Raw genomic sequence first — 72,089 nt, forward strand, 5'->3', positions numbered from 1 at the left:
GCAGGGTGCCGAGCGTACTGCGTCCCCTGTCCAGGATTGGGAATGTCTGGTGGCTAATGTGAATATGCTAATGTTATGCCTACACTAAAGTGATGCCCAGGTGCAGTGGGGTTCAAGCCTGGTTTATATGTTGTTGATACCAATGCACTGCTTAATGTTTGTGTTGCAGGTTGCAGGGGGGGGGACTGAGGATTCATGTTCCTGTCTGGTATTATATGATGTTTTTCCCTTACAGGGGTTGGGTTGGCGTTGGCACGCATGAGGTGGAATTACGCTAATATGCAACTTACAATTTCAGCCCACCTCCTAAGGATGAGACCCAGAGTTGGCCCCGCCAGATTGGCCCCAGGTCTAGTGTTTAATTAACCATCCTTTTTCCTTACAGCTATGGACTATGGACTATAGACCCAACCTTTTTATCCCCTGTAAATAATCCCCCTCTGAAGTACTTAGCTCTGGTGCCAGTTGGCGCCGTGTTATGATGACACTGTTAATGCATTTTTGCCTTGCAGGTTGGAGATACTAAACTGCTTAATTTTCCAACTCAAATTGGTGTCCTGCCTCTTTTGTAGTGTGCCTGGTGTGTTGACTGAGGGTACTGCGTGAATGCTTCACATGTCCTCGAAGTTTGGCCTGCCCGCTTGATGCCATGCTACCCCCTTTGAGACTTGGGCAACCCCCATTTCCAACAGTATGTTAATAAAAAAGTTGTCTCCTGCAAAGCAAAGCACATCATGTAACATGCAGATGGCAGATTTTAATTTTATGTGGATAGGTAAGTGAATTACTGCTTTGAACACATAGATCCTTTTGTTACTTGCAATTCATGAATTGTATCCTTCTAGTAGACCATAGGGAGCTATGAAGGGCGTTTGACTTCCACATCTTGTAACCCTGACTGTGTCTTGTAAAACATATTATACATTAATTTGCACACTCATGTGCTATATACAGCACTCTAACACTGCTTTTATATACAGGGACTGAACAAAGTAAAACAAAATGCATCTCTTAAGTACCTGTGAAGAGATAACAAGCTGTGTACTTTTGTTTCCTCTCTATTGCATTTGTGTGTAATAGTGAGATTCCAGGCCACCTCCAGTCCGATACTATATCAAAAGGAGGCCATCTTGGCCCCTTAACTTCTGCCTTCATCTTTAGCACAGGCTGAGGGTAACCTTTCCCCGCCCTCCAATTCTCTGCCTGCACGCTGCTGCTGGGAAATGGAAAGCAGACAACGTGCAGGAGCTGCTGAACGTGTCCCGGTTTCTGAAAATTACACTGGGACAAGTTCAACATATTTATGTGAGGCCCAACTTCTTGGCAGGGTGGACGCCGTCCACCCTGTGAAAATAGTTGGTTGACGCCATGTACCCCCGATTTGTGCACTGACTCCACCGATGATCCTGATGCACCAAGTTTTAACTGTAACACACCAATTTCATCACAGCAAGAGCACACTGGACTGATCAACATCACACAGTTGGACTGTCACTCAACTTACACGATGCTGAAGGGTCCAGACTTCATCAGAATCGGGTTTGTCTCCAGACATACCTGGTTAATCTATGGCTGCGTGCCAAGATGCCTGGGTGCTCCCAGCTGCACCTGACCACCACTGTCCTGTAGACTGCACCTCGAAGCTGTGAGCCTTAATATATTTTAGTTATTTTTCATTGCTTCCCACAGGTGTGTGTTTTTTTTGTTTCTAATAAAATTTGGGAAGAATGTTGTGTCCTGCTGGACATAGCCTAGTGTTTTACCAGCCTCTCCCACAACAGCTGGCCGATACACCCATCAAACGCAGGCATCACCGTCAGGTGAACCTGTCAATAAAAGAGCCTGAATGCATGTGGCCACTTATAAGTACCATATACTCTATGTCTACGCCCATCATTTACAAAGTATGTGGACCTAGACCCCACGACTTTACAGTGGCTAGGTCAATGAATATTTACATTTAACACATTTTAGTTGACTTCCTGTTAACATAACATGAGGAAGCAGCAAAACATACGCATTTTTGTAAGTTCAAAATTTTAAATGTAAAGGAACAAGATGAATTCCCAAAACATTGTATGTATCCCAAGAAAAGATGACAGAATGTGTGGTGTTTACACTTGTCTTCCTGTTTGCACAAGTTCCTTGGAACGTTTCATAAATGAAGGTTCTCGTCAGTCAGTTGCTCCCTGGTAGCTGATGGATGAGGTGTTTAATAATAAACCTCCACTTAACCATATCTCTGTATTCATGGTATCATTGAAACATTTCATTGGCGACGGGCGAGGAAACGAAGGAAGAGAGTTTTAACAACTCAACATTGTGCTAAAGAAGAAGATGGATAAGGAGCAGTGAGGAGTATTTATTTTATTACACTCAGTCTTGGTTTTGGCATGAAAGAAACTGCGGGAGGTATCAGCTCTGCAAGGTACTGTACAAGAGTTTATTTAGATAACTTGGAAGTATTTAAAGTAATCCATATTTTAAGTGGCTTTTGATTTGGGCGAAGAATTGAAAGGCACTGTGAACATTACACATGTGAAGAATTAAAGACTCAAAATCAAATTGAATAAGAAGCAGGAACAGTAATGTCACATTTGCGGCGAATTTAATCTAAAGGATATTACTATGCGCAAAATAATCTGTTGAAATTTGAAAAGTAAATACGATGTGCGCAATGAAAGGCGCGAGACAGTAAATGTGTGCGTGAAGGACGGCACGAGGCAGTAAAGTAAATACGATGTGCGCAATGAAAGGCGCGAGGCAGTAAATGTGTACGTGAAGGACGGCACACTACAGAAATGAATTCCTAACTGCAGCTCTTAAAAAAAACTAACTGAACTCTGCGCGTCTAGTCAGGTGTGAAGAAGGAGTGAAGCAGTAAGAGATATCTAAATAAAAACTTCAAAGTAAACGGATTCAGTCCTGTGTGTCAAGTTAAGCACGAAGGTAAAATTGATGTCAGCCTTAAACTAAACATGATCAGTAAAGCGTGTTTTTAGTATTAAAGTAAACATAAACACCTATCAGCTGTATGAGTCTAGTCGATTGCGAGGGTGAAATTTGATTCCAGCGATAAGTGTGTTCAGCCTTCAGCTAAGCTGTGTGTGAGCGCACCAAGAAGAAAAAAACAGTTATTATGAGTTTGGTGAAATAAAACATACAAAGCTTGCTGAGTGTGAAACGACAAGTAAATCTTCACGATTAAAGAGAATTCAAAGACTGATTTAGATGAATTTAAACAAGTAATTTGAATAATGCTTACGATATTCATGTGTTGTTGTATATTCAGCAAAAAGTGACAATTAAAGAAGGACTACAGGAAGTGTCTTATTTTCTTCAAAGGAACATTTCCAAGAACAACTAGAACGCTGGGTATTACATTAAGAGGAACCACAGGAAGACATTTTAAAGACTACAGGAAGTGTTTTAGCACAGGAAGCCTTGTTTATTTTTCTAAACATTTGAGTGATGTACTGAGAAGTAAATAATTAATTGTTACAGCTTAGTAACATTTAAAAAAAAAGAGGTTTGTGACTATATGGAAGTAAAATAATAGTGTTTAATTTAGGTAGCAAATCTCAACATTGTCGAATTGTTCCCACATCTGAATATTTTAATTTTGAAATAATATTCTAGTAATATAACATTTAAGAAAATTCATTATATTTACATTTTTAGTGGTTAAAAAAAATCTTTCTGTGGTTTCAAAATTTAAAAAATGTTGTGTATCTTTATTAGTTTATCCAGTATGCCAGCATTTAAGTGATACACTATCGATGACACACCTATCAAGAAGTAAGTCTGTTTGGTAAATACAAAGGGTAGTGAAAATAATATCATAAATAGAGTTGAAGACTAGAAAAGTTTCAATATGCAAAATGCAACTGCACCGCCATTTTTTTTATTAGTGATCCAATTGAACCCTCTGTTAAGTGGAGTAAATGGGAGAAAATGTTTGCACACTATGCAAAAGTTTGCGGAACAAATTTGAGTACAGAAAGAAAATGTTCGCTTTTATTACATTGTTTAGGAGGTGAAGGGCAAGAAGTTTTGAAAATGTTACCATTGTTATCTACACAGGAGCAAAGAGGTTTAGATGAATATGAGATCTGTTTATTACAATTAGACAAGCATTATTTACCTCGTGTTAGCACTATAATGGAGAGGTACCATTTTGGATTAAGGGAGCAAGAGGAATCTGTTGAAGAATTTTTAACTGCGTTGAGAAAGTTGGCTTCTAGTTGTAAATTTGGAGCTGCCATTGAAGAAAGAATTTGTGACCAATTTCTTCTCAAGTGTAGGGAAGACAAAATCAGAGAGGAACTTTGGCTCAAAGATGAACCACCATTAGAAGTATTAGGAATTGCAAAAAAAGTAGAACACATGTTAAAATGTATAAACGAATTAAAAGTTGACAAGGTTAACAGTCAACCTGTAGTTGACCAGGTACAAGAAATAGTTAGTCAAGTTAAAAATGTGAAGATTCTTTTGAAGGATTCAAGTAAAGAAGTTTCATCTAATACAACTATTGTGTGTTTTAGATGTGGAAAATCAGGACATAAAGCAAACACAAAGAATTGTCCTGCTTTGAGTTTTATGTTTGTGGTTGTGGGAAGAAGGGATATTACATAAAATATTGTAAGTCCAAAGAAAAGAACATAACGAATAGAGATATAAAAGAAGTCATATGTCAAGTTAAAGATAGGACATCTAATGATCATCCTGTAGGTAAAGTAAAGATTGATGGTACAGAATTAGATATGAAATTTGACTTGTGCTCACATATCTCAATTATTTCAAAAGAAACTAATGCAAAGTGGTTTCAAAAGAAGAACAAATTGTATAGAATGGATGTAAATCCAGGTGGCTATGGTGACATCCTATAAGTATGCTTGTATATTTTAATGCTTGTATCGAAATGGAAAAGAAAATGATTGTTGGAAAAATATATGTTTCTTAAATTGGTGACAGCTTAATTAGTTGGCCACATCAACGTTTATTAGGAGTCATGTTAAATCCAAATTCTTATCCACAAGTACAGATTCAAAAAATGAAATCTGAAAGTAATGATTTTGTAAGTGAATTTCCTCAACTTTTCAAAAAAGAATTATTGTGCCTCAAAGGCTATAAACATTGTATTAATTTAAAAAATAATGCTGAACCTGTTGTAGCCAAAGTAAAGAGAATTCCTATTGCTGTACACTGAAAAGTTGAACAGGAACTAGAGAAACTACAAAAACAGGGTATTATTACTTCTGTAGAAGCATCAGAATGGTTGGCGCCAGTTGTTATCGCCAACAAACCTAACAGAGAGATTAGGCTTTGTTGTGATTTAAGATCTCTGAACAAAGAAGTAATTGTTGACAAATGCCCTCTTCCCACTATTGATGAATTGTTGTCCTCTTTAGGTGATGCTAAGGTTTCTACAACACTAGATCTTACACAAGCATATCATCAAATTTAACTGACGCAAGAGTCTCAAGATCTGACGTCTTTTATCACACCCATGGGTGCATTTAAATATAAAAAGATGCTGTTTGGTCTTGTTTCTGCCGCGACGGTTTTTCAAAGGGTGATGGCTTCAATTTTAAAAGGAATCAAATCTGTGAAATGTTATCAAGATGATTTACTTATTTTTGGAAGTAATCAAGAAGAACATTACAAAACTCTGAGATCAGTCTTAAAGAGATTGGAGAGTGCTGGTCTTATTTTAAAATTTGAGAAATGCAAATTTTCAGTACATGAGGTAAATTATTTGGGACATTGTATATCTGCCTCAGGAGTTGTTCCTAAAAAAGATTTAGTAAATACCATTCAAAATGTAACATCTCCAAAGAATAAAGAAGAGGTACTTTCCTTCTTAGGAATGGAAGAGTATTATGGAAAATGTGTAAAACATTTGGCAAGTAAATCGAGCAACAGGAGAAATTTACTAGGGAAGAATCAGGAATTTAACTGGTCAGATGATTGTCAGAATGAATTTGTTGAAATTCAAAAAGATCTTGAAAATGCTCCTAATTTACAAGCTTTTATCCCAACTGATGAAACTTTTGTTGTAACTGATGCAAGCTCATATTAAAACAAAATCTATGTGGACAAGAAAAATTGATTGCGTGTGCATCTAGAAGTTTAAGAGGTGCAGAGTTCAATTATTCAATAATCAAAAAAGAGGCCTTGGCTATTTTTTGGGCTCTTAAAATGTTTTTAAATGTTCCATGGGGTTTGCATTTCAAAGTTTGCTCAGATCATAAGCAGTTAAAGGAAATTTTTACAAAGAAAGGTTTGGGTTTTATTTCCTCGCGGATAAGGAAATGGGTCATTGGTTTGCAAGATTTCAGTTTTACTGTTGAACATATCCCTGGTGTTGATAACATGACTGCAGATTGTTTTTCAAGTTTGGTTTGTGATGTTACTGAAGAAAAGTTTGAGGAAGAAGTTTTTGAGGATGAAGTTAGTGTGTGTGAAGTGACCTCAGGGGTCATACATGAAGAAGAGTGGAAGAATGGTCTTTAAAAACGATAGTGAAATCAGTAAAGTCATTGATATGATTTTAAACAAATCCTATTTTGATAAATCTTTGTGTAAAGTGAGGCACTTAGTGGCGGATGAATTATCTGTTGAGAATGATATTTTGTTTGGAGGTACTAAATTAATTCCTGCAGATTCACTTAGAATAAGACTGGTTAAAGAAGCTCATCAGGGTCATTTAGGCATTGTGAAAACCAAAGAAAGACTTAGAACTTCATTTTGGTGGCCTGGAATGGATCTTGAAATTGAACGTGAAGTGAGAGAATGTTTACAATGCAGACTAAGTGATAAAATTCTCACTCCTCGTACTCCTCCCATGCTATGTCGTAATCTACCTAATGAACCATGGGAAGATATTGCCATTGACATTGTGAGTCCTCTTAGTGGTGAACATCGTACTCCCGAACTCATTGTTTTAATTGATTTATATTCTAGATGGGTTTAGATATCTTCTGTTTCAGAGGTCACATCTTTGTGTGTAATGTATTTTTTTAAAGATATATTTATGAGAGAAGGATTTCCGGAAACACTTTTATCAGATAATGGACCACAGTTTTGTTCTGTTATGATGTCAGAATTTTTGTTATCTTGTGGTATTGTGCACAAAAGATCCTTGGTTTATCATCCTGAATCAAATGGAGCTGTAGAGAGATTTAATAGAGTAATAAAGGAAAATATTCAGCTCTCAAGAGTAAATGCTTTGAATTGGAAGGAAGAATTACAGAAATGTATTTTGGCTCATAGATTCTCTCCGCACATGTCTACACACAAGACACCTTTTGAATTGTTTAAAGGTAGAACTCCAAATACAAGTTTATGCACTGGTTGGATGGCTTGGGGTAAAGGTGTTAAAAATAATGGCATTGGTCCATGGAGACGTAGAGAGGAAAAACTGCAATTAAAAAACAAATTAAATTATGATGAAAGAAAAAGAGTCAAATACATTTCTGTCAATATATGTGATATGGTGAGGGTAAAAGCTCCTGTAGTAGCTTTATCTTGGTCTAAATATACTGCCCCTATGCATGTCATTAAATGTTTTAGTAATTCTGTAAAATTAGAAAATGGAAACATTTGGAATTTGAACCGTGTTACCATTCTAAAAAAAAATTCAAAGTGTAGCTGATCATTTAGGTGATCCGGCCAATTCTCATCTGAGGATTAGTACTCGAATTTTTTTTTTACCTGGATATCTGAAATACTATGTAAAGTAAACATATACGGTATGTGAATTTGTGTTTAACTTTTCATTTACTGGTAATCCTTTGCATGAAGATTTTTATATGTAATTTTATGATTGCTTAGACTGTAAAGTATTTGCTTTTGTTTTAAGAATGGAGATGTGTGGCGTTTCCAATGTCTTCCTGTTTGTACAAGTTCCTTGGAACGTTTCATAAATGAAGGTTCTCGTCAGTCAGTTGCTCCCTGGTAACTGAGGATGAGGTGTTTAATAATAAACCTCCACTTAACCATATCTCTGTATTCATGGTATCATTGAAACATTTTGGAATGCAACACAAATGATAATTTTCACAAACCGTTTGTAGAGATACAATTACTGAACTTAATCTAAAAAAAATGTTTTTCCCCAGACACAAACTAACCCATGGCGACGCTACACAGCTTGATGTGTGTCATGGCTGCCAGGGAAGTCAACAGTTGAGTGGTACCAGAAAGCTGGCAACAAACGACATGTTTGCACCCGGCGCAATAAACTTTGCAAGCTGATATTCCCTCCCTTCAGTGCATGTCATGCAACGAAAGGGGGCGCGGGCCCGCCTTACAGCAAATGTAAAGTTGTAGGGGGCGGAGTTTCATTTCTTCAAGTATGCCCCTGCTAGCCAATAATGAACAGTTATCGTGCCAAACTATACAATGTGTGGAGCCTCGGGGTGGGGTTTACGGTGACATCTCCCAACAAGCCGTGCCCACTTCCGCTACGGACCCGTCTCCGTCTCGTCGTTACTTCCGGATCATGTGACAGGAGACCGGGTCGCCATTGACGTCAGCGTCGGAAGGTCAGGCGGCACAGGAGCGGAAGTGGAATCGTTCGTACCGTCCGCCATTGTGGAGGAGAGTGGGGAGGGGGCAGGCGAAGCCGTAGAGAGTGAGGGGGCCCCAGCGGCAAAAGGAGTGTCCGCAGTTCCCGGACGTCTGGATCTAGGGCAGCCACAGACCGCAGCACGCCCCCCGCGAGGCAGAGCCGGCCGGCCCCCCCCCCCCCCCCCCCCCCTGCCCCGGGCCTCTGAGCCCGGGAAGCATGTCTGCCACCAGCGTGGAACAGGTAACCGGTGAGCCGGCAGCGGCCTCCCCCGAGTGATACGTTGGGAGGAGGGCCTGGGCTGCTGAGCCTCTTGCGTGGGGGAATGTTGTTTACTGTGTACATCTGAGGAGGGAGGGTGGATTATTGCCAGAGCATTTTGCCAGTATTTGGGGATGGAGGTATTTTCCGCAGAGGGGTATTCATTTTTGCCATCTCCCAGCAAACATTTTTGACTTGATGTTATCCTTTTCTCTCTTTTTTATTTTGTATGCTTTCACAGAGGCCTAAAGGACAACAGGGAAACAAAGGTAAGCTCTGCTAAGGTAATTTTACAACCGTATGATATTTTGTCACTTTACTTGCAATTTTAATAGTTGAGTGTCTGTGTATTTATTTATGGGTTTGTAATATGACCCATGAGTGTTGTCATCTCTGTGTTGATCTACTGTAACCTTTAAAAATATGTGAAGGGGTTTTCAAGCAGTCGTAGCTGCCAAGTTTCCCGGGTCCTTGGCAGCTGTGTTTAATTATGATTGAAAATTGTTATTCCCAAAAGTTGTGGTTTCCACTCGGCCACGGATAACAAATGGATTTTCGCCAGATTTTAATTGTTTACCCACACCTCCTTTCCCGGTCTCAAAGCTACTTGGTTATTCCTGAAAATGAACGATGTTCTCTGGCCCAACCGTTAGTAAAGTGTGCATAAAAATCAGACAATTGACTACGCCTGTCTCATTGGCATTTTCATACATTGCTACCTGGCGTTTGTTTACTTCTATTTGATTGCTCTAACGCTTTTGATTAAAGTACAGTAAGGCAAGTCCATGGAATTGAACAGTTTGTGTTTTTTAAAATCCACATATTTGGGAAGTATGTCGAGACTCTTGTTTTCTGATTCCTTGTGCACTTTTCTGAACCTGCTTGTTCGTCACTTAGTCTGCGTTACTTCCTATTAAAACTGTTCATTCGCGTAGAAGGAATGCATCAATGCTCTGTGTCCGCTGTGGTACATACAACTCTGGTTTAATTTGCTTTATATTTGGCTAGAAAGGTGTCATATGCACTCCTCCCATCCCTTAGACACGCTCCACAATGTACTACCAATCAGTGAGTTTTGTTTTATGGGAAATGTTTCATATACTCCTAAAGAAAAGGAGTGTATTTTCTGCTTGGGACTATATCTCAGAACAAGGTGATCTTGAGCCCATATGTGTTTCAAACATTCACCTCAAGCTAAGTTCACTGTGATTGCTACATAGCTACTTGAAATGATATTTAACCTTTCTCATGTACCATTCTAGAGATGTGTTCTGGTGTTAAATTTCGACAAATAAAATCTGCAGCGCATCGTGTATTGAGTCAGCAGTGGTACATACATTCCAGAAAAAAGCCTTAAATATTAAATGTGAAGAACTTATTGAAACACTGATTTTATGTTTTACTGTAGGCAACAGTCGTACACATATTCTCTTTGAAGACTGGAGCAATATAAATCTTGGCTGGTCGTGGAGTTTCTTAGACGTTGTCTGTGTGCGAGGGTGGCTGTTTAATACCCTGTGGTGAATATTGAATAAGTATTTGGCAGACAGTGGGAACTGTAGCAGTATGTCCACTCGAAGTCTGTGTTCTCTCAATCGTTTGCGTATGGCTCACTGTAGGTGTGAGGTCATAGCTTTGTTCCTGACGAGCTTATGCTTGCCCACTACACAGAACTGAACTTACAATTTATTTATTTTTCTTTTTAGTTTTTTCCTGCGATTACAGGAAAAATCAAGTCTGTGGCCCACTCCTACATTGTGACATTATGCCAAGTGAGTGTTTCTGGTGGGCTCTCAGCATTGGGAGAAATTAATGTGTAGCACATATAAAAAGTGACTATTTTGTGATGTCTCAAATGTCATTTAGAAATGAAAGCTAATGTTTAAAGGTTTTTCGTACACACATTATGTACATTTATAACAGACATATTTTTATTGTTTTCCCCTCTGTTAACACACATTACCAAAACGTAATTTGTTTTTTATGATCCTTATTAGAAAAGAATACGGTTTACTAATTCTAGTTAAACCACTGCAGAAAATTAGTAACTGACTAATTGTAAGAAACAGTAATTTCACAATACTGTTTGTATTTGAGCGTAACTGATATATGCTTTTCAGTTTCAGTGCAGAATGGTTCCATGCATCCTAAGGATGCAGTAAATGACGATGAGTATGAGCCATACCTAAGTAGCCAGACAAATCAGGTGAGTTGGCACCATTGGATAAGTAGGGTAATGTTTTGCAACAATACCGTTTTTTGTAAAGCTGCACAACTGCTTGCTTATCCGTACAATGTTCTCCTTTAAATATAACTTATTAACAATATCTGGTACTCTTATTAAAGCATTGCTCTATTTTAGTTGGAGTTTGAGTTTAGTGGCTATTTACTACCAGGAGCGTTAAACGGCTGTGGCCATTTTTCTATAACTGTTAAATTTATAATTGGATAAACTTTAAAAAGTCACTGAATAATATTAGTTTGCTCGACTTTGTACCTGCTGCTTGCTAAATAATCAACTTTATCCCCAACTCCACAGTACTCCCACTTTTAAGTACTCTAATTACAAGCACTACGTCCACCATTATCTTTATACCGAACAAAAACTAACCCATGATCGATTGGCTTGGATAGTTCTCCTGCAGCTGTGAAATGCATCAGTTGCTTTCCTAGTTGCAAACCCAATACTACGTTTTAGTACACATGTATGTATTAAACTGTTTTTTGCAGATGTGCTTGCCTCAAACACGCCTGTCTAGTGGGGCTGGATATTAAGAATATGTATGGATTTGGGGGTCTCAGCAGAAGGGCACAATAGGAGACCCTAATTTAGCAAAGGTTTAGTGATACTAGAGAACGGAATCCTTGTCAGTAAAGAATAGCTTCCTCATGAATTTCGAGTTTCCAATGTAGCGTGGATTACTTTCTAATTTAGGGTTAAAGACTGAATAGCCACAGAAGTGTGTGTCGTCATTTAGGGTAATGGTTTAGTTGCTGGAATTGTCATGTATGACATAGTACTAAAGTTGACTGTAATTATAGTTCATATTACCTAATCTAGACTAAACATTGTCTCCTCTGCTTACAGACCACGAATACATAGACTTTTTGTTTGTGATGAACAGTCTACGTAGCACCAAATATGAAGTCTTGATCAATAGCAGTACATCGCTTGGGATTACTAGTGTGTAAAGTGTTTTTTTTTCTTCTTAGTATATTCACGTTTCAGTTTGAATTTAAATAGCTTTAACGTTTTTGAAGCTTTTGCTTCCCTCTGTTTAGTCAATGGCATGCTTTCCTTTCTTTATCCTCCGCATTTCATATGTTGTTATCCCTGTCCTTCTGTGTCTCTGTTCGTACATGCCTGTTTACCTTACCTATTACCCCTCTTTCTGCTATTCCACAATTGTTTTCCCCCCTCCTGACTTCACTCTTTATACTCGTCTATCTCTCCTATTCAGTTTTATTGTACCTTTCCCACCTGTTCACACTTTTTTTTCCTGCCTCTTGTGTTCTCAAACTACGTTTGTCAATGTATCTGCCTTCTATCACTCCTAATCACCTCCTGCTTGCTTAAACGTCATGCTTTCCTTCTATATCATATTTTCTACCTCTGCTCCTCTTGCTCTATCATTCTTAACCCACACCCCTGACTTAACCCCACTTGCCAGTTATCACCCCTCGCATACCTCTGCAACACTAGAATTTTGGTAGAGGAGTGATTTGATTTTCCACTGCTTTTGCAGGCTGCTATTGATGGTTTCACTGGCTGGCCAGCCTTGCACTTGTGTGAACGGATTCTTTCTAAGACCTAGAAAAACCCGTCAGTATGATACAAATTAAGTGATCATGTCGGTTTAAAACAAACCTTGCATGTAGGCCCTACTCTTTTTTGCGTAAAAGTGCAAGGATGGGTAGTTGGTAGTGAGAATGAGCAAGCATTGGATCGGCAGATGGGATGGATTAGTGAGTTACGTGGTGCATGAATAATGGGCTACTGCTTTGATGGATGAAAACAAACCGGTTACAAGAAACTTACAGGCCAAGGCATCAGATGGCCGTAGTGATATGTTGGAAATGACTACTATGTCAGTGGAAGCAAACTCCCAGTTTTTTTTCCAAGAATGGTCACCGTATGTCAGGGCATTTGTTGTACTTGGTCAGATTTGCCCCTTCACTTTTTCTTGGTGCCGGGTCAGATTTGCGCTGTCACTTGCGTCTTGCCACCGTCACTCATTTACTAGTGTGTCTTAAGTTTTGGATTGTCAACTGCCTATGTTCTGTGTGTAGCTGGGTTAACATTGCCATTCCTTAATATCCAATGCAGCCAACACTTGGAAATCCAAAGTTTGTTCCCAGAATTGCACCTATAGTCAAATCTTGACTGGATGTCTGAAAACCAACCATTGCTTGTTGATTCGTAGTCTACGTTCACCTTTTAGCAGGTAGAACATATAGCCCATGGCATTTTCTCCTAACTTTGAACAGCTGCTGTTTAACCAACCCTAAACTATTGTGAAATTTTAGGCACTATTTCTTTGACGATTCATTTAGTAAAATGTGTTAATGCATGCTGGTGTTTACAAAAAGGTATCATAATGGAAAATTGGTGTAACCAGTTTCCACAAGGTTATAGGAAACATGAAAACAAACCAGCATAGGCAAAGCTAATTGTGGTCAGCTGTTTGCTTTTGTCAGTGTGTGTCTTGACAGTTTTTGTAAAACTTTATTGGTGTGTAAGCTGCCGGGCCGTAACTATTATAACAAACAAAAGAGCAAAAATATTTTTGGTCTAAAAAATCACACATTGCCACAGTGTTCCTGATGCTGAGCAAAACTACTTGGTTTGCCGATATGCTACTCGTGAAAGAGCAGAATGCTGTCGCTCATTGTAATAAAAACAACTGGTCTTGGTTACCCTAGATCTAATTAGGGGCCCAATTCTTCAAGAAAGTCACAAGTGTACCCATGGTACATTAGTGCAGATTTACGACTTGTGAATTTACAAGAATTTACAGAAGTAGGCAAGGAAATCATACTCCTAGAAAATATTTGTGAACTGTGAGTTAGCATTAGCAAATCTGAACCGGCATGTTCAGATTTGCTCATGCAAAAATATGTTGAGCTTTCACAAGTTCACTTATCCTCCCATTCTGCCACTGTCAGGAATAGGTTTCCTACCATTCTCAATATGGGAAAAGATTAGAGCTGCTGAAAACCCCTAAAACATGGAAGTTGGTGGTTACGTAGAATTCAAAAGGGTATTTACACCCTAGAATGATTGCTTACCTCAACTCCAGCCACTGTATGTAGATCTGCAGAAAGGTGGCAAAATAAGGGAATTGCTAGTATTCAAACCCTACTAATGCATGAGCTGTGTCCTAATCAGAAAGGCTATAATCAGAGCTCTTATATATTGATATTACTGCCCTAATTTTTGCCCGCATTACTTGAAACCAAAGCGGCAAGTTTTTAATGTTCGTGTTTTTTTTTTTTTTTTTAACATAACCGGTAGATTTATGAAGCAGCCTGTTCCATGTACAAGTAGATATTTTATTAAATTCCGCAGCCTCTGGTCTTAAATAGCTAAAAGGTCTGCCAGGCCTAAAAACAACTTAAAATTTGTACGAGGAAAGTCTGTAAAGCTTGATTGCCATCTATAGAACCCTGGAATTTTCTGACCTTTATGAAATTAGCAGATTTTTATTTTAATTTTAGTTTATATGTCCAGTTATGCCCTCGTAATTCAGCATTGAAAGTAATTTTCCCACAGCAATTTCATTTTTCAAAAATAAAATTCATAACCAAACTAATACTCGGTCCCAAAAGTAGACTTAATACTCGGTTGATTGTCTCTGCATTAGAGACGTCCAGGACCTGGGCCTGTTTGAAGCCAGAAAAAAGTTCGAGTCATCTCAACCACCAGGGCATAAGCTTCTTCTATGAAGTACATGAACTATCAAACAATTATACCTTGTACCTCCGCCTACAGGGTGCTAGAAACTTTTGGTTTTCTTTGTTCTTATTTTTTTTACACTTTGTTTCTGGCATGTAAACAAAGCTCTTTTATTTTGTAAAAGAGCTGTGATTCAACATTGAAATTGTCTGTGATTACTCTTATACTGTATCGGAGTTTCAACCCTACAACTTTTTCCAGGATTTAATATTGACTGCTCAACTCTGAGACCTATAGTGCAGCTATATACCAACATGTGGATGCAAGATCAAATAATGCAGCTGTATACCAACATGTGGATGCAAGTTAAAATAGCTGATGGAAAGAGGCTTACCAGGAAAATCTATACAAGTGAGGGCCTAAAGCAATACTGTGTCCTAGTGCCTCATTTGTTCAACCTCTTCATGGCTGACCTATCGCCAAGGCTAGATGAGACCAACTCGCATCCTCCACACTTTGGCACACTGCCTATTTCACACCTATCCTACACTGATGATATAGAGCTCCTAAGTCGAACAAGAATTGGCCTGCAAAGAGCCATCAATAAACTGGGGAACTTCGCTGAAGCGAACTTCTTAGAAATAAACGCAACAAAACCTAAAGCCATGATCGTAAGCTGTCGCATCCTCAAATAAAAATCATTCAGAATTAACAACATAAAACTGGAAGTGGCTAGCAGTTACAAATACCTAGGGATAAAATGGACATTCGATTAACGCTTCATAAGCAGAATGAGACCATACTGAAAAAGGGAGATTGCCTAATATTGGCTTTCTGCTTAATATCTAAGCGTCTAAAAGGCCCATTGTTCACTTCACTTTTGGCTGTAATTCAAGCAAAACTTCTACTGACTATAGCCTACGAAAGTGAAATTCAGCATGGGAAACAGGCGGCGATCCTGGACAGCCTTCAAACAAGGTTTTACAAAACTATATTCTTCTTACCCTGTAACTCCTCACCGGCACATGTTTGGTTAGAATTTGGGCTCCAGCAGCAGTGTCTACACAAAAGATACATGACCAAGAAAACCTGGTACAAAGTCTGGTGTAACCGAGGACCCCAGATTAACAATGCGCTCTGGAAGGCACTACAATTCTATCCCCATTCAGCGTACACAAACTATCTACAATCTTCTTTAAAGCTCACCAAGACAGTAGACCTTTGACAGCGGAACCTACCATTTTCTTCTTTTCATCAAATACTTAAGAAGGTGGGAAAGCAGCATTCATTAATGGAGGGCAAAGCCAGGCTAAGCAAGCAAGCCCATGCATGGATGGTCTTGCAAACTAATACAAAACTTCAACCAGCAACATATCCGGGTCGGTCTTTCTCTACTTATCTAAATACAAAGTAGTTAACAATATGATTTGTTATGCTGCTAACTAATGCACACCTGCCAAGCTAGAGGTATCGGGCCCAAGTCATGCAGTCTTTGTAGATCTCTAATACAGGACTTTACTTTTTCTTAGAAAAAGTGGAGAATATCCTCTTGGAAATAAAAAACACCAAGGTGAATAAGCCTGTAACACACCTTGATCCCCATAAAGTTACTGACTGCACCATTGAGGAGTTTCCAGAAATAGACGTGTTGAGTTTGGAGCAATTGATGGGCAGGACTAAATCTGGCTCCCCAGCTGACCCCTGCCCTCCTAGTATATTTCGTGTGGCACGTCCCACCCTGGAAGAACGTATTATTTCTCTCCTCAACAGATCATTAGCAATGGGGTATCTACCTGCAGAATTTAAGGAAGCAAGAGTCAAGCCCCTGTTGAAGTCCGGCGCGGATCCCATGGTCTTGAAGAATCATAGACCAATCTCCCAGCTGCCCTTTCTCTCCAAGATTTTGGAGCAGCATGTCCTGAAATCCTTCTCTCCATGTGGAGTCTCACCGCTTACTCCACGAGCGACAGGCGGGGTTTCGAGCCATCATAGCACCGAGTTGGTGATGTTGTCGGTGCTGGATGATTTAAGAGGCATGGCTGACATTAAGAAACAGAGCGCCCTGATTCTTTTAGATCTGTCAGCGGCGTTCGATACTGTCAGCCATGCCCTGCTCTTGGAGAGATTACGTGATTTCGGGATTAGGAGCGTGGCTCTCAACTGGCTGAAATCCTTTCTCTTAGGAAGGATACAGCTGGGGGATATGATTTCAGATGTGGGGACTTTAGAGTGTGGGGTGCCTCAGGGCTCCGCACTGTCCCCGCTACTGTTTAATCTATATCTTCAACCCCTGATTGCATCTCTGGTTAATATGGGCTTTAGAGTTTTCAACTACGCGGACGATACTCCGCTTGTGCTGAGTATCGATAACACCAAGGCCGCGCAGCTCCAAGTGCAGAACATCCTGAGGTATACGGTCGGGTGGATGACTGAAAACCTACTAAAGATCAACTCGGATAAAACCGAGGTATTGGTAATTCCATCTACCACCTCACCTTGGAGCGATCTCTACTGGCCACAAGAGTTAGGCTTAACTCCAAAACCGAGTGCAAATGTAAAGAGCCTGGAGATTAAACTGGACAGTGATCTATCAATGTGTAGCCAAATCTCCTCTGTCATTGGAAGCTGCACAAACATCATTAGGCAGCTACGTAAGCTAGCCCCTGTCCTTTCTCAGTGTATGCTGCGTACAGTTGTAGCGGCGACCATAATATCCAGAATGGATTATGGGAATTCCCTTTATCTGGGGCTTCCCAAATCTTTAACCAATAGGTTGCAGGTTTTGATGAATGACGCGGCGCGTCTGATTTTTAGACTCCCCAGAAGGACCAAATCCTCTCCCTTGTTACCGAGCCTACATTGGCTCCCTATAAAAGAGAGGGTAGAGTTTAAGAGCCTTTGCACAGCCCATAAGGCAATTTATGGCCATGCACCCGACTACATCAAAGATCGTTTGAGAGTGTACAGCCCAAAAAGAACACTCAGATCTTCTGGCTCTCAGTTGCTGATCTGCCCTTGGTACAAATTGGTGACCAAAGGAGGGAGAGCCTTCTCTGTTTTGCTCCCCAATTTGTGGAATAAGCTACCTGAGTGACTACGCAGTGAGGTGAACCTCCTGCGATTCAGGAAATCCTTAAAAACATTGCTATTTGGAAGGGTGTGGGTATAGTGTAAGCTGGGTGGTGCATTTTTTCTCTATGTTGTATGTAGTTATTGTATGAACTCCATCGATTTCCACTCGCCTAGAGACCTGCAGGTGATTGGCGCGATATAAATCCAATATAACAATAACTTAATATGCATCTGCCCAGCGCCAAGTCTACACCGTCACCAACTGCTAAAGAATTTACTTAATGCACGAGGCAGTTGTACCTCTAGAACTGCTATACTAAAATGTCTCGCCCCAGATGACCCACAGCTTAACTGTCATGTGTTGTAATTTTTATTCAAGTATGAGAGCATTAACACATGGCTAGTGGTGAAGCACAACATCACTTTAAAGCTTGTGTTCTATGTCCTTTTTCGTTATCCTATGCATTATATAACTTATCTAGTCTGTATATCCTAAACTGTATATTGATGAGCCACAGTTCAACTGTCACTTAGTAAAATCCTTTCTTTTCAGGCATGAGAAAGCATCGTAATACGGTTATGGGCGAAGAATAATGGCCCTTTAGAGACCATGTCTTTGTCCCTTACCCCATGCATTGTATAGCTATCTAGATTTTATACCCTAACTGTGTTTGTGGCACCACTGCAACCTGAAATTTGTTTAATAGGTATATTTGAATGTATATTTTATGGGGTAATGTATTTAGCTCTATTGGTAAATTGCTGTGGCTGCAGTAGGATCTGATACTCTATGCCAATCTCTTGGTCTATTTTATTTTTTTGCTTGTGGGCAATCAAAATAATCAGGAGGAACTAGAGGCTGTGATATTCGGTGCATAGCACGTAACAAGCACATTTTAACAGTATTGTGGATTTAACAGATTAAAAAATGCAATCTGTTTTTCCCCCACATGGATGGGTGAATAATTGCTGTTATGTTGTATGAGAGAGAGAAGTGAAAGGTTCCTGTCTAGTATTTTATTAAATTTGTACTTAAACACGTTTAAGAATGCACCAAAAGGAAAGCCAAGTGAGGTTGTTGCTTACACAGCACCTTAAATATTCTACCTCGTTTAATATCTCTAATCCACCTTTTTGTTTATCCTTGCATGGATATCTGCCATTCTGATGGTCTCGGAGAAAGCTATGAAAGTATTGAGCCTTGTGCAGCAGATCTAAATGCACAACAAAACTTAATCTTGCATAGGATTTTTTCATTTTTTCCCATCTGCACATAGTTCTTCCAGGGCACCTTACTCCATCATTCTGAGGGGTGATAATTTTTTATGAGATGTAAGGGTTACTCCCCTCAGAAGTCATATGATGGGGGAAAATAGACATCTCTTAAATAAAACAGCCCCAACTTTGCCAATATGAATGTTACTTTGTGAAACTCTTTATGTAAGGGGTAGTGTGGTCTTTCAGGGATAGAGCAATGGTAAGAGGCACAGGTCTTCAATTAATTTTAGATTTTGTTACGTGCTGGACGGTTTCTTGCAGAAAATCATTCTTCATGAAAATTGTACCTGCCAGATGTTTGCTTATAGGTCTAGACCACTTATGGGATGAAGTTATGACTATGGTGAAGGGAAGGGGATGATCAAGCATGACACTATTACATGTGCAAGGTTTCCTCTGCCATAAAGGATTGCTTTCCACCAAAGCTTGGCAGAAGTCACGTGACGTCCGTACTCTGGACCTTAAATTGGTTCTGTAAGATTAAGAAACAGTCTACCTTCTATTTCTTAGTTCTGTGCGCTGCGGAACTCTTCCTTGTTATGACATTGATACTTCGGGGAGGGCATATGGTGGTCTACCCTCCGCCTCTCTGCTTGTTAAAGGCCGAACTACAAAGCCTATTTTCCGGCTTTGTATATTAACATGGCACACTGATAAAGCCAATGAATCTTTTATTTTATTTTAAAAAAAAAATATTTGACAAGCAACTCAAGGAGATTAACATATCCAAACACAGAATCAGAAAAATAAATCGAATTCAATTTGGTGCAAGTTCATATTATGAAAAAACACAGACAAAAATAAGAGAATTAATTCCTAGTCAGGACAAATCACTTATAATTAATAACATCATAAACAGAACATCCATGATCCAAATCATTACTGGCCTTGCAAAAAATTACCCCATATCTTAGCAAACTTTGTTTTAGCTTTAATTCCTCTATTCCTGGTAATAGCACCTTCTATAGTGTAAATTTCATAAACCAATGTCCACCATTCGGTTGTATGAGGAGGGTTCTGAGAAATCCAAGCCCTAGCAATCACCAGTCTAACACAAGCCAATGTAATATTTAGCAAATCTTTATAGATTGAGCTAACCGGGTATATGGACAATAGTACCGCAGCTGCATTTAATGGAAAATGTATCTGTTGATTTTGGGTTAAAATATTTTCTATTTCCAACCAATATTTAGCTAGTGATGGGCACAAATAAATCATATGTATGAGGTCTGCTGCCACCAGATTGCATTTAGGACATTTAGTACGATCATTATTGAAGTCATTTTGTGCCCATTTTGACATTTTTAGGGGAGTGTAGTAAAGTTGACTAATCGTCCTATTCGATTGGAGTTTCAAACTGGAAGACTGAACGGCTTTGCTGATATTGACTAAGGCAGCAGAAATATTTTGGGTTGTCACGTTAGATCCTAAGCCAACAGTCCATTTTAGTGCCAATATAGGGGCTTCGTCAGAGCTATTTTGACTGAGACACTTGTATCCCAAGCTGATTAATGATTTTCTATGCACAGAATAAAAACAAGTCCATATATCTGAACTGGTAATTTCTATCGAATTCATTTTACGTATTAAGTAGTCCTTAATTTGAATGTATTTATATCATTTTTTCAGGCAATTTATACTAAAGTTGCAAATTGTAGAAAACCATCGATACCATACAGATCTCCTAATGTCTCAATACCATAGTTAGCCCATTCTCGACCAATTTTATCTCTAAAAATAACTGGAAGCCCAGGGATGTCCCATATTGGCAGCTCATTGTGGTAAAACAAAGTATTGCACTTAGTCAACATCTGTTTCCATATAAATACTACATCTCTCGCAGTCTTAAATTTTACACGTTTGGAGTAATTTGGGTCTTGTACTTTTGCCAGGAATTGTTTTGAGTGACCACCGAGCATGAATTGATGAAAAAAATATTGATTGTTAGCGGCAAATAGGCTACGAAGCCGGCCTAAGAAAGAAGCAAAAAAAATAAATAAGCTCTGAAATCAGGGAAGTACAGACCTCCCATTTCAGATTGGAGTTTTAATATTGTCATAGTCCTTCGAGCCTTCTTATAGCCCCAAATGAAACTACTTAGAATGCCATCAAATTTTTTAAAGAATAAGTTATTAACGCGGCAAGGTATGGAACGGAACAAATATAAAAACTTCGGCAGAATGTTCATCTTGATCAGATTCATACGACCTATGAGGTTTAATGGGATCTTGTGCCATTTTTTCAAAAGATTGGTCACTTCTCTTAATAAAGGATCATATATCAGCAATTTTAGATGATATCTGTACCCCTAGATATACTGCAGATTGGCAGAGTCCTTACATTGGTAGGTTGGCCTGATAATTCATAATAACTTGTGTTTTATTTATATTTAATTTATAGCCTGAGATAGTCCCACATTTTTTGCTTCTGCAGTTATCCCTATTAATGCATCCACAACATTGGTGGTATAAGTAGCTAAATCATTCGCATATGCGGTAATTTTTAGAGTTTTACCTTCGTGCAAAATAGGGGCAATCTTGGTTTGAGCTTCCAAAGCATTAATAAGTGGCTCCATGGAGATAGTGAAAAGCAGGGGTGATAGCGGGCATCCCTGCCGTGTCCCCCGCAGAATTGAAAATGTTGGGGAGTGCCCCGGCATAGCTAATTTTAGCATTAGGATCCTTATATAATGCCTGTATATTTCTCAAACGCCCTCTGAAACCAAATTGCCTTAGGACTCCCCACATATAATCCCAACCCACTCGGTCGAACGCCTTGTATCATATCGAGTGGGGTGAGATTAGTTGTAGCCACATCGAAAGCAGTAATAGCCATGTTGATATGTGTGGTGGTGTCCCTCCCAACAACAAAGCCGTGCTGTTGATCATTTACCAATTGGGGCATAAGAGGAGCTAATCGCATTGCTAAGAGTTTAGAATAAACCTTAGCGTCGGTATTTATCAGAGATATAGGTCTGTAAGACCCACACTCCACAGGAGTTTAAATTTTTTTTTTAAGAACATCATTTTAGCTGTCTTCCATGAATCGGGGGCCTTACCAGTAGCACCAATTGAATTAATGACCAAACAGAGCAGTGGTAGAATTTCATCTGCGCAAGTTTTGTATAACTATGGGAAGTGTATCCTCGCCAGACGCTTTATTAGATGGAAGAGAGGTAACAGCGAGACAAAGCTCTGTTAATGTAACCTCCTCCTCCAATTGGTCAATACATGTCTGTTCCAAGTATGTTCCTACAGGCAATTTCTTATTAATATAGGATTGTATCTGAACTTAAATGCATCTGATCTCGGGGGTATATACATTTTCATAGTATGAGACATATTGTCCCAGAATTTGTGCTGATTGAGTATATAGAATATTATGGGGACCCTTAATAGCTTTAACTAGGGTTGTTGCACGATCATCTGCAACTTTATAGGCCAAAAGCTTCCCAACTGTATCCCCACATTCATATTGAGATAATTTATATTTGATAATTTTCTGAGTGTTTTTCTCCCTAAGAGAGCTTTTAAGAGTTGAACGCTGAATTACAAGTTTAGTTTCTAATTTAGCTATGCTTTGCGTGTTCATCTCATCAGCTCTAAGTCTGTAATCCAGTTGTTTCTCAAGTAATGAAATATTAGCTTGGATAGCCTTAGTCTCTTTCTTGCGCATAAAGTTGTTTCAATACATATTGCTGCGCAACTCCCCTAATAGAAGCTTTACAAGCATCCCAAACTGATAGGAGATTAGCAGTATTAATATTAATTTCAATAAATTCTTTAATATGTTCCTTAAGCTTAGTTACAAATACTGAGTCTAACAAATATCTAGGGACCGTGAAGAGTGAGTTCCGGTACCCTTTGAACAATATTAAATATGAGAAGTATAGGACTATGATCGGATGAAATCCTTGGGAAGATCTCCATGTGTCCTGTATCAATAATGTAATCCAAAGCCCAAGCCAGATCTATTCGTGAGCACCGTTTGAGGTGGGGAGTAATAAGTATATCGGGAAACAAATTTCTCCATACGTCTTTAACATTGTGTATCCTTGCTAATTCTAAGAGTGCCGCCCTAGTTTTACGCATACGTCTAAATATACCTCTTTGTATGTTCCTGATCATAGTCTAACACACAATTAAAATCCCCCATTAAAATAAGTTCCCCCTCCCATGCAAGTAGTTCCATATTTAACCAATCAAAAATATGTGGGTCATAGGTATTAGGCCCATAAATAGCACAAAAGACATATTTACGATTTTCCAACTGCAATTGGGTAATTGCCCAACGGCCCCCGTTGACCACCGCAGATTTAATCACTTCTACACATAATTGTCCCTTTTTCAAAATGGCCACACCTCGAATAGGAGCATTTAAAGTAGTGCATATCACCATCTCATATCCCAATTGACCCAATAGCTTTTTATCTTTAAAGCAAATATGCGTTTCCATTAACAAATCCATATGTGGATCATATATTTTCAATTCTTCATATACCAGATTTCTTTTGTTTTTATTATTCAAGCCGGAAACGTTCCAGGCTAAGCATCTAAAATGCAACATACTGACTAATTGCAAAATCAAAGCAAACTGCACCCTTCCTTAAATTCAAGCTCATTATTAGTCTATAAGATTCAAAGTCAATCACCCTTAAACTTGTCTTGTCCTTTTCCGTTGTCCTTTCCCTTCCCCGCTGTCACCCCTTAACCGTGACCCCCAACCCTTAAAGCACCCATCTCCCCGTATCTCCCCGGAAGCTTACCCCAATCTTCTGCTGCCGCTCAAAGGGCAGCCAGTCGGAGAGGTCTCCCCGAGAACCGCATCTCTCCGTATTAACCTCATACATAAAAAATCAAGAATCGCAAACAAAGAGTGCTCAAGTGAATTTACAGAAAGCATTGCGATCTTAAATTTTTTTCCCTTCCATTTTATAGCTATTTCTCGTCTCTCCCCCTCTTTGTTTTCTTCTTTTCTTCATTGATCTATTTTTAAGCATTTGAATTCATTTTTAAAAGTAATTGCTCAGCCTCCTTTACATCATTGAAAAAGTAAGTATGACCTGATTTCATAACTTTGAGACGAGCAGGTTCTTGAAGGAAAACTGTGGCACCCTTAGATTTGAAAGGATCGATCAATTTACGCAGCACCCACCTTTTTATCCATAGTCTTACTAAGGTCAGATTTAACGAAAAAAGTTATATTGTCCAGTGTCACAGGAGTATTAGGTCTAGCTTTAATTGAGACTGCTTGTCTTAGCAGATAGTTGCCGAAGTAGATCATAATTGGACGTGGATATTTGCTTTCCTTGTTTCTTAAAGTTATAGGTAATCTGTGTACCCGCTGCAATTGGGAGTCCCAATCCCAGTCGGACAGGTCAGGAAATGCCCTTTCAAATAGTTTGACCAAATAGGCCCTGGCATCTGAGCCCTCTGATCCCTCAGGTATTCCAAAAAGTCTCAGATTCTGTCGCCTCTGCCTGTTTTCCAATTCATCCACTTTATTCTGTAGGGACCCAATTGCTTCATTGTGTTGACCTGTTTGGGCCGTAGTAGTAGCAGCTAGGGTTTCCTCCACTCCGACAACCCTCTGTTGTAATCCATCGATCTTTCGTTACCCCGTTCAGTTTATTAGTAACTTCCTGCAAGCTATGTTGCATCTTACTATTATCTTCCCTTAATTGAAGAAAATGCTGTTGAGTCTCTTGACGATGTATCATTAAGGTTTTTAAAATTAAATCCATGAAGGAAGTATCAGAAGATGCATTGGGAGAGTAAGGGGATGTTGCAAATTGCAAAGGAAGGGCCTCGCCACCAAGAGCAGTACTACCCGGTGATTTGTCCTTTGAATTGGATTGAGTATGACCAGTAGATGGTATAATATCATCAGGGGTTGCCTTTGAAATTACCTCCAATGGCTCTAGATTTAAGTCTTGATGTGTCAAAGCCCCATTTTTTGCCGGAGAATTTTGCAGATTTTTTAAAATGCCCCCTTCTGTGGGAGTAGTTCCTGGAGAACACAAAATTGTATTCTTTATAGCCCCTCGAGGTTGCATCCACTTGAGCAAAGGTGTTTGGTCTCTCATGGATTTCCCTGCTGTGGTTATTGGTACTATTGTAGAAGGTAACATTATAGGCTTCAGTTTTCTCCCCCCTTTCTTTGCTTTATTTTATTTATATACATCATGATGTGGTGAACTCCATGACCAAGCCAGTGACCATGTCCTGTAAATCATAATGCCTCCTTACATATCGTGTCAGGGGTTTCAGCACCTACAAGGGGCGAAATATGACTTGTGGTCGTCACCAAATGTATTTCCATCTACCAGATGTATGTATTAGTAAATTAATGCAGATTAGCTGCGCCCTACAAATTCACATAGCGTAACAATGCTTAGTTTTGTGTGTGTGTGTTTGTAAAGATGATACAAGGACTTATCCTTTTTAAAAGGGAAAGCACTGATTGGACAATAATTAAATGAACACTATTTATGAATTTCAATTCTGGTCAAAAAGAGAATTCCCATAAACCAGTGGTTCGTAACCTTTCTACTTCTGGGGACGTCTTTTCCCCCACTGAATCTCTAATTAAAAATGGGGACCAAAGTAATTTCTACGATTTGAACAGTAACATAATACACACACATACAAGGACAAGTGTTCATCAAATAAGCAAACACAGCTGTGCTGAATGTTGCCATGTGTATACCAAAACTAATAAACTGTTTCAGGAAAAAATGTACATCAAATATACACGCATTCTAAAATGTCTCTAATTTCCAAACAAAAATAATCAGACATTTTTACGGAAATGTTCAACTTTTAGAAATAAAACTATCTTACTTAAAAGTTCCAAGTGATCTACTAGACATTAGCTAAAGTGTGTCGTCTTTGGTCCCGAGTGCATATACCGGTGATTCAGTTTCAATTGAGGACAACAATCGTCCATACTATAAACTGTTTTCAATACTCGTGCTGCTCACAATTCAAACTAAGAATATCAACTTAATGTTTAGGCTCCAATTTCAAAATTATTCCCGTTCAAAATGTTGGATTTAAAATGTTTTTTTTTTTCATACTTTAGCAAATATATAATTTTGCATTTTTTTAAAATGTCGGGAGGACCGCTTGAGTATGTGTCAAAGATCCCCTGGAGTCAGTGAACCCCCAGGTTTTAATCTGCTTGTTTAAACTGTGACAAGCTACCTGAATGCATAAAGGATTCAAGATGAGCAAACAAGTGGCTGCTGCATTTAATCCCTAGTTGTCAAAACAGTACTTCAAAACTAAAATGTGAATATTGGATACATGTTTTGATTATTTCTCTGCCAAGCCCCAACACAGCACTGCTGCTCAAATGGAATCTGTTTTTACCACCTGTAGCAAAAGGCTTTCCCTGTAAATCTGCTTAATTTCTTTACATGCCTTACCAACTGCACAGACACATGAAATACTAAAACTCCTATACCATAGACATTTAGTCTGCCAGTGTCTCTTAAATTTGAGCTCCAATGTAACTTTCATTAGGAAAATGTCCTTTGAGGGAGTTTGGTTTATGTTAAATATTAGTCTAAGTGTTTTAATTGTTCATCATATTTGTGCTTTATTGTTTAACATGAAATGTTTAACTGCCATGAGCTTAGTTAAGTGGACGTTTGATGTACAGTATATACAGTTGAAGAAAATACTTTGCCAACTTTATAGGTTATCAAGCAGCACTGTTGTACCCATTTCTCGTGTTGTCTAGTAGTTCTTGCAGATCCAAATATGTTAATTACTGAGATCAAGTTTTAATTGGCTGATTGTGTTTTATTTCCAGAGTAACAGCTATCCACCAATGTCGGACCCATACATGCCTAGTTACTATGCTCCATCTATTGGATTTCCATATTCTCTTGAAAATGCAGCCTGGTCAACTGCAGGGGACCCACCTATGCCATATTTAACAGCCTATGGACAGATGAGTAATGGTGAACACCACTATATACCAGAGAGTGTGTTTAGTCAGCCAGGTGCTTTGGGAAATACCCCTCCATTCCTCAGCCAACATGGATTTAATTTTTTTACTGGCAATGCAGATTTCTCTACATGGGGAACAAGTGGATCTCAGGGACAATCCACACCAAGCTCAGCTTACAGCAGCAGCTACGGCTACCCACCAAGTTCTCTTGGTCGTGCCATAGCTGATGGACAGGCTGGGTTTGGCAGTGATGCATTAAGCAAGGTGCCTGGTATTAACAGTATTGAACAAGGCATGACTGGACTGAAAATTGGAGGAGATATGACCGCTGCTGTGACAAAAACTGTAGGGTCCTCGTTGAACAGTTCTGGAATGACCAGTATTACAGCAAACAATGGACCCCCCGTTAGCAGTTCCGCACCTAAACCAACTTCTTGGGCTGCTATTGCTAGAAAACCTGCTAAACCTCAGCCAAAGCTGAAACTGAAGAGCAATGTGGGCATTGGTGGCTCTGCAGTACCCCCGCCTCCAATAAAACATAACATGAATATTGGAACTTGGGACGATAAAGGGTCGGTGGCAAAACCCTCTTCTTCCCAGACGGTTCTGCTGCCTCAGGCACTAATCCAGCAACCTCAGCCATTAATTCAGTCCCCAACAATAATGCAAGGTCCGCTCTCTCAACACCAGTCTCAGACACCACAGTCACAGCAGCATCCAGTCTCTTTGCAGCAGGCTCCACCTGCTCATCAGGTTCAGCCACTTCAAAGTCGTTGGGTGGCTCCTCGGAACAGAGGAATGGGCTTCAACCAGAACAATGGAAACGAGAACTTCGGTTTGGGTGTTGTCCCCGTTGGGTCCTCATCGAATCTTGAAGTGCATCCAGTATTGGAGAAATTAAGGGCAATAAACAACTATAACCCAAAAGACTTTGATTGGAATTTGAAAAATGGACGTGTCTTTATAATTAAAAGCTACTCTGAGGATGATATTCACCGGTCTATCAAATACTCCATCTGGTGTAGTACTGAGCATGGAAATAAGCGTTTGGATGCTGCCTTCCGCTCCCTGAATGCAAAAGGCCCACTCTATTTACTTTTCAGTGTAAATGGCAGTGGACATTTTTGTGGTGTGGCAGAGATGAAGTCTGTCGTGGACTACAATGCATATGCAGGGGTCTGGTCTCAGGATAAGTGGAAGGGCAAGTTTGAGATTAAGTGGGTCTTTGTTAAGGATGTTCCCAATAACCAACTAAGGCACATTCGCTTGGAGAACAATGACAACAAACCAGTTACCAATTCAAGGGACACCCAAGAGGTACCACTAGAGAAAGCCAAGCAAGTGCTCAAAATAATTGCTACTTTCAAGCATACCACCTCAATTTTTGATGACTTTGCACATTATGAAAAGCGTCAAGAAGAGGAGGAAGCCATGCGCAGGGTAAGCATGTTACCACTGTTCTTGTGAGTTATTTTCCTCTGTCTTATATAATGGTGATAAGTTGTGCCCATCTACATAAAAATAGGAGCAGGAGGCATAGTTTCTAGCATATTTATTACTATTTTCCATAAAATGAAGTGCTCAGATGAGTTAAATTTAGTTTGTGAGAACTTTATGAGCGCCTACCAAACGCTTTTTGATTTTTCACAGGATCCCAATGTGTGAACTGTAGTGCATCTTTAGTTTTTTTGACCTATAGGAGTAGGGCTAGTTTTTCCTTTTCTGTTTAGTTTTAGACAATTTTTAATTAATGTGCAGCTCTATTTATCAGATTGTCAGTTAAGAGAAGTAAAATGGGTAAACTACTCACTGGAGCTCGGGTATAGTGCGCCCCATCTGCCTGGTCTCAGTTCATGTTGGTACTAGAATTTAGGTACCCTCCTCAAGCAGTTGATTGCTCATCGCTAGACTATCCATATTGTAACAAACGTTTACACTATTTGGTTGTTTAGACCAATAGGGCATTCTTCCCTCAAAATTGAGTGTTCAGTTGTCTCGAGTACTGTATAGTTTGTACTCCAAGTAGGGTCACGCTGAGGCTGAAACCGTAGATGTATAGTTTAATTACAGTTAAGTCCAATTCATGTTCAGCTTTTTTAGCTTGTGGACCACTTCATCACCCTTCCATTGCCACCGATTTTATTCTTTATGGAAATTGTCTGTTTAGCAATTATTCAACTCCTATTTGTCTCAAGTCTTGTTTCTAGTTTTTCTAGCCTGTGAAATTGGTCTGAGATTTTATTAATATGTACCATTTTCTTTTGTGAGACGGTTTGGAAGTAGGTGGAATAATTACCTGTTTTGGCTTGTATGTGCTATAGGAGGTGCAAGTTCTTCACATGCCCTCCATTTCTCCACCCCCACCGATTGGCAAAGCCAGTAGCTCGCTCATAGGCTTTGCCAGTGCTTGTTTTTATATAGCTTCCAATGTAGTCTTCATACACTAGTGCCTTTTACAAGTACTATGACTATTGGTTAAGCCGTTTGACCCGCCAGCACTGGGAGTTTTTGCTTTTGGAACACAGTAGTGCCAAAGTGTGGGGTCTGCTCTTGGAGTGAAATGGAAACCACAATCATTGGTGACACCAGTCATATGTTTATAAGTCTCGCGCCTAGTGTTGCACTGCGTAGCAGAGTTTCGCGCAGCGCGAGGCATTTTGTAAACGAAAAACGAGGTTTCAGCAGTCATTTTGGACTGTAAAACGCTTGTGCGTGTGCTTTTTTGTATATGGCGTTTGTGTGCGTCTTATTGTAAAAGACTGCACGCAATTGGCGCAAGGCACGCGTATAGCTCCTCCCATGGCCTATTGGTGTCTATTATGCGCACCAAGCGGGTAATCGACACCAATAGGCCGTGGGAGGAGCTATGATTGTGTCCACACAGGCGGGCGTGCGCGCCACTTGTGTTTAATTTTTTTTCACAGCAGCGCTGCTTTACTTTCACACCCGCGCGCCAATGCTTGTTTTTTATGAATTGTGTTCAGTTACTCCTCAGATCTGCCTGGCAAATTCTCCACCATTTAAAGAGGGTTGCTCTTTCCAACCCATTGGGCCGTACACTTTATCCTACTAGTTTCTGAAATCCAAGCCATCCAATCTGAGGAGGAGACTAGGCCTGGGCACGTTGAAGGAGTCATTTCTACCAGTTGCATTTACGGTAGTTTTGGAGGCAGGGTCCAGTGAATGCCAGTTGCCAATGACAAGCGGGCGCGAGAAAATTCAAGCACACTGCATATTAGTCTTTCCTTCCGCTGTCTTGAGTTTTCGTCATTGCTGCTCGCGACAAAAGGGGATCCGTTGCTGTGCAAGTTGTATAGGTGGCTCGACAAGGTGTGGAAGGGGTTGTGAGACGATTTTCTAGGGTCACTTTCCGTTTGTTGCCTTTCCGCTACACTTTCTTAAAGGGGGTTCGGCTGAGGTGATCAAACGGAAGCCTCCTCTAGTGGCGCTCAACACGACAAAGCCACGTCTGTTTATTTAAGCATTGCGTAGGTTCTATAGGTGCTGTTTGCTTTTGAGCAGTCTCTGTGCAGGACTTCCCTTTTGTGTTTACTATTTCCCCATCCCACTGTTGCCTGCATGATTGATGCGTACGCTCCAAAACATAATTGCATCACATTGTTAGCTAAGACTACTGTGTTTTTGTAAGATCCTATTTTATGTTTTTGACAATCAGCATCAAGTTTGATTCATTCGAATGGTTAGATGGGGATAACTTATAGGTGCTCCACATGCACGTGTTAATGTAAGACACAAAGCGTATTCATGTTATCGTGATACAACACTGGCTAAAAAAGAGCATGTTTACTGTCTGAATGCGCCGATGATGTTGCCTTGAAACCGTACGTACTGTGTATGCTGGATGTGGTCTGGGTGCAGTTTTGTATTGCATCGACGTAGTCTGGTCAAGTTACAAAGTCATTGGCAGACGTTTGCATCATCAAAAGTCTGCCCGTTGGTAATGGAATGTGGACGTCACTTATGTTACAGAAGGTTTATCAGATATTACTGGACGTGCTGACAAGAACCGGTGACGTGGTTATACAACGTGCCATACCCAATATGTCACAAACCTTTGTTAGCAGAAGGCACCTGATTATGATCTGTTTGTAGTATGACTTCATAACATTACAGCAAACCTTATCAACAAAATCTCACTTATACATTAAATTCCTGTAATTCCCCGCTTCCTTAATTCCAATATGTGAACATTTCAGTTGCAAAACCCCGCTAAATGCTACTACCTCCTTTCTTTTTATCTTCCATTCCAGCCTTTTTCCTTTCATTCCCCAGACTCCCTCACACTCCTGCAATCCCCCCATGCGAACTCCTCCATTTTGCTGCAAAGTCCTAAACTTACTCTTTCCATTCCTGGAGCCTTCCCTCCCCAAGTGAATATACCTGTACCGGACACCCCTCCCCCAATCTACTGTCACTTTAGGGCTTCAACGTGTCTACCGGTTTTATCGTGGCAACAAGTTTCGATTCTCTTAACTGGAAAGATCCTTCTGCTAGATACTGAAACAGCCTGCCTACTTGGTTATTGGAGCCTATGCCTACCTGACTTCATAACACCACAGTAAACCTCTTTCCTTTCCATTCTGCCTTTTGCTTGCATTCCCCAATATCTCTCAAGACCCAGCAACCATCCCCAAGCCATCTACCCCCAAGCCATCTACCCTAGTGTTGATCCAAAGCCCCAAACTTCCTCTTACCCTCCTTTGTTCTCCCCCCCCCCCCCCCTCAGTGGCACATAAGCTTGCACCAGACTCTCTATGCCCCCCTGTCAACCTGCCTCCACCTGGGAAAACCCTGTGTTGTGTTCCTTCCCCACGTACCCCTCCACACTTAAGTCAAATAATTGATACTCCCCTGCACACCACCACTTTTAATTCCATAGTTTTGCTAAAACCTCCCTCAACTCTAATATTTAATAGGCCTGACCGAATTTAGACAAAAGCCCCCTGTCCACATAAAATAAATAGCCTCTTCTTGATTGTGCTTATGAGACAACACTTCAGTTCCCATAAAAGGGCAGAAAACTCTCATTGCTGTATTCAGCTTCCTTTTATCCTTATCCATAGTATCCTTTTGTGCCCCTCCAATACTTTCTCTGTACAAACTCCTTCCATAAAATGCAAGTGCTAGTTCATTGACTTTTGAACACCTGTTAATACTCCTTCATTTGTTTAATGAGCATCGGTCTACCAGTTGCACTATATAATTGACCCTTGGCATTTTCACGGTCAACAGGGATGGTTTGCTCCCGGCTGAACCACGCTGTTAAATGTGCATGTTTAGCAGTAGTTGGCTGGTGCACTCTCGAAGGGCTAAACACTGGAAAAGGCGTGACGTATGCATGCCCTTGACAAATAGAAAGAACGCAAAATGGAATGACGATGGTGCCAGCAAATCGGAAGCCAATGGACTGTCTAAGTCCACAAAGCAGATGTCTCGGTTCGAGACCGCACATATGTGCCACGTAGAGCTGAGACCTAAACATTATGTGACTTCAATAAAATACAAGCATTTGCAATGCAATAGGTTTTGCATTTGGGTGATTTTGAGCTATTGGCAATGCCTTTTATGTATGTGTTTAAATAAACTTGCAATAATAAAAAGCATTGTCATTAACAATACCAATAGGTCAAAGTTTCAAAAATGCGAGACCTATTGCATTGCAAATGCTTGTTTATCTTCTATGCATAACGTACCTGCAGTGGCTCCGCCGAAGACACCAAAGCTGGCTCCTTCTGCACATGCAGGCTGGGCTGGGGCTGTGCACAGTCTGCAACTCCGGGCATCTAAATATAGTCTGCTCTTCTCGAAGCACTGTAGTCCTCACAAATCCTAGTACGTTAAACACGGTTGCATTTGTTGACAATGCGACATGGGGTCACTGGGCCACAGGTGTGAAAACACGCCCATCACCTTTCTCCTTTGTTTGCAATATACAGAGAACATGTATATACATACCCATTGATAGCTGATGTGCTCTGCCCGTCCTGCCCCCTACATGTGAGCTACCACTTTCTGGGGTACAATTTCTGCTTATGGTGCAGGGATTTAAGTGGGCCAGGGCTTGCCGGTGCTCAGTTTTAAAAGTCAGATGCTGAGATGGCGCCCCTATCGGGCTAACCCTTTTTTCCCTGACTCTCAAGATGAAAAAAAAGATGTATCTTACCTGCAGCAGTATCACTCTTCACTGCCTTTGATGTAACTTCAAAGAGACCGTTCTAGTTCTTTCAGTCTCATCATTTCAAAACTGAAGCATTTCAATATGCTAAACAATGGAGCCAAAATTGCTGCTTATGTATCGTATGCAGCAAATAAGCACTGGTAAAGCCAATTGTATTGGCTTGTTGTAGATGTAATGTTACTATTGAGGTCTAGCCTAGCAGCAGCACACATACGCTGCTCGCTCTGTGAGGCATGCTGTATTAGGGTATGCTTTTGCAATCCGCCCATATTTGTCATTGGCTTTGTGTCATTGTCCTTCTTAAATGCTGTCTTCTGATTCGTAACTGGGCTTGGTGGCTTAACGTGCAAAAAATAAATAAATCTTGCTTGGCTTAGTGTGCTGCCCTACTTGTATTTTGGCTGTTTCAGTTATTGCATCCAGATATGATACGAGTAGCAGCATACTTACAATAAGTCGGCTCTATTGACTGTGTCAATGGTTGTTAGTTGCATAAGATAAATAAGCAGCAACAATGGCTTGTTTTATAGTATGGCGAGTGGGCTAGGACACATGTAAGAGAAGTGGGAAATTACCTACAGGATAGGGAGGTGCAAACAACATGCTTCAGGCGGAGGAACAAGATGCATTCTTCAGTAAAGAGGTACACGTCACCCAAAATGAGTGCAGTCCACAAGAACGGGTAAAAGATGCTGGTGACACAAACAACAAGCGATGCGCGCTCTGTACTGGTGGCGGGGAGGGCCATTAAAGCAAGGGGGTAGAGAGGAGCATGTGATAACTTGTGCTGAAAGTTCAAAGAAAAGCGGAGATTAAAGGAAGGGTGGGAGGTAAATTGGTGAGCGAGCATATGGGGGGGTGAGGGGGTGTGCAGCCTGGTGAGCTGAATGTGTGGCCGCAGAGGCGGTGCTCTTGCACAAAGTATCTGGTGGCAAATGGAAGCTGTGCACAATGCGCGTGGTTGTGCTCACATGCACTGTACCCAATACGCATTTTAGGAGCACTTTTCAAAGCCCTTACGTTATATCTCGCAAGCATTGCTAACGGAATGGCTCAGCGAGACCTAAAAAAGAGTTGCGGACTTATTTTTTTGCGTATAACAAATTCTAAGAGACGGCAGTCCTAGGATACCTCTTCAGTCACTGAAACTAACAAGTGATAAATAGTGGCGGGAAAATAAATTTGTGACTGGCGAAATGTGAAAGTCAAATGCTATAAAACAGTAGTCTCCCCCCAAAATGATGCTGATGACTAGTTGCGTTTGCATCTTTTAAAAAGCATGTTTGCGTGTGGCCATGAAGATAGGAATGCATTTGTAGGGACTGTGTATGTGCCCTTTGGGGACTTTGTCAGTTCCACCAGTGCCAACTCCTTACACTGCTCTCTAGTGCCAGCTCTACTGTGTCCATCAATTATATCTCCATGCCGTACATCAGTGCAACATTCTTGCACTCTGCTAACCAGTATCCGCTCACCACTCTGCTTACAAGTGTACACCTACTCACCGGTATCTACTTATTGTTTCTCCAATGCCATCTCCTAGCACTGTGCGCTACTATCCCCTCACACTTCACCAGCTGCTCACACATCCTTTAAATGACAGTTGCTCCTGCTGACCTGTGGAATGTTTGTACGTTGCATACTAGTGCAATCTCCACAAGCTGTCCACCATTGTGAGCGGCTTGCTGTGCCTGCTCCTCACCATGCCCTCCTTGGTACTTCACACCCATTTTGGAAGCCATTGGAGTTCAAATTCCTTGATCGGTTGGTGCTTTTTGCCGTCTCCAGATGTGTCCCAAACCGCATTGTATGCAATACTCAAAGCCAATTCTTGCTCAAGATTCGGCTGACTTCTGTCAGTTTCAGTTGCCTGGCTCTTATTGGTAGCTTTCATCCCTATTCTGTGTTTGACTCCCACACAGGATTTTTTTTTATTTTTACCATATATCGATTTGTGATTCATTGTGCTCTGAAAAGTAGTATCGTTACTTTAAACCTGCACGCCGTGTCCCCTTTCTCTATCCCTGCCAGTTGTCCCCTCGGTCTGCTCCATTGTTCATCGGATGCACCTTATGCTGGTCTTTGCAGAGACCGTGGAGTACAGTGGGCATGGCATAGATCCAAACAAGCTTTGTCAATGACTGTCACACTTGTATGTAAGCACACAAGCGTGATAGATTGGCATTGTCGATGCTTGTTGAAACATGTATTTTTTAAATTATCTCCTCACGCCTGCCCAACATTTTCTTTAGGAGAATCTTTTGTTAATGATTTGTTCATCTTGCACTACCGTTGGTCTGCACAAATCTCTTGTAAAAATTGCTATTCCTGTGTAAGACCTATGCCACAGTTTGCATGAATTTGTTATACTATACACCGCCCCCCCAACCTTCCCTCTACCGAATAGTTGCACCCCTTGATGAAAACGCATCCTTTCTGTGGAAGTACATATACTTTTGAGGACTCTTATGAACCTCGTTGGAGTTGTAAATGTATATAAATTATAGGAGAAAGAATACATTGCATTTGTGTAACTGTTTCAGAAAGGTTTATTAAGTGGCCAGTCAGACGGCGTTAGTCCCGTTGATAAGAAAATGGTCACTAGAATCGCTGGTACCACTTTAAAATAGATATAGTTTTGTGGGTAAACATTTTTTTTTAAATCGTTTGGTTGGTGCTGGAAACTTTTTCATATTTTTATAACGTCCTAAGGGTAATGAGCGCAGGATTAATATTGGATTGTTTAGGACTTTTCTTCACTTTTTCGTGCCTTGTGTGTTGCTTCTTAATACCATGTTGTAAAGCTTAAATCTGTCAACATTGTACATAGCTGTTTACGGGTCATTCTGTCTTTATTCTATTTGGCTCCTTTATGTTGGGTGCTTGTAACTCCGTGTATTACATACCTGATTATGTGCTAGTTATTTTTTGTTATACGAGGACTCCTTGTCATGCTTTGTCAATATTCTACGTGATTATGATTTGAAGCCATATATTTTACTCTGTAGTCCTATTGTGCTAAGATGTGGATGTATGTTTTGATATATTTACATTTAATTTTAATTTCCCCTTTCATTTAATGAAAAAATAAAATTTGTAAGCTGACTGATGTTTCGCCCCTAAATAATGTAGTAATTCACATCCTGCCCTTCCCTCATTCCAAAGCAACCATGTGAAAAGCTTGAAAAGAAATTTACCTGAGTGTTAAATTTTTTTTTTTTTTTAATGTAAACCTGCCTGCTCAATCATCCGAAATTGGTGTGCAATTTTCAAAAACTGAGGGGAAGAAACAAATTCTTTGAACCCTTGCAGTCACTAATTGCTTACACATTTGAAACTTTTTGATGTCTACTCCTTCAGACTTCAGAAACTGGACTTTGCATTGGGTGTGGAAATTTCTTGAGACTGAAGTATTAAGGAGATGTTCAATTGGTACACATGCAGCAGCTTCATTATAGGCACTGTCAAGGTTTAATTTATGAATAGAAGAGCAGATTGTTTCTTTGTAATCATCGGAAAGCGGAGGCCCAACTGTCTTCGGTACGTTTGCCCTGCAGGTGAGTATCTCACAATGATACCCTTTGCTTTTTAATTACTTGCTAATCTTGGTGAAGTTAAATATGTTCATAAAGTTTTGTATAGCGCAAACTAGACCCTGGAAGGGTATCGGAGTGCTTTACAAATCTTACAGCAAGTAGAAAGCAGGATAACTTATTATACTGTACAGATATTCATTCTCTACACTCCTTGATATTGGTTTGCTGGAAGGAAGTATTTTATTTGCACAATTAATTAAAATCGTTGCAATTCATGCAAAACTGTTAAACTCGGTCCATATTATGCATTTTTTGTTTTGTTTTTAAGGTGTTAATGAGAGCCACATGGTTCGTAGCTATTGGGGAATAAGTTCTTAGTGATCGGCTTCTGTTAACAGAAAATTAATCTCAGTCATGAACTTTACAAAGCGGGCGGCCATCTGAGCTGAATCCCCCCTCATACAGTCTTCTAGAGCTTCTTGGCATGTCTGGACGTTCAGGGTCCGCCAAATTGGACGCAACAAAATTCGTGAAGGAAGTAAGGTTCTGCCTATGCACAGGACGTGGATTAAGTTCTCTTCCCTGCTCTTACAGAACGGCACTGTGTGGACACATCTTCCTTGAATCTCCGGCCATACTTATACGCCCTCAGCGGGATTTGGCCAAAACGTAATCTCATTACATGGTGTTTCAGTTATAGTTTCATGGATGACGTCAGTTAGTGTGGTGGAGTTTTCCGGCAATTTCGTTTTCAGGCCCAAGTGCCATGGGAGAAATTCTTCACAGTTAGGGCATAGTGTTTGAGTGACAAGATCTTTGCTTGTTTGGTCAAGATTTTTGTGATTGGCCCTATAGGCAGCGAACTTGTCCATATGTCTTGAGCCTCTAGTGTAGGGGTTCTCATAGTGCGGGCCGCTGGTGGCCCGGCAAGCCTTCCCTGGCGGCCCGTGGACCTTGCACACATCATAACCAGTGTTTTAATTTTTTTTTTTAATGAGTGTCTGCAAACTAAGTTACAGCAGCGCGACTCGGAGACTCTGCTGCTCTGGGGGGGCCGGCCGGGCGATTCCTGCCGTAGTTAAGAGTGGAGCTGCAGGGGCGCTAAGAGGTGAACAACACAGCCCCATTAACATGCTAATGGTCTTTTAAAGACCTGTTAATGCGCTCAGTGCAGCTATGTGTGTGTGCTCCGAAGCGGTCTCAGCCCGGGCTGGCACAGAGGTAGGATGAGATGACGGAGGGAGAGGGAAAGAACGGGAGACAAAGGGAAGGGAAAGGGAGACCGGGTGAAGGAGTAAGAGAGGGAGGGAGGAAGGGAAAGGGAGGGTGAGGGAGGGAAAGGGAGGGTGAGGGAGGGAAAGGGAGGGTGAGGGAGGGAAAGGGAGGGTGAGGGAGGGAAAGGGAGACCGGGTGAGGGAGGGAAAGGGAGACCGGGTGAGGGAGGGAAAGGGAGACCGGGTGAGGGAGGGAAAGGGAGACCGGGTGAGGGAGGGAAAGGGAGACCGGGTGAGGGAGGGAAAGGGAGGCCGGGTGAGGGAGGGAAAGGGAGGCCGGGTGAGGGAGGGAAAGGGAGACCGGGTGAGGGAGGGAAAGGGAGACCGGGTGAGGGAGGGAAAAGGAGACCAGGTGAGGGAGTGAGTGAGAGAGGGAAAGGGTAGGAGGTGGAGGGAGGAAGGGAAAGGGAGGGGGAGGGAGGGAAAGGGAGTGACAGGGAGGGAGTGAGGGAGGGAAAGGGAGACCGGGTGAGGGAATGAGGGAGGGAAAGGGAGACAGGGTGAGGGAATGAGGGAGGGAAAGGGAGACAGGGTGAGGGAATGAGGGAGGGAAAGGGAGAGTGAGGCAGGGAAAGGGAGTGACAGAGTAAGGGAGGGAAAGGGAGACCGAGGGAAAGGGAGACCGAGGGAGGGAAAGGGAGACCGAGCGAGGGAGGGAAAGGGAGACCGAGCGAGGGAGGGAAAGGGAGACCGAGCGAGGGAGGGAAAGGTAGACCGAGCGAGGGAGGGAAAGGGAGACCGAGCGAGGGAGGGAAAGGGAGACCGAGCGAGGGAGGGAAAGGGAGACCGAGGGAGGGAAAGGGAGACCGAGCGAGGGAGGGAAAGGGAGACCGAGCGAGGGAGGGAAAGGGAGACCGAGCGAGGGAGGGAAAGGGAGACCGAGCGAGGGAGGGAAAGGGAGACCGAGTGAGGGAGGGAAAGGGAGACCGAGCGAGGGAGGGAAAGGGAGACCGAGCGAGGGAAAGGGAGACCGAGCGAGGGAGGGAAAGGGAGACCGAGCGAGGGAAAGGGAGACCGAGCGAGTGAGGGAAAGGGAGACCGAGCGAGCGAGGGAGGGAAAGGGAGACCGAGCGAGGGAGGGAAAGGGAGACCGAGCGAGGGAGGGAAAGGGAGACCGAGCGAGGGAGGGAAAGGGAGACCGAGTGAGGGAGGGAAAGGGAGACCGAGTGAGGGAGGGAAAGGGAGACCGAGCGAGGGAGGGAAAGGGAGACCGAGCGAGGGAAAGGGAGACCGAGCGAGGGAGGGAAAGGGAGACCGAGCGAGGGAAAGGGAGACCGAGCGAGTGAGGGAAAGGGAGACCGAGCGAGTGAGGGAAAGGGAGACCGAGCGAGTAAGGGAAAGGGAGACCGAGCGAGGGAGGGAAAGGGAGACCGAGCGAGGGAGGGAAAGGGAGACCGAGTGAAGGAGTAAGAAGGAAATGGAGGGAGAGAAAGGGAGTGACGGAGTGAGGGAGGGAAAGAGACAGTCAGGGAGTGAGAGGGAAAGGGAGGGTAAGGGAGTGACAGTGAGGGAGTGACAGTGAGGGAGGGGGACAGAGTGAGGGAGGGAGGGAGGGAGACAGAAAGAGAGCGAGAGAGATGTGTGTATGCGGGGTCTGGTGGCTCGGTGGACGAAGGTGTCCGCTGCAGGGACCAGTGATCAACCTCATGGTCAGTTTTTTTTTTTGTGTTGCTCTAGCCCCGCCCCCTCCTCCACTGATCCAGCACCCACTGGTGCGGCCCTCGGACACAAACCACAGTGTAAATTTGGCCCCCGAGAGAAAGTTTGAGTACCCATGCTCTAGTGCATCCAAGCAGAATGTTAAAAATTGGTTCCAGGGAGTGCTAGGATTGTTTAACAGCGACCATATGCAGCTCTCGAGTGTAAGGTCACGGGCCTTTTTGGTTTTTAAAAATAGGCAATGAATCTTGCTTTCATTACCCAGTGTTGGGATGACCAAGAGAACTCCATGTGCATTTGGGCATGAGAGGTCGAGTTGGGTAGATGGAACACTCTGCTAAAGCACACTGACTGGGCTCTGTCAAGCCAGGTGAACATTTGGTCTTTGAAGGTTATGGCGCCAAAGGCTATTGTCGGTAGAAATTTGGCGCCTATCACCCTAATTAGCGGTGAAAAGTCTGGAGAGTTAAGGGCTTTCTTAGTTCTTACAAAAGCCCCCTCCAAGCTGCGGGCCACTCGCTGCATTGCAGTAATATGCTGCACTGGTCTCCCTTTGTGATCGATCTAAATTCCCAGATACTTGTATGCGGTCACTATCTCTATTGACTTCCCTTCGATGTACCAGGAGTGCTTTCCGGCTCGTGAGAGCGACACTAAAATCACCAAAAGTAAGGCAATGATAATCTCCAAAGGGTTAGTTTTGCAATACTGGGCTAAAGAATCGAAGTCCTAGTCCCACCTTGGTTTGATCGAGGAGTATCATGTCGTCTGCATATTGCATTGATTGAATTTTGGTAGAATCATTTCCTGGTGGAAGGCTCGGGAAAGGGCCAGACACTCGGGCAGGTCTGCTAGTTATAGATTCAAAAGCAAAGGAGCCAATATGCATCCCTGCTTTAGGCCTTTTTTTAGTCAGGATTTTATTGGTGGTTGACCATCTTGAAGAAACTTATTTTTACCCAGGTGTCGGTATATAGGGCTATGAGAGCTTTCAGAAAGGGTTGTGGGATGCCCCATTTTGTTAACTTTTCCCAAAGTTTGGGAGGAACTACACTATCAAAGGCTTTTTGGAAATCACTGAAACCCAGATATAGCGATAGGGAAGGTGGTGGAACTCTTGGAATTTGATTCTGCAGAATTATTGATCCTTCAAGTCTACAGCATGTAGTTCTCTCCTGTGCTGTTCACTTTTGTGTTGTACAACATTCTCTTATTTTTCAGTTTGTTTGAATCCTTGATGCGCTGTAATCTCTTACAGCAAGTTGATGGTTTTGATTGGATATTTCTTACTAATGATGTGGATTTTAGCTAATTTTGAGTGAGATGCAAAAGTGGTTAGCTGGGAAGAACTGTGGGCAGATTGTACTTTGTAAAAAACACCTTTTTAATTAGAACATTGGAAATTTGGGAGCTCTATTGAAAACAACGGAGTGTTTCGGGCTGCTAATGGCAGGTAGAAGCCCAGAACTCCAACATTTCAATGTTGTCCTTCACAACTGTTGCTGTGAACAAAGGCCATGCGGATCCCAAGCCATCCCTTTCCCTTTTTCAGGGCGTTCTATCACACTCCCTTATTTTGAGACATTAATGAAATGTGACAACGTATCTTAAAAGGTGTACTCCCAAAGCAGGCTAAGGCAGGGTTCACAAACTGCAGATTTCAGAGTGCCTTCTTTTTAAACTTGGTTGGTGAGAAAATTATACCATTTCAATCAAGACTGGGGAGGGAGAAAGAAATTGGAGTCCATTCAGCTTCCAAGCTTATATCAAAATCATTTAGGGGGAGAATGGACCACTTTTAACTACGTGACCAGGGTTTATTAGTACTCAATGACCTTCATAAAAACCCTCATACAAGTATGTATATGGAGTAGCGGTATATCTTGATTCTCCGCTATTACATTGCGCTATTGCATCATCATAGGGTTTTGTTTTCAAATATGCAAACCTCCTACGGGAGGTAACCACTGGATTTGTAGTAGTGTCCAGAGAAACATAATATTAATATGAAAGGCATGACATACACATAGAAAGGGTTTACAGTAGCAAGGTAGATTTTCCACTGTAATATACATTAGTAGGAAATGTCATTAAAGTTAGAAGGAATGTACCTAGGAGACACAGAATATTTAAAAATGAGAATATGTAAATGAAGTGATAGAGCTGCAGAGCGGCGTGGTGAGGAAGGTATACGGGGTGGATATTTTAGCAGCTGTAATATGTTTATTTGCTGTCAGTTTGTCCATTGAATTAATTTGATCTCATACTAATTATCATATATATGAGTAGGATCATATCTTCATTCACAGCAGTTTGGGATTCTATTGACTTATATGGTCAGAAACACAGTTTCTTAGCCTGGTATACAGAGTGGGAGTTTGTAGTAGTGTTTCACACGTCAGAAAGCACAACCATGCCCCCCATGTTAGCCCTTTTGAGAATTATTCAGTTGTATTACATTTGTTAAATTGTCAACCTGTAAGTTAGTTTTTTCTTCATGCCAGTGTTACCCACTGTAGATCATTTTAAGGGTTCAGCAGTTTTCGAGGTCCACCCCCACTTCATATGTACACCAGTGACATTCATTACAGGAAGGTAGTGATGCGGTCTTTCTTTGTCACTTGTGATGAGCATGGCAGCAGCATGCAGGTTGGTGTTAGCGAAGCAGTGATGTTTGGAATGCACTAGGTTTTCTTCATGTAGTGGTTTAAGAAAAAGTAGCTATACTGCAATTTTGAAGTTTAAGCAAGGTAAAAATGGATCATAGTTTTAGGAGTTGATTTAGTTTGAGGACGTGATCATTCAGGTTAGATAATGTTCCATGATGAAATCTATATATTCACATGTGTAGGTAAAAAAGAAAAATTCCATGAAGATGTAATGAATGAGGAGTATTTTTTTTTTTTTTACTTCCGGGTGTCAAGTCATTTGAAAAGACTAAATTGACTTTTGGCCAGGATAATTTTTGGTAAGCGTGCCCATAGTTTCATTAGATCAACCAAAAAATGTTAAGGTTTGTTGTGCTAATGGACTCTCGGTGTTGAGGGTTTAGATTAGCACACCATCTATTAGACGACAGTGACTACTGGTAGCTAAGGTCTGTCCAAACCATCATTAAGGATTTGTCGTCTTTTTAGTTCAGGTAAACCACTAATCTGATACTTAAGATTGTAGGAACATGCTTCCATTTGGATTGGAAATAATCTGTACATTTAGCTCTCTTAATTATAACTTCTGCATCATATAAGTTGATGCCGTGCACGCAAAGCTCTTTTAGTAATTGCCTGTTTACTCGTGCAGTCTGTTGCATTTTTTCATATATTTGTTTCTACTGCCCTTGCTTTTAGCTAACAATTTGTTTTTCTTTTTGTATGCAGGACAGAAACAGAAATAAGCAGTAATCCTGTGGAATAGTCCAGCACGACTTACAACACTAATGATAGACTCTGACAATGCCTAATATGTTCATGAAGACGTTATGACGTTATTACTGCTTTTTCTGCTTACAGTGACATCTTTGAAAACTTTAACACAAATTGACTTTACTTGTAGTGGTTCTCATCGATGCATCTGCCCTTTTACTCTCTCACCAAACACACTTGAGAACTGTAACTTTGTTAAGCACTTTCTTTCCTGGAGCTTTTACCAGTTCCCGCTGTCTTTTGCAGTTATGCATATTTAGCTAAGGCACAGGAAACTCCAATGCAAGGATTTATTATCTCTTTGAATTTGTTAAATACTAACAATTATGATTAGAAAATGATTCAATTACGTGAGATTCACATGGCTTTGATCTGTTTTCCCTTTGTTGTGCATTCTTGTCTTTTGATTTTAGAAAAGTTACTCAACAAATTAAAGCAAAAAATCATGCCATATTTAACCCTGGAGTAAAACACGTGTTGAAATGTTCATGTAATTTTTGTAGACACCCTGAAAAAGTTTTGAGCTGCTATTCCGCATAATTAAATCAACATTGTACTTGGTATTGTTCCTTTTATTTCATATTCCTGTTTATTATAAGAGAATAGATAGCATGGTGGGTACCACCAGCGTACTACATAAGTCCTTATTACTTTTGTGTAATGTGTACTAAACCATAGTTTTCTCATTAATACTTTGTCCCTGTTTTGAATGTATGAACCTCAGTCTACTTTAAACTCTCCACCTTTTAAATTCAACTTTCTACAATCAGGTTGTTTTCAATTCTGATGAATAGCTGTTATGAGCTATACAGTAAGAGTGAATTCATAATTATTAACTTTCGAATTCCTGAATAAAACCTGGTTCTGGTTCAGCAAATGCATATTTGACCTTTGGCAACTTCTTTTTTCTGATTTCCCCCTAAACAAAACACACCCATCCTCCTTCCCATAGTCACGACAAAGGGATAGATCTTGTTAGCAAGGGTATACTTGGCATTACAGCAGAATACCAAAGTGTAACATTTTGAACACAACCAAAAGAAAAAAAAGGAAAGTCCGTCCTCAAAACTGGTGCAGTCTTCTATGTTAATGTTTGATTACAACAGCCAAACTAACTTAATTGCGGATTCATGTGTTTCCAGCCTTATCCTATTTTGAAGGCTTGTGTACCTCTTATGTAACCTAACTACCAAAAGTTCTAACTGGATATTTGAAAGTTTTACTTTTCCAGATTGTACACTTGAAATTCAATAGAAATCAACAGGGCATAAGTTTTTCATTTGAAATTTTTGTACGATCCATGCCAGCCAGCTTAATTACCGGATTTGATTCCTTAGCACGGTATTGGTTCCAGAAACAGCTGTCGAAACAACATTTAACTAGGCTGATATGTTCAACTTAAGAGCAGACGTATATTTATAATTATTTCATTCACACAGTGGCCAGAAAAAGGGTTGCTGTGTAAAAGAAAAATGCAATTCAAATACAGCGTTCCTTGTCTGAAAGTCTATTTACATTCTGCATGTGCATTAGCTGATTCCTGCCACTTCACGCATTTATCACACCAACTTTACCTATGGGAACTTACTATAGCACATTTCCATACCAATAGTGGATTAACAAACAAATGGTAATTTTTACTAGTAGTCTCAAAATCTTTCTCTTTTTTTCTTTTAAACGTGAAAAGTTTAGTCAAAAAATGTTTTATAACATCATCTAAAGCAACTGTTTTCCTTTTTACTAGCAACTGGTGGAAGTATCATCCTTGAGATGTAGAGCTTTTAGTTGCATAGAGTGATTCAAGTGGAGCGTTAAGGAAAGGAATTAAAGATGTTGCACATATTTTAAACTTTTTATTTGTCTTTTGACCTTGGATTTCATTTAACTTGTACAATATAAATTTACTTACAATAGACGTAAAGGAAAATTTTGAATTCAGGATTTGTTTTTATACATGCAAACAATGTAACGTTAAGTATACCACCTTAGAACAGAGTATACGCAATTGTGCCTCTTTGTTGCTATGCCTCTTGTGGAAAAAGCTGTTGGCCACATTGTTATGTATACATCTTATGACTACCATCATTGCTAGCCATCGTTTTTTTTTGGGGTCAGTATAGATGGCCAAGTCATGGATGCAGGCAAAGCTGGCAAATTCAGCTCAGGAATAAATATGTTAAACGCAGCGGGAGAAGATGTCTATTTCGTATACATGGAGTGTATTGCATTTTAACAGTATTATTCACATAATTTTCTTCATGTAATATTGCAAAGACATATCATTTAGGTTCTCATCAAAGTATGTTTCAGGAGAGGACTGGCTACATTTTAAACTGCGGTACCGGTGATGGCATGAATGAATTTGAAATTAATGTAGGTATATAAGATGAACAGAATAACTTTACGCAAACACATTTCTATATTTAATATATTAAATGAGATACTTATTGAAACATGGTGTTTAGAGAATGCATATTCACTCCATGTATAAGATGTTAATTGATGCACGTTTGTCTGACATTCCGTTGTAGTAGCACTTCATGTAGGGGTTCTCTGAATTTATTTACATCGCTTCAAAATGTCATCTCCCACCTATCACCATTGTAATTTTGGCTCCAACTCTACAAAGTGTTTACTCCATAAAACATTATCAAGTATACCATAATGGAGAACCTGTCATGTTTTTGAATAAATGTGTATTTACAATTTTGCTAATTAGCCTTACACCCATAAATAGGTTTTCAGGAAATTGGGGCTGCACTGCTCCGACTTTAATAGTATAAATTGTTTCTTGATAAATTGGCTCATGGTTATATATATATATATATATATATATATAATTTTAGTTTTCTGTATTCCGCCATGCAAAACCCTCTGGCCTTTTTCTTTTGATTGGCAATGGATGTGATGATGGTTTATTTGCCTTTCCAAAGTACAGAACTTTGGAAAATGCAGAGTTCTGTGACTGTTTTCTGATTCTTTCTACTAATAATGAAATGCAGTTTGATAGGTGAGATTTTGTATCACAGCTCTAAATCTCGCCGTTTGGTGCTTTGCATCCTTGTGAGACTTTAAATAAAATATCTGTTACCATCGGACTTCATTAATTGTTGTCAGTTATTTCTTAATGTACGAGGCTTGATACTTGTATGGTCAAATTCTTAAAGAACTTAATCTAACTTAGGATATAGATCTGACGTCTGAGGTTTTTATCCTGATGTTTCCTCATTGGATAACTAAGCATTTGATTGTAAATCACTTTAAAGGGCCATCCAAGTTCAAAAAATAGGCTGCGAAATTGATGCCCTATGGTTGGTAGTGATTTCAAATGCTAAGTTGGAATGTGCTCTTGTCCGTTAATCTTGACCATTTTGGAATGCCCTTTATTTATGGGTCTTGATTCATAGCCAAGATGTGTGTTCTGTTTCAGAAGCATAAACTAGAACTGAATTGAAAAATATCAGCCGATCATGTTTTAAATGATATCATAATGGCCAAGTGCAGGAGCGTTAAAACTCGTGCCTCATTTGTAAATTGTATTAATTTGTTTATAAAATGCATTCTATTTTAAATATACGTAGAAATTTCTGGCTACGTTTTTTTAATTTGGATATTAAACACCTGCTGTGGCTCACTTCATTCTAGATGGACTGCTGTTTAAAGTATTTTGTATTCTATTCCACAGTTCATTAGAATGTAACCAGCTCAATATCCATTGTGTAATGGTAGACATCTGTCAACCTACCTTGTGATTAGCATAGAAAATATCCCAAATGGTATAAAAAAGGGACAGCACCATATCAGATATGTTTCTATTCCAGTGCATAGATGGTGAACTGTCAGTACACTTCCATGGAGACTTACTGTGGTACGTTTCCACTGTTCCAAAAATAAATCATCCTTGTTGCATACACATCACCTCGTTAGCAGCAGCACAACATGCCACGTGTGCCAGCAGGAATCAAGGCAGGTATAAGAGGACATGGCTTGCTACTTTGTTATCTAGTTTCTGCTTTTAGTGAACAGCACAGATTTAAAGCGCTAAATCTTTTCTAAATATAGTCTTCTTGGCTCTAGTTGTTTATATTTACCTAAGGCCACTGTATTCAAATGAAATTGCATGAAAGGAGAGTACTTCCATAATGCAGTAATAAGATTGGCTCATGCAAGTTTTTCTCTCCACTAAGATGGATGCATCACTGCTCGAAGTCTCTGCCCCTGCCTTGGGTGTCCAGCAGAGTCGCACCTGAAAGAGTGAGGACTGTAACAACGGAGGCAGTTTAAGTTTGGAGGGTGCTGTACACAATTGCAGCTCAAGTGCAAGGTACTGTATACGGGCTGCACCCAGGAGGCATACTAGCAAGCCCGAGTGGGATGGGTATGCTCAGATGTGCGTCCCATGCTCTCCACACCACTGGAGTCAAGCTATCCTGGCTGAAGACTGCTAATAGCCAGAAACCGTTCCTAGGATGCTTGATTCCGGTCCAGGAAAGACATGGCTTGGCAGTTCGGGCTGGACTGTTCCCAGGAGGCACAGGGTCAAGGCTGATTTGTATATGGCCATGTCTGAATTGGGGTGGTGTGGAGTGCAAAAAAACGATGGATTTAGGCCCTGATCTCTGCACTGGGGTGAATGCATGACATTGTTCTGCATTCTGTCCATCAACTGTTGTTTTGCATACTAGCAAGCTACACCAGAAGGAAAAGAAGTTGGCAGTACAAGTGGTACAGACAAAACCAGGGAGGTTGGGAGCACCCAGTACGCAATCCAACCGAGAAGCACTCTGCTCCTTTGAAGCATTCAGCTCCAGGGGAGCAGAAGCCCCCACAATGTGTCCCTTTCGTTCTTTAGCTCGGCAATGATTCAAAGCTGTTAGATATGCACCCTGATGCACTTAGACACTCTGAGTGAAGCTTTACATCATCAAACTTATAAAAGAGGTCTTGTTCAGAGCAATGGTTCTTTAAGTTCACAGATGCTAATGTGGTTAATGGTGGGTTTGGAACCCTTCAAATTTTCTGCACTGCCTTTTGGTATCACATTTGCCCCTTTGGTGGTTACAGGCGTGTGGTGGTAGTTGCAGCTCGTGTTCAAACAGCTGAGATGCATGTGTTCACATACCTCAGTGACTGACTGCTCAAATCAGGGTCGCCGCAGTCCGTCGTAATCAACCTTGGATGACAGCAGCTCTTTACTTTCCTGGGTTTTTCTATCTGAGTAGAAGTACCACCTGAGCCCTACATGGAGGATTTCTTTTTATAGGAGCTATTCTGGGCACTTTTCACGAGTCCGGGTAATTCAGGATATGATCTTGGAGTTGGGTCTCAGTGAAGATGCTTCTCTGGCTTCTAGCTTTCTACATTCTCCTCGTTCCATGCAGCATGTGGCATGTGCAGGCTCTAGTCTTGGGTGGGCTCAACTTCTGGGGAGGCTAGTGCAGGTTCTCATGGGCAACTCAACTGTCATGTTGTACTGCAACAAGCATGGCAGGGTATGGTCAAGGAACCTGTGTCTGAAGGCTTTGCACATTGAGATGGCTTGATTATGAGCAGATTTTCCTGGTGACTAATAACTGTCAGGGAATGCTAGTGCAGATGAGCTGAGCTGGCTTTGGCTGGCAGTCTACAAATCGCATCTTCTTTCTGGGGTTCACAAAGTCTTCAAGCGGTTGTGCATATCGGTTTTCCACCACTGATACTGAGCACTGCGGTTCCCTTCTGTAAGGTCACTAAGATGCAATCCGCCAATGATGGGGCACAGGTCTCTTGTACATGTTTCCACTATTGCATCACCTGCCTCGAGTTCTGAGGAAAGACTGCCTAGAGCGTGCCCACGTCCCAGATTGGGCGAGGAGTGTGGTACCCTGAGATCTTGAGTGACAATTTACTGTACAGATGGGCTACCTCTTCAGGAGAGCCTCTTGTCCATTCAACAGGGGCGGGTTCCGCACCCGAATCTCTGCAACCTGCCTTTCAATACATGGATATTGAGCGTTGACAGCTGAGGTAGTGGATGTTCTCCTTGCCGCAAGGTGTACTTTAACAAATCTATTCTGGATGCTAGGAGACATTTGCGGCCTAGTGTGGGGGACAGTCCTCTTGATCCACTGCAGGCAAAACATTTTGTTTTTTGCCCAGAAAGGCCTTGCAGTGGGCCCAGTTGAGGGATGTATATATATGTATTGACCCTCATATGTTTGTAAGATCAGCCCTTTTTTGGTTCAAATTTAAACATTTCCTGAAATGTCTTTCTCCATGTTTGCTCTGAAACCCTTTGGTCAGTTGTAGAAGCCTACTCCAGAAATACCAGTCTGTCAGCACATATGAGAAAAGAGAACATTTATTAGAAGACAAGATACAAAACAAGTGTACGTGCAGCACGGGAACATTCTGCAATGCTGCTGAATGTCAAACAAGGAGAAGTCTTCCACAACCTTTTATGCATCAAAACCACAAAGGGAAAGGAGTCCTTATTTTTGCATTACAAGTTCGGGGGAAGATCAAGCCTAATACCTTTTCTACCGAAATTAAGCAGAGGGCCTGCTACTGCCAATCCGTAGCCTCAGCAAGTTACACCAGTATGGAACAGTAGGCCATCCATAAGAGGCCAACACTGCATTATATCTGCATGGTCTGAGGTGGTGAGGCTGTTGCTACACACATGTCCTACGAATATGACATTTTGCAACTTTACAAGCTAATGCAATGTGCTAGTAATGGTAAATGACAAGACATGATGTGCAACAGCAGTCAAATCGGGGAAATATAAGCTCACATATAAATACTGCCACATCTAAATATGGTGTAGCTAAGTACCTGTTGCTCAGCTAGCATAATGTGCTGTCTGAATGTAGTTCTTGAACAAGCCTTGCGCCTTGATAGCCACTTACTTTTAACCGCTGCATAAACATTTAATTATTCTCTGTGCACGTTCTACAGGCCTTTTAAGTAGATATTTGTATCAAAAGTAGGCAGCCCACTAAGGAAAGAAACTAATTCTAAAAAAGGCTTGCATGTCACTCCATCTGATATCAAATCACTACCTCTTACTCTAAACTTCCCTTCATCATCAGTTCTGTAACCTCCATTCTCCTTATCAGCATGAAACATGGTTTTCATGTTGCTTATATCTTGGCATGCAGTGCATACAATTGGATGTAACTGCTGATAAGCATGTAGAGCAAACTGGGATCCTTATGCAGTGTGATATCAACACTTCTATCCCTATTCTCATTTCCAATATCTATCACGCCCTTGAATCATGTTAGTACTCACTCCCATTCTTCCAGACCTTGCTCGCCCCTGACTTCCTGAATTGTACAAGGTAATGGGACTCCTGCATGATCAAGGTGTTGTAACTAGTACAGTTCTATTGTGCCCAGTGAAGGGTATTTGTCCTGACCATAGTGCCACCCACGTTTCTGAACATAGGGCACCTGGGTGAACCATACTGTGCAGCGCTACCCTTGATGCTATTGGGCAATATTGCTATTTTATTTCGGCAAATTTGTGTCCTATGACAGAGTCATTCACTAGCTACCTGTTTGTGAGTTTTTTTTAAGCCCATAACTGCTGGGCCTTAAATCTCTACCCCCCCCCCCCCCCCCCCCCCCCCCCACCTCAAGGTGCTGAGCACTTTTCTGGCTATTTGGGGTAGTTTGCAGTTAGGCCTCTGTATACACGTCAAATTTGCGTCCTTTTCTTTCAACATCTTGAGGTTTCTAAAGGTACCCAGTGCTTGTGGATTTTCATGGAGGGGGCCCAGAAATTAGCCAAAATACAGCTACATTTTGGGTTTTGGGTGAAAATTGGGGAAAAGTGCTGAAGAAAGCGTCTGTTTTTTTCCCTGCAAATGGTATCAATAAAGTGTTTGCAGTGAAAAATCACCATTTTCCCAGCTTCCAGGAACAGGCAGACGACTTTAGTTAGAAAACCAACATTTTCTACACAGTTATGGCATTTTAGTGGGCCATAACCTATTTTTTCGATTTGATTTATTTTGTGCTATCATCCTCCTTTCAGTTAGTGGTAGGAATTGATGTAAAACCAATAGTGGATCCCAGAAAGCTATACATTTCTTAAATGTAGACAACATTCTGAATTCAGCAGGGGGTCATTTGTGTAGATCCTTCAAGGTTTTCCTATACAGAGAAACAATTCAAATTAAAACCTTGCATTTGTATAGCACTTGCTACCCCATACGAAGCGGCAAAGCGCTTTTTTTGGCGAGTAGCATGCTACTCCGGGACCCATATAGGATTAGTGTTGAATTAGTATAGTGAAACATGCAAGTAAATTTAAGTGGTGGATAGGTTAGTCTGTTATTTGGATGCGGAAGGATAGAAGAGGAAAAACTGTTTGTATTTATATAGCGCTTGGTACCCCTGATGGGGTGTTGAAGCATGCTACTTTGAAAACCCATAAATGATTAGTGGTGAATTAGTAAGGTGAAATATGAAAGTTAATTGAGTGGTGGATATTAGTCTGTTATTTGGAGTGAGAAAGATAGCAGCAGGATAGAAGTCGGAAGAAAGGTTTGCTTTCATATAGCACCTGTTACCCTTGATGGCTGTTGAAGCGTTTTTCTGGCGAGTAGCACGCTACTCCGGAACACATAAAGGATTAGAGTTGAAAATTAGTATAGTGAAATATGAAGTAATTTGAGTGGTGGATATGTTATTCAGTTATTTGAATAGAAAAGGGTAGGATAGAAGAGGGAAAGAGGTTTTTATTTATATAGCGCTTGCTATCCCCGATGGGGTTTTGTAGCGCTTTTTTGGCAAGTAGCACACTACTCTGGAACCCATAAAGACTAGTGTTCAATTAGTACCTTAAAGCATGAAACTAATTTGAGTGGTGAACGTTATACAGCTATTTGGATTGAGAAGGGTTGGGGAGGGGTAGAAAAAAGGTTTGCATTTATATAGCGCTTGTAACCCTGATGGGGTGTTGAAAAGCTTTATTGGCGAGTAGCACCCTACTCTGGAACCCATAAAGGATTAGTGTTGAGTTAGTGTAGTGGAATATGGAATTTGAGAAGTGAACATGTTAGTCTGGTATTTTGATTGAAAAGGATGGTGGAGGGATGGAGTCAAGGAATTTTTATTTTATTTTTTATGTCATAGCAGTTAGAGGAGGCTTTTGGATGAGTAAAAAGGGTGTTTGGCGGAGAAGTGTCTGAGGGAAGAGTTTAAAGATTTGTTTTAAGATTAGTTTTGGGGGATCGGTATAGTAAAAGATAAGTCAGATTATGCAAGGAGGGGTAGACTAGGAGAGAGTCTAGAAAGGGTTATTTTGGGGATCATAGTAGTAGTATGGGGTTTGGTATAAAGGAGAGTAGATGCAAAAGGGTGAGAGATGGTTTAGTGCATTGGAAACATTAGTAGAAAGTAGTTTGAGATGAGTCAAAGTTGGACTAGGAGATATATTGATAGAAGTACAGGCTGAGAAATATGGTATTTCATTGGATATGCTTTTTAATGAGAAATGTAACACGGATCAAAGTACATGGAAGTTACATAGATGCACAATGGAAGCAAGTACATGTAGATCAAAGATTATGATTTTTTATAATCAACATAATTATTCTACATGTTTATACAAAGCAATACACAAAGATACATACATATCTAGTGAGAATAAATGTGTATATAGATGGGGATATGCTGTAAATTTCTGTTTGCGTATGGTGCTTATGTGGGGAAGAGCCAATTCTTGTAGTTTTCTGAAGATAAGGTGGTTGTTGGTGGATCTTATGTTTGGGGGGGGGGGGTAAAGAGTTCCATAGTTTGGCTGCTTGAACAGAGAAGGATGTGCCACGTATTTTCTTGTATCTTGGGAATTTTGAGGTGAGGTGCCCCTTTAGAGCGGAGGTTCCTTTGTTAAATGTGTTTCGTGATTTTATTCCTGAAGAGTGGTCTCATTCATGTATTGCTTTGTGGGTGATACAAAGTAGCTTGAACGTGGCTCTTCTGGCAACCGGTAACCAATGCAGGGCTTTCAAAGCAGGTGAGATGTTGGCTTGCGGTTTCATATGCCAGAGTAGTCTGACAGCTGAGTTCTGAATCCCTTGTAGTCTTTTCATGGTTGTTAAAGGTGATCCCTGGTAGAGGCTATTGGCGTAATTGAGTTTGGACAGAACAAGGGAGATGGTAGCTTGGACTTTTTGGGGAAATCCCAAATGAGGGAAAATGTGTTGTAGCGTTTAATAGTGACAAAGCTTGATCTTGCTAGTTTGTCCACTTGGACATTCATAGACAGCTTGGAGTCCTTGGTCAATCCGAGGTTTCTTACTTCCTTCGATACTTTAGGTGGTGATCCCAATTCATCAGGCCAGGCGGCAAGTGGGTCATAATGTTTCCAATCGCCACACGTGAGTTTCCGTTTTGGAAGCATTCAATTTGAAATGGCTCCCAAGTCCTCCACTGATCCATGGCTCTGAGACAACTGAAAATTGGGGATTTTCCAATATCTTTGGGGCATTCCAGTTGAAGGAGTATTTGTGTCATCTGCATAGTTACAGAACGTGAGGTGAAATTGATTGATCAGTTTAGGTAATGACTTCATGTAGATGTTGAAAAGCATGGGTGAGATGTCAGAGGCTTGAGGGACCCCTGCTTTTGTGGAGTATGGTTTGGACGAGAAAAGTGGGGTATGGATGACATAGTTCTATTTCGAAGGTAGTAAGCAATCCATTCTAGAGCAGTTCCCTCTATGCCGGCTTCATAGTTTGTTACAGAGTGTCATGGTCAACCGTGTCCAAGGCAACCGAGAGGTCCAAGAGGAGTAGCGCTACAAACCCGTTCCGCTCTTCTGTATTCTTAAGGTCATCCCAGATGGCAAGGAGGGCAGATTCAGTGCCTCTTCCCGGATGGAAGTCTGAAAGTATGTCATTCTCTTCTGTGAATTGGGATATCTGGGCAAACCCTCGCTCTTTCTATCAGTTTGCCCAGGAAATGTACGTTTTTTTTTTTTTTTTTTTTTTTTAATGGGTCTATAGTTGTCGGGGGTTCTGTGGGTCCAAGTTTGTTTTCTTCAGTAAAGGGCGTATGTGCGACTTTTTGAGTTCTTCTGGGAATATTCCGGTAGTTAAGGAATAGTTGATGATTCTTCTTACTGGAGTGGCAGCAGAGGTTGTTAAAAGAATTGTCTTGAAAGTTTGTGGTGGACGGAAGTCAGAAGGGCGGCTGGCAGGCCTGCTTGCTTTGACCAGGTCCATACATTCATTGTGTGAGATGTGTTGGAAGGAACAGAGAGGCTTGATTAGAGTATTCTTGGATTGTTGTTTTGTACAAGGGTTAGTGCTGGTGCTTTGTTTCTGTTTTAAGTGCCAGTCCAATGAGTCTGCTTGGTCCGTATAATGATTTGCAAGTTTGTGAAATCTTGAGTTACAGGACGAGTTCCTTCTAGGCAATTTGGTTTGTGAAATTCATTAAGTATTTTATAGAATTCTTTATTTGCACATTTAGCTTTTTTAATTCTGTATGCATAGTATCTTTCCTTGGCTTTTTTAATAGCGGACTTATATAATCTGTAGGTGAAGTTGGTCTTTGGCGTTTGGTTTGAGCCAAGTATGTTGCAGCTTTCTAATTTGTTTAAGTCTTTTATTTCTATGTTTCTCCAAGGCGCTTTTTTTCTTTTCTTCAGTTGTGTGGTTTTGAGTGGTATCCAGGTATATCAAAAGCTTCCTGTAGCCACTTATTCAGAATTTGTTGTTTCCAGATTTGTACTGGATGTTAGTTGTATTTCCAAGTGTTCCAAATTGAGTTTGTTCCACCGCCGATAGGTGGGTGGATGTAAGGTAGTTTTAGGTGAGTCACTTTGTTTTATGTTGGAAAGCAAGTGTGTGGTCTGACCATCTGACTGGAGTTATAGTTTGAAAGGTAACTAGTTCAGTATTAGCGAAAATGACATCTAGGATATGTCCAGCGATGTTTGTGGACAAACTGATGCAGGTTTAGTGCATCTAGGCCAGTGATTGTTTTTGGATGGGTCATATTGGGTTTGTCAGACCTAATGTTAAGGTCACCCAGACCGCATAGGTTGGAGTGTATTGTTACCAGGCTTGAAACTGTGTCTAGAAGTGCGTCTGGAAATGTCGCCTTGCTAGGTGGAGGTCTGTAAAGGAGCAGGAAGTTAAAGGAGGAAGATGTGTAGGATTGCATCCTGTTAGAGCCTCACAATTCTTTATGGAAATGTCAACTATAGTGATACGTAATGTTTGCCTAAACACAGCTAGAACACCTCTTTTTTTGCCTATATGATTTTGGGTGATCGTTCGATAGCCTAGAGAAGCGGCTTCATGCAGGACTGGAGCTATTTCTCCCAACCATGATTCAGTTATGAATAGTATGTCTGGTTTTGCATCTGTGAGAAGGTTGTAGATGTGATGTTTGTTTTAGAGAGTGATTGAGCATTTATTAGTAGACCGTTTAGAGAATAGCCTTTGGTGATGATGAGACTTTGTTTTGTAGATGAGTGATCAGTATTGTGTAGGTTTGTAGCAGGTGTGTTTTAATGCTGGCATTAGCTGTATTAGGATAGCAATTGTGTAGCTGTTCTGTATCCTGCTCCTCATCCAGCATGCTAAGAAGGCATTTTGATGGGTCTGTGTGTGTATGTGATAGCGATGGTGTTTGAGAGTGAGTTGGTGTGCTGTTTTTGTGGTGTAACATTGTTGTGCAGTAGACATTGGGAAGCAAAGTTGTGAGATGTGGCACATTGTTTATATTGTTTGTGTGTGTTTAGAGCAGAAGGTGTATGGTGCCGCATGTGGGTCATGTTGTAAGGTTTTACATTGCTCAATGGCTGAGAGGTGGTTCGAAGAGTTGCTGTAACTGTTGGTTGAGGTGGAAGAGAGAACTTGGCATTGGAGTTTGTTCCTTTGTGTGGTTAGAAAGGTGTGTATGTTTGTATTCTTTTGCGATGGTTAGTATTATGAGGTGTTGCGCTTTGAGGATCTTCCTGTGCTGGTGTGTGTGATGTTTTGTTTTTGAGTAGTGAAAAGGGGTGCAGGTGTATTTGTTTCATGCATTGGATTTGGTTGTATAGTATTTTGTGAGAGGAGGTTGTAATGTAGTGGTGGTGTGCAATGATTGATGTGTGTCAGTTTTATGGTAGAAGGAAGAACAGGGTGTCTGAGGGACAAATGACGGAAGGCCTATTATGTTTATTAGTGATAAAAGGTGGTCTGTTAGGAGTAATTAGAGCAGGTAGTGTGTGTCTGGATGGGATGTAATTATGTATGGTGTTGAAGGGCGTGTTAGCGATGAGTGTATTGGTTAGTGGTATAGAATAGAGTTGTGTAGTGTTTGTAGGTGATGGTGGGTATGTGTGATAGTTGTTATAGAAGGATGTATAGATGTTGTTTGGTTGGACTTGTAGTGTACGCTGGTACATTGGTTTGTGCATAGGGTTGTGTGTGTGGTGTACATTTGGTGTGAGTGTGTTGCTCTGTAGATGTGTATTGTGTGGGCTAGGTATTATTGAATGGGAACATGGGAGCATTTCTGGCCCTGATCCCGACCAGTCTCGCACAGGCAAATGCCCTTGTCCTTTCTGCCCTTAGCCTCGACACCCAGGCTGAAAAGCCCTAACCCTGGCCTTTTTTAGCCCTAGTATTCAGGTAACCCCTCCAGCCAATGGGAACCCTAGCCCTAACACTATCCAATCACAACTCTACCCCTAAAATGTGGAACCAGTAGGAGACCAAGACCTTACAGCCAATCCTAGCCCTAGTCCAAGCCACCAATCAGTTTAAATAACCCTGATCTCTGTCCAGTAGTGGCCCTAGCCCTACCAGTAGTCCCGTCCCAAGTCCAATCCACCAATGGTGCAGGAAGACCCAATTCCTTCTTGAAATGGAAATCCTAACCCAAACCCTACATTGTTTAAATCAGACCAAGAAACCAATCAGGACCTTCAAATACCCAACCAATGAGGACACTAACCCAATAGAAACATCATACAACTACCAATCAGTGTACACATGTACCAAACAATAGCAGACTATATAATCAACACTTTATACTTCTGCGGGTAAGGGCCTAACAAACTTGTCCTTTAATAATACTGTTTGAATAAAACATGACTCCCTCTCCTGGCCAAAAAACGAAGTGCACAGTCCCTATTAAATACAGTTCAAACAGCACACAGCAGATTACTGCTGTCTCAGAGCACCCTCTCATGTAGAATATCCCTGGTGCTGGTTTCACTGACTTGTTAATTCAAAAATGGTGGCTTGGGTGCATTGCTTAACATACAGGTCTTGGCACAGAGCAAAGGAGAAATTTGGAGGGGAAAACTGCAGAGTTTGGACTGCAAATCCCACAATTCAACAGGTTAAATGGAAGCAGTCACAGGCAGGACAAACCACAAGTTTAAACACAAAACAGGTAAATAATGCAATCACAGGCAGGTTAAAACTATAATTTAAAACTGAAACGACAGGCAATGACTGTTAAAGAAATTTAAAAATAGAAAAGATGAAGCAATCACAGGTAGGAAATTGTTTTTTGACGGAAGAGACATCACTAGTTTGCCTGCTTACCAGTTCTTGGACTCTGCTCACTGAAATCTGGGGGCACATGTAGGCTGCAGCTTACAAGATGGAGGAGAAGGATTTTGGTTGCACCCAGCAAATCCTTAGGGGCCTGGGCCGGTGTGAGAGGGGGGCTCACATTTGATTTGAGCAGGGAAAACCAATCACCAGTCCTAGGTCTGCTGGCCTGGGGTGGGACTGGGACTGAAAAAAAGTCGTACAAAACCTGCTATTTGTGTCTGCATTTTCACCTGTAACTTCTTCGAAGTATGACAGATTATTTTTTTTTTTTGGTATAGTAAGAGAAAGGGGGAAAAATAACATCACCCACTCAAGGGGCCTGTAAGAATCCTAAGCAGAGGCTTCTGTGGTAACATATGACATCAACATGGGCAGGTCTCAAAGTCAGTGCTTGCCAATGAAGAGAGAAGAAATCAGAGTTAATCGTTCCATGGCTCAACGGCAGTTCTCCCCAAGGGGTAACCTTTCCCATAGGCTAGTTTTGCTGCTAAAGCCTCCATGCTTCAAATAGCCTCCATCAACAGTGCTGTGCTTCAACAGGAGACAAACAAACGCCCTCAACGTATTCCCCACCCAACCACCCCTCCACCCCCCTCCCCCCAGGTGGTGGCGCCGACATACTCATTGTCTCCGTTCCTCAATCATACTAACAGGTTAAATCTGGAAAAGGTGAAGGGCACACCGCAGATGGCAAACCCCGTGACAAGAAACGAACCAATGGTCCCCAACAAAACATAACATTTTTATAATTGCCCAGGAAGATGTCCACCATTCTCTCCATGCTCAATAATCTCCAGAGTCTAGCGTGCCATAATGATATAGCCGGGGCAGTCTATTTCTTCCAAGCTGCAGCTAGTGTAAGTTTAGCAGCTCCAAGGCCGAGCTATATAATTTGTTTATCCGCCTTACAGTGGGTCCCGAAGACCCAGGGGAACATAGGACAAAGAGTCCGGGATCGGATACCCTAGGATGTCCTTGATGTGGGACAGAATTTCGGCCCAGAACGGTCGAATGATTGGGCAGTCACACTAAATGTGGCGGAAGTCTCTCAACAGACCACAGCCCCTCCAACATCGGTCTGAAGAAGCAGGAAATATGCGATGTAGTTTGGATGGGTAGAGGTACCAATATAGCATGGTTTTAAGGTGGGCTTCACGTAAGTCCACAGAGTGATTGTGAGCTGCAATATCCCGCCAGAGACCTTTCCATTCCTCCCCTGCTATGTCTCGGCCCAGGAGGACCTCCAAGTGGTCCATGTAGCGAGGACGGTGAGAGACCGTCGTGGTCAGCAATAGTCCATATAGGAAGGAAATCGTCCCCTTCATAATGGAGGCACGGAGGATGAAGGCCTCAAAGGGCGAGAGCGGTCTTGTAGCGGCCTCTGTCCCGTCGAGGTTGCCCAGTGGAGCAGCTGAGCGTGACGGAAGCGTTCCTTGGCCGGGAGACCATAGTCACGCATGCAGTTATGGAATGTGAGAGGTTCCACTCCATGGAACAAGTGCGTAAGGGCTCTGCATCCTCCCTCTCTCTCCATAACCGGAAGGGTCCCTCCTGCATCGCAGGCGGGAAGGCCGGATTAAAATGCAATGAGGTAAAGGGGGAAGGAAACGTCGTCCAGCGATCATCACCCGTGATCGAGTCCCACACCTTCAAGACCGTGCCTGTGGGCGTGCTGATGTAGGCGTTCTTAGGCCTATCCACCTTGGGCTTCCAGGCCAGATCCCAGATCGATCTCACGGCCACACTCCTGTCCATGTGCAGCCAGTGCTTCTCCAAAAGCTGCTGCGACCACTCAACCAACACCTGTAGTTGCGCGGCTTTGTAGTACAAGTGCATGTCGGGGAGACCCACTCCTCCCTCCCTCCGAGGACGTCGCAAAGTAGCAAAGGAGAAGCGTGCCCGGCCTCCCTGCCAAATGAATTTCAGTAATAAGGTTTTAAGGTGTCGGAAGAAATCCATCTCCATGGGGATAGGGAGGGCCTGAAAGAGATACAAAAACCTAGGAAGGAGGACCATTTTGATTGTATGGATCCTACCAAGCCAAGAGATATATTTTGGCTTCCAACGGTCCATTTCCGCTCGATCCGCCGCCAACATTGGTGGCAAGTTCGCTGCGAATAAAGATCGTATAGTAGGGGTCAGACTGACTCCCAGAAACAATAGGGAGGTAGACGCCCATGCCAAAGGCGTGAGCGAACGCACTTGCTCCAGGTCTACCGAAGAGAGAGTCAAGTTTAGAATATACGATTTATCAAAGTTAACCTTAAATCCGGCCACCGTTTCAAAGTAGGACAGCAAGGTTTGAATATGTGGTAGGGAATGAGCTTGCTCCCCCACCGACAGCAACACGTCATCCGCAAAGAGGGAGATTTTGTGCTGTTCACCCGTAAAGGGGAGTCCCTTTATCTGATCCTGCTCTCGCACCGCAAGGGCCAGGGGCTCAATGCTCAAGGCAAAAAGGAGAGGGGAAAGGGGGCACCCCTGCCTCGTACGCCGGGAGTGAGCAAAGCTGGCGGAGCGATGTCCATTGATCACCACCTTAGAGCTAGGGCAGCTGTAGTTCGCCTGGATCATTGTGATAAACTGGTGCGAAAAGCCAAAGGCCTCCAGGGTGCGGAACATGAATCTCCAGTCAACCCGGTCAAAGGCTTTTTCCGCATCAAGCCCCACTAGTACCGCCGGGATCCGAAACCGGGTGGCATTTTCTATTAGGTGTATTACCCGCCGCAAGTTGTCATGCGTCTGGCGACCTTTAATAAACCCGGACTGATCCAGGTGGATGATAGCCGGCATCAGATCCTGGAGCCTGCGTGCAATGATAGTCGAATATAATTTAGCATCTATATTGAGGAGTGCTATCGGGCGATACGACGAGCATTTGGAGAGATCCTTCTCCGGCTTGGGGATCACGGTTATCATGGCTTCTGCCATAGTGCCCGAGGTTTTCCCAGTGACCGCCATTCCATTGAAAAGCGACACCAAGAAATCGCACAGCTCGGCCGCAAAGGACTTATAAAACAGGGCAGTATAGCCGTCTGGACCCGGCGCCTTATGGAGTTTCAAATCCCTGATGGCATCTAACACTTCCGATCTGGAGATAGGGGCAGCAAAAAGCTCATTCCACTCCTTAGAGACCTGTGGGATGGGGAGGTCAACCAGGAACCGATCCTGAGCTGCTTGATCCAGAGAGTCGCCCTCATAGAGTGCCTCATAGAAGCGGCCAAAGATATCAGCCTTATCCGCATCTCTATGTCGCAGTGAACCAGACGGATCTTGGATCCCACCAATGTAATCCCTCTCTCTCTTATCCCGGAGCTGTGATCAGAACCCATCGCTGTGTACTCGCTCCAACAACATGACCATGCATCCACCCCTCCAGAGGCAGCCAGACCCCTCCCTGGTCCACAACCAGTACCCACCTCTCATCGCCCAGCCCATCCCCCCAGACCCCAGCTTCCCAAGTCAAGACCAAGAGTCCCTCGGGGCCCGATCCCACTGCCTCCAGGGTAGATATGCTATTTCAAGACCAATCCGGCAAGCATTCCCACCTAGAATCCTGAGTCCCATTCGCCTCACTTTCAGAAGGAAAAAAACACACTAAGCACACATTCCGGACGCCACCACCTCCCTGCCCAACATTAATCCGCACCCCAATAATCCCCCCCCCTCAATTGCCCCCCCTTCCAGTCCACCCCTACCCCCCCCCCCCCCCCCCCCGAAAGAACAAACCAAAACCCGAACAATGTAGCTAGCAGACCCAGCGAACAGTAGTTGGTAGAGTTCCTCCTGGGCCGGGAACGGGGCACCATTGTTGGGTCCCTAAAGGCCACGGTCCGGGGTGTCTTCTCAAAAAGTACAATCAAAACCACGGTACCTGAGTTCACGTGTCCCTCCGACACCAACCAGCCAGCGGCTCAAGAATCAGGCTGCTCCGGAGCTCTGCTGTGAGGACGCCAAAGTCGCTGAGGCCACCAAAGCTACTGCAGCCCCCCCTCTCCTGTAGGCTCGCAGTACGATCAGGCCGTCTACGATCCGTGTCCGGGCCCACTCTCTGCCAAGAGGAAGACCGTCTACGCCTCCTCAATGGCGAATCGCCAGCCTCCTGTGAAGGTGTCACGTCATCCAGGCCCAGAAGATCCTTCGCCACTTGAAGGAAACGTATTTGCGCTAGCCTGTTTTGCCACCTAAAGATGATGCGGAAGGGGTGACCCCACGAGTAGGAAATGTTGCGTTCCCGAAGAAAGGTGGTCACTGGACGGAACTCCCGCCTCTTCTGGAGAGTCGATGCCGCCAGGTCCTGGTAAAGCTGCGGGCGGTGCTCTCTGAATTGCAATACTGGGATAGCCCGTGCTTTCCGCAGGATACGTTCCTTTAATTGGAAGTCATGCACACAGACTAGAATGTCCGGGGGCAGTCCCCCTCCCCGCCAGCCCGACCCTGTGAACTCTGTCCATTCTGATGTCCTGTACATCCTCCTCGTCCAGTATCTGCAAGAAGAGAGCTTGGACGTAGCCTCGTAGGTCCCCTGCTTCACAGTCCCATGGTACCGCGCGAATGCGGATGTTGTTCCGGCAGGAACGGTTCTGCAGGTCTTCCGTATGAGTCTGGAGGTCCAAGTTCTGCTCCGTGAGCCGAATGATATCCTGCTGAAGTTGGTGGACATCGTTCGCCATGCATAAGTCATGGTCTTCCAAGGTCGCCACCTGCTCTCCTATGCCGTCCACATCCCTCCGCACTTCCTGGAGATCCGACGCCAGTTGGGCGCGAAGTTCGGATATGTCCTCCTTAATGGATGTGAAGAGTTCCTTCATGAAGGCCTTGGTTGCAGGGGCCTCATCATCCGATTGCTTGGGCGACACACTGGGCCCAGGGAATGGCGGTTGGTGAGTTTTTCGACGCACCATCTTTGCCAGGTTTCCCTTTGCGCAGCGTAGAGGACATTGTGGCACTCCTTCACCAACAGGGAGTCAGGACAGCAGACCACCCTCCAGCAGCCACCGGACCGTCAAAACAAATGCCCCTCCTGTACAGGTGCCGCCAGGGCAGTGTTCCTCAGGCGTCAGGCCAGGCCTCCAACCCAGTGGCACGACCGGCGCAGCTGCGGGTCGCCGCTGCTGGTCAAAGTCAGGCTCAGATCCTCCCAAGAACACTCAGCTCACCACCTAGGCCAGGCGTCCATGCACTGCACCCAGACACTTGTAGCTCTGATCCACTACTACCAGCCAGGCTCAGCAGGCCACTTTAGCGTCACCGGGTGCGGACCCACAGAGGCAACCAGGCAGCGGGCCCCCAACAGCAAAGCAGACCGCATCTCCAGTCAGCTCTCTGGGGTAGGGCCACCCTTGAAGGCAGGCAGCAGTGGGCGCTAATGACTCCCAAGCCCCAGCCCAGTCCAGGGGAGCAGAGCAGCAGGCTCCCCGACCACCCCACACATCGCTGTCTCATGTAGGGCCCCACGCCGCGTCCGCCACCACGCGACCAGGTCGCACAGTCCAGGGGGGGGGCAGGGTCCGGGCGGCAAGAATCAGCACATCGAGGGTTCTCCAGATGGCAGCCAGCCTTCAACATGCTCCCGACTCCCAGGTAGGCCTCAAAGTCAGGCAGGTCTCAGGGAAATCCGTCTCCGGGCCAGATAGCAAAGGCCCCAGAGCGACTCCAGAACCCAGCCTGGAATCGGGGCCCCAGAGAGCGATCCAGTGCCTCAGGGCTGGTCTTCGCAGCCGGCGGGGCAGCGGCAGACAAAGCCAGCAAGAAGCCAAACCGCACTCAGCCTTTCCTCTTTCCGCTCCGGATAGGCCTCAAAGCCCCGGCCTCCCGTAGCTCAGCACTGCGCATCCGCTCAGCTGCCGGATCGGTGGTCACTCCTCCCGCAGGCGGCCTCCTCACATCTGCCGCAATTCTGGTGTCCGCTCCCTCCTAGCCCCAGCCGGGGTCCGTACGGGCACAGCAGCGGGTGCGGGCGTAGGCTCCACCTTGCCCAGTGCTCGCCCAGGGTTCGACTCGGCTGCCGGCCCGCGGGAAGGCTGTGTCTCCAACCTCCGCTACCCAGGCACTGGGAGCAAAACCAAGGCAACCGGCAGGACGTCCGTGGCAGCGCGACCGCAGGTGACCCTGCCGTGTGTTGAAATGGTGCCCCGAGAGGGTGCTACTCAATGCTGAGACTAGCGTGGCACCGGAGGGACACTAGCACCCGTCGTACTTCGTCGCCATCTTGGCCACGCCCTGTATGACAGATTTTTACAAGCAGTATACGGTTATGTCCACTGGAAACTTATAGTTGCAGGGGTATATAGGACTTTTAGGTTCACCAGGAATCCTAAGTGCCCAGAGCCAATTGCCTAGCGCCAATAACTGAGCTGCACCTTGCTATGGTTTTTCATTGTGTACTGCTTTACAGCAATTCACTTGGTAAAATAAAGTGTGAAAAATAGGTATCAAGGAAAACTATGTATTTCTGAAATGGGAACAACATATGGATTTTAGAAGCAGTATTTATTTGCACAACTCCGTATATGTGGGTACCTATATCAGCTTGTGAATTAGGCCATTTTTGAAAATAATTTTTTTTTTTAAAGTGTCTTACATTTGGAAGGGATAAGTCCATAGAAAGTCAATTGGCAAAAACACTTGTTCTGCTATTCTGTGGTTCCCGAAGTCTCCAGGTAAAAATGGTACCTCACTTGTGTGTGTAGGCATAGTGCTCGTGACAAGACACAGCCCAAAATGCAATCTGGGCACCATTTTTGTTTTCTCCAGTTTTTTGCAGTGTGCCTAGCTGTAAATTTCGAACCCTAGCTCTCCGCGCACATAGCGAAACCTAGCAAACCTATACATTTTTGAAAACTAGACACCCAGGGGAATCTAGGATGTGGTGACTTGTCTGGCTCTCACCAGGTTCTGTTACCCACAATACCTTGCAAACCTCAAATTGTGTCCAATAACCCCAGATTTTCCTCACATTTCTGTGCTGGAAAGTTCTGGATTCTGTGTGGATCCACAAACTTTCACCAACCCCGTATTCCTCAAAGTGTCTTGATAAAAACGGTCCCTCACTTGTGGGTAGGCCTAGTGTCCGATACAGGAAACGGCACAAAATGTAAAATGGAGACTCCACATTTTTACAGTCAAAACGGACCCTTTTTTTGCAAACTGCCTAGCTATGAATTTTGAACCCTAGCTCTGCCGGAGCCGAGGGAAACCTAGCAAACCTATACATTTCTGAAAACTAGACATCTGGGAGAGTCCAGGGAGGTATGGCTTATGTGGACCCCCCAACGGTTCCCTACCCAAAATTTCCTGCAAAAGTCAAGTTTAGCTGAAAAAAGCCCCATTTTCTCAAATGTTTGTGTGGGCTGACACAAATGTCCTACCCAAAATCCCCTGCAAACCTCAAATTTAGCTGAAAATAATCACCTTTGTCTCAAATTTGTGGGATCACCCAGCTGACACAAATTTCCTACCACCCAGCGTTCCCCCAGGTCTCTCGATAGAAATGGTACGTCACTCATGTGGATGGCCCAAGTACCCACACAGGCAAGGGCCCAAAGCATATTGCAGAGACATCAAAATTGCCTTTCACAAAACAACCTGGTTTTGCAAGCAGTGCCGCCTGGATTTTTGGCCCTGTGCTCAGTGGTCATCTAGGGAAACCTACAAAACCCACACATTTCTGAAAACTGAAAAATGATACTTCATTTGTGTGGCTATCCAATGCAGAATCGTCTAGATTTGTATTTTTTTTTTTTAATAAAACATGTAGCACTTAGAATTTGCTGTGCTATACCCTTAATCCCTTTATATTTGGTCCTTCCCCGTCCTTGGCCCACCCACACAAGTGAGGTATAATTTTACTTGGGAGGCCAAGGGGAATGCTCTGGGATAGGACATTTGTGCTGGCACATTGAACCCACACAGTAAATGTGTGGAAAAAGTGTGGTTTTTGCTAGCTAAATTTGAGGTTTGCAGGGTTGTTGGTTTCAAAGTGTAGGTGGGTGTGTGCGTGAGTGAGTGAAGTGCGCAACAGTCAGTAATGACGAAGTCACCTTACCTTTGCGAAATCCGTACGCTCTCCAAATAGACTAAGAAAGAGAAGCCTTCAGCGCTGGTGGAAGCCGGTGCGAAAATCATTTTGGTGCCCTCCCATGACAATAAATATCTGTTATTCAGCGCCAAGATGCCTATGGGTTAACGTGTGCTTTACTATTGCACACTATGACCTCCTTTGATTCCCTCACTACCATCCAGCAAACTATCCACATAATACAGATCTGTTCTTTCTAGAATGGCCTCTGAATTACTTTATGGTGTCAAAACTGCTACTAGACAAAAGTCCTATCTCTTTCTAGAATATATATATTTTTTATTCTGCCGCAGTACCACACTTTATTGCCTTTCATGTAACTCCAAAGAACTCATTATAGGTCTTTCACAGTCTCGTAATTTCAGCGCTGAGAAATCTCTCTGTAAATATATATATATATTCACTGAAAAAACCATAGGTTTTAGGGGCGTTATAGTTCGCTGGATATTTCACTCGTACAAAACCATTGAAATTCCTCCGTTATAGTTAGTTGTACTAAGTCTAGCTTGCGCGCCCACAAGCCACTGCTGATGATGTCACATATTACATCTTTTATGACATGGTCAGTGACATCACTGATGACATCTCAAATGATATCACTTAAGTCATACAGTCGATTTTTAAGGAATATTTGTAGTTTGTGAAAATCGACACTTAGAAACTTCTCTGGTGACAATGGATTCCTATGGAAGGAAATACAAGTTATTGGTAAGTACGGTTAGAATTATTTTTCAGGGTCAGTGCTGGGCTAAAAGATGCAAATGCAATATAGACCTAAATGGGTACTAAAGTGTTGATACCAGCCGGGCAAAGATTTTAATATGTAGATAAGAGTATTTTTGTAACAATCAAAGAAGGGAAAATACAAAGGGACGCAGTCCTGCACTCGATTGAAGAGACAAAGGAACAAGCAAACAATAAGCATACAACAGAAAGGGGGGGGAATACAGGCAAAAGCGGGAGCACTGAAAGCTTGAAATTAGCATACAGTGAAATCAAGCTAACGAACATCGTAACCACGTTATTTCATACACAATGGAGGACAGTGGCACTATTTAGTATGTCGACGATGTTTAGCTCCCAAGCTCAGAAATAAAAGGGATCATCATCCGGACTAAAAGAATAATTTGCCTGGAATTATAAACACAATGCCTGTTAGGAAAAAAAACAGGAAAGAAAAGAAAACAGGAGCACCTGTCGGGTATATATGTAAGGAACATGTTTTCACCAGTTTCACTTATGTCTATGCAATTCTGTGGCTAACATATAAAATATTCTGTGACTAACCTACAAGGATTGGTCACAGGGGCTGAATGTTACTACTAGCAGTGGAAACTATTCTAATTGGTGAGAGTAGAGGTTCGCTGAATGATCATACGGGACGTGCAGTTGAAATAATTGCATCAGGATGTAAGAACAGTGTTGGCTCATGCAAGGTCTAACGGACACATGTTGGCGGTGGGAATCATGTGACTAAGAGCAAGCGGGTGATGCCCGAGGAACTAACGTTGTGAAGTGCGGATGGACCACAGTGCGGTGTGATGGAAAAACGTAATTCTCAACGGTTAGAAATGGTGCACTATGCACTTGCCAGCTCAAGTGACTAGCTGCGAACAGACGAGGTAAAAAACTGACCTCCTAGAACTTAGGGCAAGGTTCCTATGAACAGTGAATTCCTCGATGTGAAGAACAGCTGTGAGAAAAACGGAGGTTGTTTGCGGAGATGGGTGAGTTTGACCCAAGAGCAGCTAATGAAAGCTGTAACTGGAAAATTACCTTAAAATCCGCTGTCTGGAGTCAGGGAGCCACCAAGGGGGCAAGATACGTCTGAAGGGTAGTGAGCGTTTGAAGTTTTTGTGAGCATGCCAATGAGGGGGCGTGGCCTTCGGCTGCGAACCTGTTTTAAAACATTTATTTTTTTAACTCTGGAGCTGTGTAACTATCCTTCTTATTCTAATTTTTTTGGGCCCTGGGGACCCCATCCCCCAGGTCTTGCCCCAATTGTTTAAAAAAAAAAATGTAAAAGTTTGGAAGGGGGCTGTGTGCCCCCCTCCCGAGTACATAATCTGCCCCCGGGACCCCCTCCCCTGGCGCATGGGCCTTTAAAAAAAAATAAAAAAATATGTAATTCTTTTTTTTGGAGGGAGCTGCCTTGCACCCCTCCTGTGGCCACTTATGACCCCAGGGACCCCATCCCCTGGGGCTGGTCTTTTTATATTATTTATAAAAAATATATTTTGCATTTTGTGGAGGGGGGCCGCGTCCCCCCCCCCCCCACCAGGAGAGACCCTCCCCTAGGGCTGTCCTCTCTATCGGGGGCCATGGAGGGGGGCCCCCCAATCCCCCCACGGTCCCAGCCGGCTTCCTTCGTCCTGCAGGAGCCGGCATTGCTTTTCCACATGGGGAGCAGCTAACATGCTGCTCCCCCCTGTGGAAAAGCAATCTGCTTTTGCTATTTGGAAGAGAAAGCAGGTTTGCCTGCTCTCTCTTCCAAATAGCAAAGCAGTTTGCAAATGACAGGGTGGGAGCCACAAGGCTCCTGCCCTGTCATTGCAAACTGCAGTGTCCCTGGGGTGGGCACCCCGGGACACTGCTGGGGGGGTGGCGGTCACCAGGGCCTCGACAAGGCTCCAGGAGGGTGGCCCCCCTCTCTCATTTTACAAAGCCCCGGGGGTGGTGTCCGGGGCTGGGGGGGTCCATCATGGATCCCCCATTTGAATATTTAGTGCCCCGGGGAGGTGGTGGTCTCCAGGGCATGTGGGGAAGCTTGAGCCCCCCACAGAGGGTATATTTTAAAACAAATCCCTGGGGGGTGGCAGTTCCTGGGGCTGCGGAGAGGGCTGTGAGCCCCCACCATTCAATTTTTGTTTTTAAAGCCCGGGGGGCCTGAGAGCCCCCCCACAGCAAATTTTTATAAGCCCCGGGAGGTGGCGGTCCCCGGGGCTGGGAGCCCCCCACCCAATTTTAAGATGCCGGGGGGTGGCGGTCCCTGGGGCTGTGGGGTGGGATGTGAGCCCCCCTGCATATATTATGATAAAAGTGGTGTGACGGTTCCTGGGGCAGTGTGGGGGGGGGGGGCCCTCACAATTTTTTTAATCATGGCCCCGGGGACTCATGATCATATCCAAGTGCAGGAGGCCGCACTTTATTTTTTTTATCGGCAAGATCTGCGCGAATTTCGCCAAATTTTTTTAAAGAATTTTTTTGGGGGACCCCCTTTTCGCATTAGTTTAATAGGTTTCTTGTGCCTCGATGGTTGCCAACACTACCTGGTTTGGAGTTTTGACAGCCAATTAGCATGCAGCTCGTGCACCGAAGCGTCCGCGGATCCTCCGAGGCCATAGATATATATGTATTGTTAAATGTGATTTTCCCAGAAACTACTGAACTGATTTACACCATATAAGCAAAAGGCACGAGTCTAAACCAAAGACTACCACTTTGCCAAATTTGGTGTCATTCCGTTCAGCTGTTTGGGCTGTAGCCGCGATGAACGGTACCTATGGAAAATTGCATGGGGAAAACACGTTTTGGGACCCCTTTTTTTCTTCAGCCCCTGCTTCACGAATCACCCCAAGATTTTCAGGATCGGAGAGGACCGGAGCGCCCCACCAGTTTTGAAAATATGCAAAGATTCGTCAACTGGCCCCAAAGTTATTCCAAATAGAATGTTGCGGATTTCCTATGGAAAATAGGTCCTAACTATAACTACCTACTGGCCACCGCCAGTAGGTAAATATATATCCGAATACCGCTCCAGGTGTTGGACTCCACCAAACAGAGAACATATATATATATATATATATATATATATATATATATATATATATATATATTCACTGAAAAAACCATAGGTTATAGACCATATATAGTTAGGAATTAGCATTTACAAAACCTTATTTTACTCGCACAAAACCATTGAAATTCCCATATATAGTTAGTTGCACTAACTGTATATCGCGCACCCGCAATCCACTGCTGATGATGTCACATATTACATCCTTCATGACATGGTCAGTGACATCACTGATGACATCACTGATGACATCTCAAATGACATCACTGATGACAACATCCAGTGACTGTATGTTTCTGTAAAGTTAAAATATGTCTTACATATTGAAGAATGAGTGGATGTATAAGTGTCTGGATGAAGGATTTAGTAGGTGCATGACTGACTGTATGAGTGAGTGATTAAATGTGTCTCACTGAGTGCATGGATTAGTGACTAAACTGTCTTAATTTGTGCATCATTATATCTGTTGTTCTGTAAACTACTGCTTGTGTTGATCAGTAGCTATATAAGTAACTATTTGGGTTATTGATTGGTTGCCCAAGTATTTGTATGGGAGACTGAGTGTGTGTGTGGGTGGCTGGGAGGTGTGTGACTCTGTGCATAGATGTGTGAGCAGTTGATTCACTAGATGTATGGGTTCAAAAGTGCATGTGGAAACAGCTGTATGGGCGGTTGACTGTGTGCATGTGTGTATTGGTGAGTGAATGGATTTCTCAGTGCTACATGTCAAAGTAAGTACATATGTAAAACACAGTACATGTGAGAGTTGACATATATAAATAACTGTGCATAAGAGCCAGTGAATGTGTGAGTGGCTGTATGGATCATTGTGAACATGTATCAGGGATTGTATAAGAGAGTAAATATGTGTTAGTATATGTTTGAATAAGTAAGGTGTGTATAACTGTATAGTTGAGGAAATGGAGGTGTGATTGATTCTTTGCATGACTGACTAGGTGTGTGAGTAACTCCATGGATAAGTGACAGTCTGTGAGTGTCTGTTTACACTGATTGTATCTAAGGTTATATTAGAGTCTGAAGAGGTTCATTGTATTATCACATGAATGATGTCATCAGTGATGTGATCAGTGATGTCATTTGAGATGTCATCAGTGATGTCATCAGTGATGTCACTGACCATGTCATGAATGATGTAATATGTGACATCATCAGCAGTGGATTGCGGGTGCGCGATATATAGTTAGTGCAACTAACTATACATGGGAATTTCAATGGTTTTGTGCGAGTAAAATAAGGTTTTGTAAATGCGAATCCCTAACTATATATGGTCTATAACCTATGGTTTTTTCCAGTGAATTTTCAAGGTTTTGTAAATGCTAATTCCTAACTATATATGGTCTATAACCTATGGTTTTTTCAGTGAATTTCAATGATTTTTTAATAGCAAATATCAAAAGCTTTAAAATGTCAAGTAAGTGGTAGGTAAAAACATTTTCGTGTTTATGCACGCTGATGTGCTTTGAACGCTGACCCCCCCCCCATCTCTTTTCTTTTAGGAGTATTCTCTCTTTGCAGATAGTGAAGGGTAGGTAACACAGGCCTTTGCCCCCGTTGTAATCCGTCGTGCCTGCTTCCCTCTCCATTTGATTGATTGTTATCCTAGCATTTATTGTTTTGGAATTGGTTCTCTTTGGTTCATTCTCTATTTACAAACAAGCACAGAGTCGCAATACTCTGTTTAGTCTTTGCAGATAGTGAAAAATCGTTAAAAAAACAAAAGGAATCAAGCAAAATCAGTAGGCCACTAATGGGATCTCTTTTTGACCTCGCTAAAATAGAAACATTATGAACAACTCCTCATGACAAATACGAAACTAGTGAGAGGAACTGAGCTCGACACCATGATGGCTGCAAGACAGCTCGGCTCTGCCGCCCACCCCACCCAAAATAACGACAAACCCTATGCAAATATTATAAATATATACAACACACCAGCAAAGTAACAGGGTAAAACGTTTTATTAAATAACTATTTACATGGCAGCCTGCTGCAACATCGATCCAAACAAGCCTTTGCATTTTGGGCTCAAAATCAACCATCAATAGTAAGATTTTCATAGGAGAGTGTAAGTTCATGGTTTTCCATCCACAGACTAAAAGCCTGGAGTGGGAGTGAAAGAACAATAACTAGGTAAGAAGGAAGGCAGAGGTTGTGGGAAGGACTCTGGATATGGTATGTTGCTTAGTCCCTGAGATGCTTCGATGTCACTGCCTTGCACAAATGGCATAAGTCCTGGATGTTGGGTGCCATAGTTGAGGGTTCCGAGCAGCGCTTGTAACACTGTCTGAAGCTTATTTGCACCTGCTGCAGCTTCACTATTCTCAAAGTAAATGGGGGCTGTTTGTGGACCTGACTGCATTGGAGACAATGTGATGCGGTGCCTCCCTGAACCGCTTGACGGAGACCCCCAAGATAATTGCGCCTGCTCCACACCTTGTCCCACAATCCGTTTGACCTGAAGACACGTCCTGCGGTGCCCTGGTCCGACCATCACATATACCTGC

The 72,089-nt window shown here is 42.6% G+C and overlaps 1 protein-coding gene across 4 annotated transcripts; it reads left to right on the forward strand.

Annotated features, from left to right (window-relative positions):
* Positions 1-8,432: 8,432 nt before the first annotated feature.
* Positions 8,433-44,009, forward strand: YTHDF3 (YTH N6-methyladenosine RNA binding protein F3). Of its 4 annotated transcripts, none has more exons than XM_086965801.1 (6): positions 8,433-8,815; positions 9,075-9,102; positions 10,540-10,605; positions 10,954-11,039; positions 26,898-28,478; positions 43,084-44,009. In XM_086965801.1, the coding sequence occupies exons 1-6, from the start codon at positions 8,792-8,794 to the stop codon at positions 43,105-43,107; spliced, it is 1,809 nt and encodes a 602-aa protein (XP_086821927.1). In that variant the 5' UTR covers positions 8,433-8,791; the 3' UTR covers positions 43,108-44,009. The 4 variants fall into 4 exon arrangements, with proteins under 4 accessions (XP_086821927.1, XP_086821930.1, XP_086821928.1 ...); XM_086965804.1 differs by having other exon boundaries at positions 8,493-8,815; positions 9,075-9,117; XM_086965803.1 differs by having other exon boundaries at positions 8,522-8,822.
* Positions 44,010-72,089: the final 28,080 nt, after the last annotated feature.

The sequence above is a fragment of the Lissotriton vulgaris genome, chromosome 4_1 (genome assembly GCF_964263255.1).
Source record: "Lissotriton vulgaris chromosome 4_1, aLisVul1.2, whole genome shotgun sequence".
NCBI lineage: Eukaryota > Metazoa > Chordata > Amphibia > Caudata > Salamandridae > Lissotriton > Lissotriton vulgaris.

What these genes read in the sequence shown, in the direction of transcription:
- YTHDF3 (XM_086965801.1), top strand. Translation starts at nt 8,792, where the DNA reads ATGTCTGCCACCAGCGTGGAACAG. An exon ending in CTGCCACCAGCGTGGAACAG is followed by an intron (nt 8,816 to 9,074) that starts GTAACCGGTGAG and finishes ATGCTTTCACAG; the next exon opens with AGGCCTAAAGGACAACAGGG. An exon ending in TAAGTAGCCAGACAAATCAG is followed by an intron (nt 11,040 to 26,897) that starts GTGAGTTGGCAC and finishes TTTTATTTCCAG; the next exon opens with AGTAACAGCTATCCACCAAT.